The sequence below is a fragment of the Lolium perenne genome, chromosome 1 (genome assembly GCF_019359855.2).
Source record: "Lolium perenne isolate Kyuss_39 chromosome 1, Kyuss_2.0, whole genome shotgun sequence".
Classification (NCBI taxonomy): Eukaryota; Viridiplantae; Streptophyta; class Magnoliopsida; order Poales; family Poaceae; genus Lolium; species Lolium perenne.
In genome coordinates, this window is record NC_067244.2 from 265,201,386 (window position 1) to 265,273,474 (window position 72,089).

At 43.6% G+C, this 72,089-nt stretch overlaps 2 protein-coding genes and 1 long non-coding RNA gene across 6 annotated transcripts; 2 read left to right on the forward strand and 1 right to left on the reverse strand.

The window, feature by feature from the left end:
* Positions 1-13,665: 13,665 nt before the first annotated feature.
* Positions 13,666-14,631, reverse strand: LOC127327903 (uncharacterized). The gene is made up of 4 exons (XR_007868834.1): positions 14,468-14,631; positions 14,288-14,377; positions 13,915-14,085; positions 13,666-13,826 (listed from the first exon to the last, which is right to left on the reverse strand). It is a non-coding gene; the product is annotated as an uncharacterized lncRNA (long non-coding RNA).
* Positions 14,632-32,548: 17,917 nt separating this feature from the next.
* On the forward strand, positions 32,549-34,153 carry LOC127327907 (protein HYPER-SENSITIVITY-RELATED 4). Its single transcript, XM_051354722.1, has 2 exons — positions 32,549-33,617; positions 33,733-34,153. Exons 1-2 carry the CDS (start codon positions 32,592-32,594, stop codon positions 34,084-34,086), a joined length of 1,380 nt encoding a protein of 459 aa, XP_051210682.1. The 5' UTR covers positions 32,549-32,591; the 3' UTR covers positions 34,087-34,153.
* A 9,629-nt stretch (positions 34,154-43,782) lies between these two features.
* On the forward strand, positions 43,783-49,357 carry LOC127327844 (paired amphipathic helix protein Sin3-like 6). Of its 4 annotated transcripts, XM_051354643.2 has the most exons (18): positions 43,785-43,943; positions 44,085-44,284; positions 44,823-45,031; positions 45,110-45,320; positions 45,414-45,518; positions 45,627-45,755; positions 45,956-46,034; positions 46,284-46,441; positions 46,521-46,663; positions 46,790-46,896; positions 46,985-47,239; positions 47,334-47,635; positions 47,756-48,091; positions 48,266-48,324; positions 48,414-48,552; positions 48,639-48,731; positions 48,901-48,965; positions 49,053-49,357. In XM_051354643.2, the coding sequence occupies exons 3-18, from the start codon at positions 44,868-44,870 to the stop codon at positions 49,132-49,134; spliced, it is 2,427 nt and encodes an 808-aa protein (XP_051210603.1). In that variant the 5' UTR covers positions 43,785-43,943; positions 44,085-44,284; positions 44,823-44,867; the 3' UTR covers positions 49,135-49,357. The 4 variants fall into 4 exon arrangements, with proteins under 4 accessions (XP_051210605.1, XP_051210603.1, XP_051210602.1 ...); XM_051354642.2 differs by lacking the exon at positions 44,085-44,284; XM_051354644.2 differs by lacking the exons at positions 44,085-44,284; positions 46,790-46,896; positions 46,985-47,239 and having other exon boundaries at positions 47,308-47,635.
* The last annotated feature ends 22,732 nt before the right edge of the window (positions 49,358-72,089 follow it).

A 72,089-nucleotide genomic window follows, 5' to 3' on the forward strand; every position in this document is an offset into this window, starting at 1 on the left:
TGAAGTATATACTACGTATGAATTTCTCTCTGCCGACGAACAACGAAGCAGAATACGAAGCGCTGTTGCACGGAATGAAAATGGCAAAGGCGTGTGGTGCTACTCGTCTAGAAATCTATGGAGACTCAAACTTGGTGATGCAGCAGTCGATGAACCTGTGCGACGCAGTCAGCGACAACATGATCGCCTACCGGCAGCTGTATTAGAATATGGAAGCTAAATTCGAAGGATGCGAGCTCAAACATATCGGTAGAGCCAGTAATGAGGAAGCCAACACTTTGGCAAACATCGGGTCTACGTGCTCCCCCATCCCAGACGGAGTGTTTTACGAAGTGATCACTCAACGATCAATAAAAGAAAAGACGTCGGCACCTCCAAAACCATCGGCTGATGAATTAGAGGCAAGCTCGCAGCAAACTCCTCCGGCTGAAGAATCTCCAACTCCTCCTGCCGAACAAGTCCTCCTACACGAGCCACTATGGACCAAGCCGTTCCTAGCGTATCTGACAAAGCAAGAGCTGCCAGAGGACTCTGTGGAAGCAAGGCGAATCGTCAGATGTTCAAAGGCCTTCGCTGTGGTAAATGGTGAGCTTTACAAGCGTAGCATCTCAGGGATCTTCCAAAGGTGCATCGCCATTGACGATGGAAAAGCACTGTCGCGCGAGATACACAAGGGAACCTGCGGGCATCACGCAGGGAGCAGGGCCCTTGTGGCAAAATCCTTTAGAGCAGGATTTTACTGGCCAACGGCAGCGTCAGATGCTAGAGATCTAGTCATGAAGTGCGATCCCTGCCAACGTTTTTCACCAAAACCACACGCTCCTGCAACGGACCTAATGACAATACCCTTGGCATGGCCCTTTGCTCAATGGGGACTCGATCAAGTTGGACCGCTGCCAAGATCGTCACCCGGAGGACACACGTACTTATTGGTTGCAGTCGACAAATTCAATAAGTGGATCGAGGTAGTACCTGTGCGAAACCAAAAAGCTGAAACAGCGGTTCAATTCTTCAAGGGAATAACTTGTCGACTCGGTATGCCCCACAGCATCGTCACAGACAACGACTCCAACTTTGATTCCGATGAGTTCAGGAAATTTTGTGATGATGGAGGAATCAAATTGAAATTCGCATCAGTCTCTCACCCCCAGACCAACGGCCAGGTGGAAAGGATCAATGGTCTAATAGGAGATGGCCTCAAGAAATGCCTTACAGGCGCAGCCGGAGCCTGGGTCGAAGAGTTACCATCTGTACTCTGGAGTTTGCGTACCACACCCAACAGGTCGACTCAATATACTCCATTCTTCTTGGTGCACGGAGCCGAAGCAGTTCTACCGGCCGACGTCCGATTTGAAGCTCCTCGAGTGAAAGCATACACAGAGTCCTCTTCCAACATCGCGCTACAAGATGCTGTCGATCTCCTTGACAAAGCACGAGATATCGCCTTGGCAAGAACAACGGTATACCAACAAGCGCTGAGAAACTACCACAGCCGATGAATACGCAGTCGAAGTTTCAATGTTGGGGATATGGTACTTCGGCTGAAGCAAAAAAGATCCTTGAAGCTAGAATCTCCATGGGAAGGACCATACATCATCACCGAAGTGATACCAGGAGGAGCATATCGGCTCAAAAATCCAGCTTCAGGAAAAGACGTCGAGAATCCATGGAACATCGCGCAGTTGCGACGATTCTATACATAGGACACGATTGTTTTTAATCATTCAACAGCCTATAAGGTTGCTTTTACATTATGAATAAAGATCTAATCAGATTTTCTACCTTTTTTCCTGCTTCAGGCTTTGGCACCCGAACATAACGTTTGGGGCCCCTACCATCGGCTCTAACTCCCATCGGGAGCGTTGGCCCAAAAGAAATATGCTCACACAGTGTCATTAATTAAATACTCTCAGCGAGAGCTAAGATTAATGACACACAAAAACAACCAATCCCTCGAGAAAATACGCGAGTGCTGCAGTCGATGGTTACATTATCACAAAATAAGGCTCAAACCGGTGCACCGCGTGATGAAGCCAAGCTTTTGCAAAAATTACATATCGACTTCGCAATAACATTGCGCAAAATTCAACGAAGTCGTCGAGAAAGCAGGTTAAACTGATCACTCAGCCGCACTCGACAATAAAATATCAATCAAACTAACATAGCATGCAGCGCACGCAGTAAACAATCTTATGCAGATACAAGGTTATTATATTCATGATCGGGTTCCCCGTTCCCAGTGGGCCTTCAGTTCCTTTTCAAGGCCTGACTCCATCCGGGAAACAACGGTGTAAGCAGGACCTCTAGCAACATCATAATACTGGCCTAAATCCCTCTCAGTATTTGCTACGGCTCTCAAGTCTAAAGATGGATGGCACGCCAATATCGAAGCAAAGGCAAGCTCAGCACCAGCCAGAAGCTGTTTCCGCACCAACTATCGAATCCTCTCAGGAGACTTGAATCGGGTGAACAGGCCAGACAAGGTTTCGGTGCTTGGTCCAGAGGAAACAAGGTGTTCCAAAACATCATGAGATGAGCATAGTACTTATCAAAATAGTAATGCGCCTTCATCACCCAGTACTTAAACTTCGCCATGACGACAGCCTTCGGACGATGCAACCATAAACCATGCGTCGGTTGCTCAACATCGGTCATCGCCTCAACCTCTTCATGAATCTTCCTGTTCTCTTCAGCTGCATCCGAAGCTACGACTGGAAAAGGAACGAATGTCAGTTAAAAGAACATTCAAGCTATGCCAGAAATCAGAAGATGGGCTAGTACTTACAGCCCAAACTTTCGGTAGCAACATGAAGACCATCGAGAGCGTATTGTTCGACAACAGTCGCTATCTCTCCCTTTTTCTTCACCAGGGCTGCCATCGCGCGAAGAGAAGTGATGTCTTTATTTAGACAAGACACCTGATCACGTAAGCGACGAACAAGGCCTGACTCGTCATTACTCGAAGGGTTCGGAAAGAGCTCGGCACGGGAAGAAGATGAAGGAATCTGCAGTACAGTCCCCAGTTCAGACCAAGCATTAACATAAAAACTCCCATCAGGAGCGCTCAGCATACATTATACAGACAAAAGGATGTTTGAATTGGCAACAGAGCCGAATTTTAATCGAGCTACGTTGAGTTACGGATGATCTTATTTACAACAAGTCAAATAACAGTTCAAGGGTTCGCTGACGATGAACCAGGGGCAGACTCAGGATCAGGCTTGGCTTGTGCTTCATCCACCAGCTTCAGAAGTTGGTTGGCGCAAGTTATTGCCGATCTTTTGAAAGGCTCAAGGTCGACCAGATGGTTGTCATCATCAACAGGCAGTACCTTAGAAAACTTCTCCAATTCTGACCCCATCCCATGGCCCATAAGCAATTGAAAAGTAAGAACCACCCCAACCAAGCGGCTACGGCATTTCAATACCTCCACGGGCTCGGAAGGATCAACAGGGAAAGCATCCGCCATCTCGTCGAGAGTCTTGTCCTGCTTCATCTTCGGGAAGATCATCGAGTATAGCCTCGACAATGCTCCCTTGGTCTTTTGCAGTAGTCCAAGGACCTGGACATTAGACTCAGCGGCAAGTGACAAGGCATCGGCTGTGGAGTCCTCCCGAAGCTGATGACGTCGACTGACAGTTATATTGGCGGCCTCTGAAAGAAAGACATATCAGTAATCAATGAAGAAACACCAAGAAAAAAGCGGAATACCATGGGTTTTTACCTAATAAATCCTTGACGGATTCACGGAGGACGCCTTCCTTCTTATCGACTGCAGCCACCGCTGCACGCCTGGCATCTTGTTCATCCTTCATCTGTCGCTTCAGCCTCTTCACTTCCTCCTTCAACAAGGCATTCTCATTCTTGGCGTCGTTAGCAAGCCTGTTGGCCTCAAGCACCTGGTCAGCCGAAGATTTGATGGCCTTCCGAAGTTGGGAGTTTTCAGCCTCGAGGCGAGTGAATTGCTCGGCAAAATCCGCCACAGCATCGACTGTAACGTAAATCGGCTGCAGCCAGAAAAATCAAGAGGAGTCAGCTGGCAGAAACTCGACGAAGCCAGATAGATTAAATACTTACATGATCGCGGCCAGTCGACGGAGTGGGAGCTTCACCAGGAGGAATGACTTTCGATATTGGAACCTTCTCCACACCCGTTCGCGAGGGAGGTGTTGACTTGGCGGGAGAAGGATCTGACTCCTTAGCCGATGCTGCCCTCTCAGAGACTAACTTGGCCCTCTTCGCGAGAGGAACATCGTCATCATCAGAGCTACTTAAGTACAGTGCACAGTTAGCATGCAGGATGACAAGAAATAAATCAAGAAAAAGAGTATAGATGCTCACAGGTCCAGATCATCTTCACCCATGAAGAAACTTGTTGAACTCTTCTTAACAGGAGGAGGCGAAGCAGCTTCATCGGCATCATTATCTCCTCTGCTAGGACTTGATTCAGCCGATGTGATAAAGTCATCGTGTACCTGCTTACGACGTCTGCTCCTGAGGAAGGCGTCATCTTCGGCAGCTTCCTCCTCTTGGACATCGCTGTCCTCAAGAACAAGCTGAACATCCTCGATTCCCTCAGAATCATCATCATCATCCTCTAGTACCACGCCGCTCTCGGGTGAGGGAGGATAACATTGGGCAACGGTGGGAGCCTGTCGAAGGAGAGAAACTTGTAAGACACAACAGAAAAAGAAAGTAATAACAGCAAGTGGAAAAAGACAGGGGACCACCTTGGTCGGAAGATGGTCAGAGTCATAAGGAGGACGAGCCGATGTCAGGATAATGTTGTCCTTCGTACTGAGGCACGTCAGCCGACGAACCTCGTCCCGCAGCTCATCTGCCGACAGGTTGGCAGAACTGACCCTCGATTTGTCGGTCTTACCGGTGTATAGCCATAACTGGTGGGGTCGAGACATCAGCGGTTGCACTCGACGTTGTAGGAACACTGAAACTACTTCAGTGTCGCACATCGTTAAGCCTCCCGCATTCTTTAGATCGATGACCCGCTCAAACAGTCTGTCGGTTGTTGCCCTTTCTTCCGAAGAAAGAGCGTTTTGCCATGACTTTTTCTTCTGAGCCACCAGAACATCATCAAAATGCGGAAGATTTGAGCGCCGCCCGGGCACTATGGGGTCACGCAGATAAAACCACTTGTTGCGCCAGCCCTGGACGGACTCCTTCATTGGATAGTCGAAGTAGTTGACCTCCTTCCTAACGACAAAGCCAACACCACCCACGACGGGGGGCCATTGTTGCCGTTGTGGCGCTTCACGTAGAAGATCTTCCTCCAAAGACCCCAGTGAGGGTCAATGCCGAGGAAGGCCTCGCAAAGAGTGATAAGGATAGAGAGATGGAGGATGGAGTTTGGGGTCAGCTGCCAGAGCTGGATCCCATAAAAGAAAAGAAGGGAGCAAAGGAACTCATGGGCTGGAAGAGAGAGGCCGCGGGCGAGAAAGGCAACGAACATAACAGTGAAACCCTTCGGGGGCTTTGGGCGAGAAACCGCACCTGGAAGACGAATATCATCTTCAGATGTGGAGACGAAGCCGAGGGCGCGCAGCCTGTTGATGTCGCGGTTGGAAATGTCGGAGGCGCTCCAATCATGGCTGACCTTAGCCGCGTCCGAGCTGTTGGCGCTTTTCCTTTTGCCCATGGTGTGCGAGGCTTGAAGACGAAGAAGCAGAGGAAGCAAGAAGGTTTGGGCGAAGAAGATGAGCAGTAAAAAGCGTGAGAAGTAAAAATGGAGGCCCTCTATTTATGCTGCAACAAATTTGTGCGAGATCGTGGCCATAACTCCACAGGTATCGTGGGAGGTGGAGCGGATCTGGTTGTACACGTCGCACTTGATGGAGAACGGAACGGGCGGCCCATTATTCCCACGTTGTGCGAAAATCGAGGGGACGCCTCGGTCACCGCGCGTGCACTGGTCAAATCCTACAAACTGCCCGCGCAGGACTAGGGTGGGCCCATCAGGTCAAGTCTTGTCAATCAAACCACCGCAGCTGCACGACAGCAGTGACGTCATTATCGCCAGCATTTGAGGGAAAAATGAAAAGTTATCGGATGAAGGACTTGAGTCTACGCCCGGCTGCAGACATCCGTACCTAGACTCGGGGGCTACTCCCATCGGAAGCGCTGACGCGCACCCGATAAAATGAAGACTCGAAGGAAAAATGTTTTGGAGGAAGAGATAATTGCTCGACTTAAGTCTGCACCAGGCTGCAAACACCCGCGCCCAGACTCGGGGGCTACTCCCATCGAGAGTGCGTGATACGCACCCGACAGAATGAGCAGTCGAAGGAAGAAGGGATTGAAGAAAAATTGTTTGAATAGCTCGAGTCTGCACTCGGTTACAAGCACTCGCACCCAGACTCGGGGGCTACTCCCATCGGGAGCGCGTGACGCGCACCCGATAGAAGTTTTTTGCACTCCAGGATCATGCCTGGGGACTTGATTCTATGTAGGGTAACGTTGTTTTGCCATCGGCAGTTAACCAACAAAATTTGGGCACGTTACTCATTATCCCTTGCATAAAGAAAATTTATCGGATGACCTATGAAGATTTGCAGAAAAAACTTCGGCAGAACGAAATATTCGAGTGGTACAACTTGAGTCTACGCACGGATTGCAAGCATCCGTACCTAGACTCGGGGGCTACTCCCATCGGGAGCGCTGACGCGCACCCGATAGAAGAAGGTGAAGCAGATTCAAGATGAACAAGGGCAATGAAGGAGAAGAACATCAGGAGGAGACTTGTTTTAGTCTCTACCCGAACTATCTTCGGCTAGACACTCGGGGGCTACTGACGTGGGCACTACCCTTCGGGTAAACGATGTTGCCCTATCCTATACCATCTAGTTGGAGGCCCATGAAGACACTCGGAAGCAAGGCGGGCCACTAGGACGGTGCACCAGAAGGTTCCTTGACGGGCAAGATAAGGAAGCAGTCGAATAAGGAAATATCGGATCTAAAACTACTGTAAACTTAGTCGTATTCGGTTAGACCTCTTGAGACCTGGCCTCCTATATAAAGGCCAGGAGAGGGGATGCCGAGGGACACGATCAATCTTAGCAATCTTAGCCAGCAAAAGCTTAGAGCTAGGTCACCTTAGCAATTAGCTATCTCGACGAGATCTCAGCCGAACTATTCGGCACCCCATTGTAACCCATTATCATCATAATCAAGAACAGACAGGCAGGACGTAAGGGTTTTACCTCATCGAGGGCCCCGAACCTGGGTAAATTGCTCTCCCCGCTTGTCTGTGAACCGATGTCTTGTGTCAGCTTGCAGGATTCCATCAACCCTAAGCCCCTATCGGAGGGCATTGCCGAGGAGCACCCTCGACAATCGGAGAGCCTACCGGTGCTCCGGTGATCATCGAAGGGGTGCGCCGCGATGTTGGCGTGGACGACGAGGCTCCAGGTACAAGCGGCTTCGCTTGAGGTGGCTCCAATCGACGGCGAGATGATGCGGGTACTGGCGGGTTCCGGCGTCAAATTGGTGCTGCTCCGGCGAGGATGTGGCTAGGTAATGGGTCGAGGAGAAGCAGGGATGAGAGGAGAGTGAGATGGTGTGATGAGATTGGGAGCGGGAGTGCTCTATTTATAGCGGAGGAGGGGTGTTGCGGGTGCCCGTGGAGGTCGATCATGGCGCGGCCGTTCTGGTGCGCGAAGGGGCAAGGCAAGGACGACACGGTGCAGCTGGCATCATGGCGAGTCTCGCGTGCTAGCTAGCGCGGCGAAAGCATGACGGGATGGCTCGGGATGATGCCATGTCTGTGGCGGTACTGGCGGCAAAATTTATGCACGGGAGGTGGCGACAGAGCTCGCGCAGGCGCTTGTGCGTGTCTAGGGCGTAGCTGTTGGCGTGGAGATGCTCGATGCAGAGACGGAGAGGCAGGGAAGGACGGATGCGGCGGCGCGTGCTGCCGCTCTGGCGCGTCCAGTGCGCGGTGAGCGCGCAGACTGGCATGTCCTGGACGTTCTGGGCACGTACGGGGCTGGCCAATGCCGGCCTCTCGCGTGCCAGGGCTTGGCATGGGCTTTCTCAGTATTTCCCGGAGATGCTCTGGGACAAGGTGAAAAGAAGAGGAAGGACCAGAGATGGGAGGTGGCATGGTGGTGTGCAAGGGTGCACGACATGGCCATGTCCTGCTGTGCTCCTTGCTTTAATCACCAAAGAAATGGTGTGGCTTGATGCAGGGGACATAGGAGTACAATTTTGCTCAGGGTTGGTCTCAGGTTTAGGCAAGTATTCATTGGATAATAGCATGTATGCAAAAAGCAGATTCCTGCCTGCCATGTGTTCGATTAAATGGCCGCAAGAACATTTTTGTTGAATTTTGCAAATATTTTTGGTGGAGTTATTTCAATTAAGGTTTGGAACACAATGGTGGTGGTGGGGTGCAAACTGGTGGTGGTTTGTGAATTTTCAAAAAGTTTATGATCTACACTTCGTTTCAATGTTGCCACTTGTCAACTCTATATTAAGCAATAGGGGAGAGTCAACCATGTTGGTCAACACAAAATGTGTTCACCTTGATGGGCTCTTGGATGAGGTGGAAAGAGTTGGGAAGGTTTGGTTTGAGATTTGCTTAATACAAGGGCTCAAAGTAGGTACCATATTAATAATGGCAGATTTGACCATTATCATATGTAACTTGAATTTGAAATTTCCTTTGCTTTGATTTGTGTTTCTTTGATTCAAAAGTGTTTGTTATTGGTCTAGGGATGTTTCCCAAGCATTGGCACAAGTCCATAAGGCCTTTTTTGATGATTTTCAAAAATGACCATAGCCATATGTGAGGTTTTTGCCATTTCCTCTTATTTCTTTTTCTTCCTTTCTTAGTGCTCAAGATCATGTTCTAGGGTTTTAGAATCATTGTTAAGCACACACACACAACCATTAGGGCAAAAACACAAGTATTAAACATGGGAACTATGCATAACACAAGAGTTAATTAAAGTTTTTGTTGGATCTCAAATTTGAATTTGGGAAACTCCTTCTTTTATTGATTTGAAATTTGGGATGTTACACGCGGACGGCCAACCCCTTGGGCGGCCGCTTCAACAACGTCGGCCGCCGTGCCTTGTGGTACGGTCGCTCCATCGACGACACGATCCACGAGTACGGCTTCCGTCCACGCGTCAGCGGGCAACGGGAGCCGGTATACTTCCCGTAGGCGGCGAACATGGCGCCGCAGCCTACCACGCAGAGGGCACCGCAACGGACCGCAGCGTCCGGACCCTCACGCACCGGATCGTCTGCCATCGCGCGCACGCGCTCGACCGCGCCTCCTCTGCTCTGGCTCGTCGGACGACGGGGTCGGGACGCCGCTCCCGCGTCAAGGAGGAGGACGCCTCGCCACCACTTCCGTCGGCGAAGAAGCAATGGTGGGAGAAGGAGGTCGAGGCGAAGGCGGCCCTCCATGGCGATGACGACGAGGAGGAGTTCCCCGCCCTCAACTTCTGAAGGGATTCGAAGCATAGAAAACAAAAAATTTCCTACCGCAAGAACGAAACACAAGCCAAGATCTAATCTAGAAGACAGTAGCAACGAGGGGATCACGAGACTAACCCTTGAAGATTCCCAAATCCTACGAGATTAGATCTCGTTGTTGCAGAAGATGATCACTTGCTGTTTTCAAAAGGGCGTAGAAGATCTTGACGGTGCCACAATCGGGCAGCACCTCCGTACTCGGTCACACGTATGGTGTTGATGAAGACGACGTCCTCCTCCCCGTTCCAGCGGGCAGCGGAAGTAGTAGATCCTCCTCGGAATCCCGGCAGCATGACGGCGTGGTGGCGGTGGTGGTGGAGAACTCCGGCAGGGCTTCGCATATGCGCTGCGGGAGTTGTATGTTGAGGAGGGGAGGCTAGGGTTTGGGGAGAGGGGGCTATGGGCACCGGCCTCAAGGGGGCAAGGGTGGTGCGGCCAACTCATGGCTTGGAGTGGCCGGCCCCCTCCCTCTCCTCATGTATATATAGGTGTAACACATCTAGGTTTGCCCAAGTCTTCGAATAAGACCCCAATTCAAAAACTGCCAAATAGATGAAACCTACTTGGGGTAGGACTCTCCCTTTCCCTTTGGTGTGGTGGCCGGCCCACCTGGTGGAGTCCACCTGGGACTCCTCCCCCTTTGGCTGGCTGGCCATGCTAGGTGGGGACTCCACCTTCCATGGTGATTCCTTCCGGACTTTTCTAGAACCTTCTAGAACCTTCCATAAATGCACCGGATCATTTTCAAACTTGTAAAATGACTTCCTATATATGAATATTATTCTCCGGACCATTCCGGAACTCCTTGTGATGTCCTGGATCCCATCCAAGACTCCGAACAAAACTTCAAACTCCATTCCATATTCCATATCTACTTAAATGACATCAAACCTTAAGTGTGTCACCCTACTGTTCGCGAACTATGTAGACATGGTTGAGACTTCTCTCCGACGAATAACCAATAGCGGGATCTGTAGATCCATAATGGCTCCCACATATTCAACGATGACTTAGTGATCGAATGAACCATTTACATACGATACCGATTCCCTTTGTCACACGATATTTTACTTGTCCGAGGTTTGATCATCGGTATCTCTATACCTTGTTCAACCTCGTCTCCTGACAAGTACTCTTTACTCGTACCGTGGTATGTGGTCTCTTATGAACCATTCATATGCTTGCAAGCTAATTAGACGATATTCCACCGAGAGGGCCCAGAGTATATCTATCCATCATCGGGATGGACAAATCCCAGTGTTGATCCATATGCCTCAACTCATACTTTCCGAATACCTAATCCCACCTTTATAACCACCCATTTACGCAGTGGCGTTTGATGTAATCAAAGTACCCTTCCGGCATAAGTGATTTACATGATCTCATGGTCGAAAGTACTAGGTAACTATGTATCGAAAGCTTATAGCAAATGAAATTAATGAGTGATCTTATGCTACGCTTAATTGGGTATGTCCATTCCATCATTCACATAATGACATAACCTTGTTATTAATAACATCCAATGTTCATGATCATGAAACTATGATCATCTATTAATCAACAAGCTAGTTGTACAAGAGGCTTACTAGGGACTCCTTATTGTTCACATAACACACATGTATCAATGTTTTGGTTAATAAAATTATAGCATGGTATGTAAACATTATCATAAACACAAAAATATATTATAATAACTATTTTATTATTGCCTCTTGGGCATATCTCCAACAGTCTCCCACTTGCACTAGAGTCAATAATCTAGTTTACATTTGCAAAGATATAACACATTGGCCTTCTGGTGCTTTATCATGTTTTGCTCACGGGAGAGGTTTTAGTCAACGGATCTGACATGCTCAGAAACGTATGTATTTTGCAATTCATTTGCGTCTTCACGCATCACTCATTTTCCAAATGAGTCGGCATTAAATATGTTTGGTCTTCTGGTGGAACCTTAATTCCGAGGTTTGAAATATGTCACTAATATTGTCACACACAATATAGCTTTAAAGTTCTGACACTATCAGAACTACAACAAATTCTCAAAGAACTTCTTGACTTAACATCCTCAGTCATTTTCAAAACAATGACATACTCTGCCTTCGTTTGTAGAATCCGTCACAATATTTAGAACTCATCTAAATCTAGCATAGACAACTTCTAGCTCATTGTGCTACCTTTTAAACAACACTTAGTCCTGAGATTGAAATTTTATTTTTATATGTGACTAAACCAATATCGGTGCAACACCTTACAACGATTTGTTTTTCATTTCTCCATACAAAATTATATATGTATATCCTTGGTTCTTCTTAAGTACTCAAGAATATTCTTACTGTTTTTCAATGATCATCAAATGAATCATTCTGGTACATGCTCATAACACTTTTAGAGCACAGGAAATCTGATTGTGTACATATTATTCGCGATCTATAATCACTCATGTGTTTTTACTCATTGAGTGTCAGATACGGTCAAGTCTTGTTAAACCATCACATGACAAGAACATTTTTTTAATATTTCTATATTGAACTACTTCAATATCCATTCTATGTACTTTTGACTTAAACTTATTATGTGTTTCAATCTATCTTCATTGATCTTGGCACTAAATTTGTTTCAGTCCATATCCTTTCATTGAAGTTAATTTCTCAATGAAACTTTATAATCAATTATATAATTACATCATGTATAACCAACTATATGTCATCTACATAAGTATTATAAATATGTCTCAGTGCTCCCACTTAATTTCTTGCAAATGCAAGCATCTTCATCGTTTCTGATGAAATCAAAAACTCTTTGACTATTTCATCCGGTGAAAATTCCAACTCCGCGATACTCACTTCATCCAATTGAAGTTTGTATACCTATCTAGTATTCCACGGACCAGCAAAACTCTTGGTTGTATCTTGTATATACATTTAATACACACTTCTGATAAGTAATGTATTTTACCATCCTGCTAGCATATCTCATAAAAGAAACTAAATCATGTTGGCGCGCGTTGCTGCGCCCGTCTATTTCAAAAATAAAACAATAGGAATTTACATAAATGTAGGGACACAAAAAGACAAGAAACTTAAGTTGACTCATACGGTAGTAGATCATCTCTACCTCAAGTTATGCCTAATTTCTTCTTTATAGTGTGACAGATTTGAATGATCATAATTACAACAGATTTTTTGACCAAAACATATATGTTCCCGACCTCGTCTCAAATGGCTAAATATCCTGATCTACAGCCCAGATTCAGAATATCCTCGAGCCTAGCCTGCTGATGTTGAGCGAAGGATCTGGAACCGTTGTGCATGCTCATCTACAACTGCGTGCAATCCACTGTGTGCGGTGAGAAAGGTAGGCAACTCCAGTTTGATTGCTTGAACAGGGGGGCATTGGCAGTCATATCTGTTCTTGGCTGCTACATGAAAATGGTGGTTGTCAGTGAATACGCTTGGACGTGTGTGGATGGATTAAAAAAAACTGGTCACAAAATATAGGTCAATGTAGATGTTGCAAGCTGAAGGATAAGCTATTTTACTTGAGAAAATTACTTTTCGAGGAAAAGATTTCATTTTGCGGTTGGAGCATGATTCAGTGCAGCGCCTCTCTGCTACAAAGTGTTACCGGGTCACACTTTTGCTAATGATCAACAAGCAACATTAGAAACAAAATGCAAATCAACCCGGTTATCTAATGGACCATCGTACCCTAAGGGGCAAGGCATAAAAAGGCGAGTTCTTTCTACAAGTTGTTTGCTCATTTTAAAATTTATTTTCCAAGAATTATTAACAAGTCCAGGCATTGTGTTCGGTTCTTTCCAAGCACCAGTAAAATATAGAAGCTTATGAATAATTGGTTAGAAATCAAACTGTCGATATGTTTTAGATAATCGTGCCTTTTGGTTTAGGAGATTATTTTGAAACTTCTTTTCTGCATTTTTCCATTATTCAGTCTACACATGTCGTAAGATGGTTGGTCATATTAGCTGACTGTATTATCGATTCCTCAAATTTGGTTCAGTCAGATAGAGAATTATCAACAAAGAGAGGCATTAAAACTCTCCTGGATATTGCAGAACTGCATGCAAGAGACTTTACTGGATTATCCACTGCTTGGCTGAATAGTGAATACTAATTCACATGCTGTCGGTGGCAGCACCTTTGAGCCCATCACTGAATTCTTCACCCAGGGGTAAATGGGGTTCCCCGTTACTCCATTAGGATCAAGCGTTGGTTCTTCCAAGACCTTTTTTTATTTTTTTGCTTCTTCAGTCTAATGCGATCAGTTTTTCTTTGCATGTTGGACAGAGTATACCGGAAAGAAAGCATCTTCAAATAAAACAAAACCAGCAAGGGAAGTAAGTTAACAAATCACACAAGCTTTTAAGGCAATGCATGAAGAGTGGGATGAACGTACCTCTTTTCTGTTGTAATAACATGCGGCTGACCATAACAATTGGTTCATTAATCCTTTCCTTGTTACTCTGGGGTAGAACACTATTAGAGCCGCGAACCAAGTGTGGTTCCTGGGCATCGTTACCATGGGATCATACGAGAACGATTTGTCATTATGCTATATATGTATATCCTGTAATATACATTGTTACGAACCACCGGAAGGAAGAAAGTCGCTAGTGGGTATAGTAGACAAGAAGCTAGAAAACAAATAGAATGCAGATATTGTAAAATGAAGTTAAAAGAGACAATAAATAAAACAAAGTGCGGCATTTATTAAGAACAATTGGGCGAAATAAAAAGAGGGATAAAATTCCATGTATGAGCAAGTGCACCTGTCCAGCCGCCATTGCAGAAAATGAAATTTACGAAGTTGCTGTGAGGAATCCCTGAATAAGTATCCGCAATAAAAGGGAAGACGATCCCTACAAGAAGTAACAGTAAGCTATTTTTCTAACCAGTGTCCATGTCAAAATTACAGAAAAAGTTTAGGATGGCAAGAAACAAATACCAACCCTAAGCAACAAGCATCTCTGATGAACAATGGCAGGTTGAAGGGGGGATAAAAGAGGGTAGACAAAGTAGATTTGCTCGTCCACATATTTATATGGACAGGAGATAGCGGACAGTAACGTTCATATTAATCATCGTTTAGGAGTGGGTCACCATAATTACAGGAAAGATTACTATGGTGCGGGCCGTTTCAGTTTGGAATCCGAGATACCCAAGGAGAGGCGTTTATCGGATGATGGACCAGGTCCACCGGCGAATCGAATAGTGGCTCCCCGTATAGAGGGGACGCAGCATGCAGTCGCTGGCCATAAGCTTCGCCGGTGCCATCGCCTGAGAAGAAACTTTTTTTGTCCGAACTATTGTTAGAAAAAATCGAACAAAAAAGAGAAGCAACAAGGGATGATACCTTCCTCCGACCCTTCGCTGTTTGAGTCGGGGAAGATCCGCACCAGATTTTTCGTCCTGTACGTAGCCGCCCCATCGGCGCTGCGGAATTAGCCATTTGAGACGTGCGGACCTTTTTCCTCCTTGGTTCGTTTTGACGATAATGGTTAATGGACCACGTGAGAAGGCCATGTTACCTTTTCACGGCCCAACATACCAGCGACGTCCTAACTCAATTACTGGAGTAGCAACCCAGTAATGATTGCTAACATCGTTGCGATCAGGGAAGAGAAATTTTTGACCGACTGTTCGGTACCTCCCAGTAAATCTCCAACGTCAATGATTACATCGGACGGACCAGAGCTCCTAAGTGCTGTGAGGGCTCCTAGCTGGTTACATTTTACTGTTACTTAATATGTTTTTTTTTCGAAATGGGAGCTTCGCCCCGGCCTCTGCATCAATTGATGCACACAGCCGTTTTATTGCATAGTTTAACATTCAAAGGTTATACAACTCAAGGATCACACAAAGTGTACACAAATATTAACCAGCGGAAAAAAAGGAAAAGACTCTTATGCATGTTGCAATCTCTTAGTAGGCTGCCAGCCACCCTGGTTGTAGATATCCCGAGCAACCGTCTCCAGACGGCTGCATCCAGAATCCATATGCGCACACTGAACCTCCGGTAGTAGGTATGACCATTCGTGGATCCAGTGCGTAACCATACGGATAACCTGTAAGAAATTAGCATGTGATCTCCTGTTAAAGACAATATCATTGTGACAATTCCATATAGCCCACATCAAGGCACAAATACCCATTCGGATTTGTCCTTTAGATATTTTATCAACACCATTTAGCCAATTTCCAAACATATTTGTAACATTGGCCGGTGAAGGCAAATTAAAAGTATATTGGATGGTTCTCCAAATCAGCTTTGCGAAGGGACAATCGAAAAATAAGTGATTTATTGTTTCATTATTATCACAGAAACATAGACTAATCCACATAGACTATAAGCATTGCTACGGAAGATCTAATCTTATCGTAGTCAAATCTTTGAACTTTGTCGTAAACAACTTTTCGATAAGTCGAGCTTCTTCAAGGATATTTCATCCAAGTCCATCAATTTTATGGATCCATTTTCTTTCAAAAAGTATTCGTCTATCTTGGATTTCATGGCGCATAGCCATTTTAATGGAGTTAGGGCCCATCATAACTTCTTTGTATGTAGTTGGTTTATCATTGTTCATAACCAATCTTTGTCCACAATTCATTTATTTTATCACGAAGTAAACCATATCTACAAGGTTTAATAGATACTTTGATCTCCATGACTATAACATTTTGTAGACATGGGAGCTATGATCTTCGTAGCCGCTTTCGAAACCATTTCCGATGCTGCGCTACTCTGATCATTATGCTCAGGTTCATAAACCTTATCAAGTACTATTGTCCTCCCACTCAAATACTTTGCTAGAAAACAATTTCTTGGAAATAAGCAAGTAACATTAACAAACACTTTTGTCTTTTACTTCATAGTGGGAAGAATTCCTAATTCTGGGATAACAACAAAGACATTCATCCGATTTTGGCTGTATATGCTATGCATACTAAAATTTAAGAAATGACTATTAGGGTTCATACCCATGCCATAACTCGTTTGGTGTCATTTTAACGGATCATGATGATGCTCTATTCAGTGTAAAAGCGGTAGTCACTAAAGCATAATCCACAAAAATATAATGGCATCAATATTTTATCTCATTATTGACCCAACAAGGTTTGATACGTCTCTTGGATACTTCATCATCACTATGATACTCCAAGAAACGTGAGTTGTAGAACAATTTCATAACTCTCTTAGATGTTCGCTAAAATTTGTAATTCAAATATTTCCACCACGATCCAATCATAGATATTTGAATTTTCTATTGCGATGATTTCCACTTCACGCTGAAATTTATTTGAATCCATTCAAATATTTCAAACTTCTTCCTTATCGAATATATCCACATATATATACTCAATTCATTGTTGGAAGTTTTCATGAAGTAGAAGAATCTCCCGCACACAACTATGCCCAGTGAACCACATACATCATTATGTATGTTTCCACTAAGTTAGTTGCCTGTTCAACTCTTGGCCTATGAACGGTATTTCAGTCATTCCTTTTAGAAAAGATTTTGCAAGCGCCAAATGATTCAAAAATCAAATGACTCCAAAAATCCATTTGCATGGAGTTCCTTCATGCGTTCCTTTCTAACATGACCTAAATGGCGGTTCCACTGATAAGTGGAATTCAAATCATTTGCCTTATGTCATTTTAGCGTCAGTGTTATGCATGTGTGTTTCACCATTAAGATTTATAATAACTTATCCATCGTACATGGAGTAATGTCATAATTTGAACAAATCATTGTTTTCATTTGACCAGAATAAAATAACAATTATTAAGTTCTTTATTATAAATTCTAAGGGCTAGGTAGAATGCCAATGACAAACATAATAACACTTTATTATGTTTCAGACGTGTATTATTACCATATTCCTTATCTGTCACTTAGGCCATCTGATACGTCCAATTTGCATCACTATTTTATATCATAATTTGCTGTTATTCATTGATATATTTCATATTGGGACACATTACTTATGTTATTTCATCTATTTTGCATGTTTCATCGTTATTGGAGGATCGAACACCGGAGCCAGGATTCTGCTGGAAAAAGCACCGTCAGAACGCAATATTTCGGAAGATCAACTCTGGAAGGAAATTATACCAAAAATCCTATTTTTCAAGATGACGAAGGAAGCCAGAAGGAGGAGCCAGGAGCAGCCAGGGTGGGCCCACACCCTAGGGCGGCGCGGCCCAGGCCCTGGCCGCGCCGGCCTGTGGTGTGGAGGGCCCACGACCCCTTTCGCCTCCTTTTCTTCGCCAAACCCTTTGTCCCGAAGACCTAAGCCACAGAGGGTACCTCGCGAAGAGTTACAGCCGCCTCTGCGGGGCGGAGAACACCAGAGAGAAAAGAGCTCTCCGGCGGGGAGGAATCCGCCGGGGAAATTCCCTCCGGGAGGGGGAAATCGACGCCATCGTCACCGTCATCGAGCTGGACATCATCGCCATCACCATCATCATCATCTCCACCATCATCACCGCCGTCATCACCGCTGGACACCGTTACCGCCGTAGCAATTTGGGTTTGATCTTGATTGTTTGATAGGGGAAACTCTCCCGGTATCGATTTCTACTTGTTGTTGATGCTATTGAGTGAAACCATTGAACCAAGTTTATGTTCAGATTGTTATTCATCATCATATCACCTCTGATCATGTTCCGTATGATGTCTTGTGAGTAGTTCGTTTAGTTCTTGAGGACATGGGTGAAGTCTAAATGTTAGTAGTGAACTATGGTTGAGTAATATTCAATGGTGTGATATTTAAGTTGTGGTGTTATTCTTCTAGTGGTGTCATGTGAACGTCGACTACATGACACTTCACCATTTATGGGCCTAGGGGAATGCATCTTGTACTCGTTTGCCAATTGCGGGGTTGCCGGAGTGACAGAAACCTAAACCCCCGCTGGTATATCGATGCAGGAGGGATCGCAGGATCTCAGAGTTTAAGGCTGTGGTTAGATTTATTCTTAATTACTTTCTTGTAGTTGCGGATGCTTGCAAGGGGTATAATCACAAGTATGTATTAGTCCTAGGAAGGGCGGTACATTAGCATAGGTTCACCCACACAACACTTATCACAACAATGAAGATTATTTAGCCGCATGTAGCGAAAGCACTAGACTAAAATCCCGTGTGTCCTCGAGAACGTTTGGTCAATATAAGTAAACAAACCGGCTTGTCCTTTGTGCTAAAAAGGATTGGGCCACTCGCTGCAATTGTTACTCTCGCACTTTACATACTCGTACTTTATTCAACTGTTACATCAAAAACCCCTGAATACTTGTCTGTGAGCATTTACAGTGAATCCTTCATCGAAACTGCTTGTCAACACCTTCTGCTCCTCATTGGGATCGACATTCTTACTTATCGAAGATACTACGATACACCCCCTATACTTGTGGGTCATCAAGACTATTTTCTGGCGCCGTTGCCGGGGAGTGAAGCGCTATTGGTAAGTGGAATTGGTAAGGAAAACCTTTACTGTTGTGCTGATTTTATTTCTGCCTGCTGCTATAAGTCATTATGGAGAGATCTTCTCTTCAATTTTTATTTGGGAAATCTACTACTACTGCAACGGTAGTGGATGAAGCGCCAGGTGAGGAAGTAATACCATATAAAATACCTATGAAAATTATTGAACGTGTTATGGATAACCGTTATGAAGGGGATGGAACTGTCCATCCCGGTGATCATTTACTGTTTTTGCATGAATTATGCGGGTTATTCAAATGTGCAGGTATTGCTATGGATGAAGTGAGGAAGAAACTATTCTCTTTATCGCTATGCAGTAAAGCGGCGCATTGGTATAAATTACTGGATAATGGGGATTCTCTTGAATGGAATGATATTGTGCCCCGGTTTTATTCTAAGTTCTATCCTCCAAGTGAAATTCATAAGGATCGGAATCGCATATATAATTTTTGGCCTCATGATGGAGAGAGTATTGCCCAAGCTTGGGGGAGACTGAAGTCTTTAATGCTCAAATGCCCCATTCATGAGCTTCCTGGTAATGTTATTATTGATAATTTCTATGCAAGACTTTCTTTTGAAGACAAGACCTTGCTGGATACTTCTTGTTCTGGATCATTCACGCGTAATAAGGAAGAGTTTAAAAGGGACCTTCTTAATCGGATCCAGGAAAATTCTGAAGGATGGGAGATCGACAAAGATAGAGAATCAGGTATAAATTATGATTACAAATGCATTGAAGTTTTTATGGATACTGATAAATTTCGTAATATGAGTGCTACATATGGTCTTGATTCTCAAGTTGCTGTAAATCTTTTTAAAGCTTTTGCCTCTCATTATGAATTGCCAAAGAAGAACTTTGATAAGTATCATGAACCATATAAAGATAAAATTGATTCATCTATTAATAAATGTGTTGTAGTTGAAACTGCTGATCATGTTATTCCTGAGGTTTATATTGAAAAAACTCCTTTCCCTGCTAAAATGAAGGAGTACTCTGTTATAAATAGTGCGGTTCATAAAAGTGAAAAGAAACCTGTAGAACATGAAGAACAAATAAAAGTTGAACCTGCTGTTGCAATAGTTAAAGATCTTGTGACTGAAAATGTGGAGGATGGTCATATTATTTTCTGTGAAGATGCCTCTAATATTGTTTCACATCCTAATAAACCCAAACAAGCTAGTGTTCCTATGATATCTGTTAAAATTGGTGATCATTGTTATTATGGATTATGTGATATTGGTGCAAGTGTTAGTGCTATTCCGTATGAGCTTTACAAGGAGATTATGCACGAAATTGATTCTTGTGAACTTGAAGATATTGATGTGGGTATTCAGCTGGCTAATAGAGAAACTATTTCTCCAATTGGTATTGTTCGAGATGTGGAAGTTTTATGCGGTAAGATTAAATATCCTGCTGACTTTTTGGTACTTGGTTCTGCTGTTAGTGATTATTGTCCTATTATCTTTGGTAGACCTTTTCTAAATACTTGTGGAGCTATTATAGATTGCAAGAAAGAGAAAATTTTGACTAAATTTGCTGGTGAATCTTATGAGTTTAACTTCTCTAAATTTACTAAAACTCCTTATAAAGCTGATTTGCCTAGTAACGATATTAAAATGGAGCAATGTGCATCTATTGTTCTTGTTCCTAATAATCCTTTGCAGCAACATTTGGAGGATAGCGAGAGCGAAATTTTTAGGAAAGAAAGAGATGAGCTTGAGGAAATTTTTCTTCGCCAACCTATTCTCAAGCATGATTTACCGGTGGAAGATTTGGGTACAACACCGCCACCAAAGAAAGATCCTGTTTTTGATTTAAAGCCTTTAACTGATAATCTTAAATATGCTCATATTGATGATAAGAAAATATATCCTGTTATTATTAGTTCTAAGCTTTCAGAGATTGAGGAAGAAAGGTTATTGGAAATATTGAAGAAGCATCGAGGCGCTATTGGCTACACTCTTGATGATTTGAAGGGGATTTCTCCGTCTATATGCCAACATGCTATTAATATGGAAGATGATGCAAAGCCTGTTGTTGAACCTCAGCGTCGTCTAATTCCAAAGATGAAGGAAGTGGTAAGGAATGAGGTATTACGACTTCTTGAAGCTGGTATTATATATCCTATTGCTGATAGTAGATGGGTTAGTCCTGTGCATTGCGTTCCCAAGAAAGGAGGTATGACTGTTGTGCCTAATGATAATGATGAGCTCATTCCTCAAAGAGTAGTTGTAGGGTATAGAATGTGCATTGATTTTCGAAAAGTTAATAAAGTTACTAAGAAAGATCATTACCCTTTACCATTTATTGATCAAATGCTAGAAAGATTGTCTAAAAATACTCATTTTTGCTTTCTTGATGGTTATTCTGGGTTTTCACAAATTGCTGTTAAAGCTAAAGATCAAGAGAAAACCACCTTTACTTGTCCTTATGGAACTTATGCTTATAGACGCATGCCTTTTGGTTTATGTAATGCTCCTGCTACTTTTCAAAGATGCATGTCTGCTATTTTTCATGGTTTTTGTGAAAGTATTGTAGAGTTATTCATGGATGATTTTTCCGTCTATGGGAATTCTTTTGATAGCTGCTTGCGAAACCTTGATAAAGTTTTGCAGAGATGTGAAGAAACTAACCTTGTTCTTAATTGGGAGAAATGCCACTTTATGGTTAATGAAGGAATTGTATTGGGACATAAAATTTCTGAGAGAGGTATTGAAGTTGATAGAGCTAAAGTTGAAGCAATCGAGAAGATGCCTTATCCAAGGGATGTTAAAGGTATTCGTAGTGTTCTTGGTCATGCTGGGTTTTATAGGAGATTTATTAAAGATTTCTCTAAGATTTCAAAGCCTCTTACTAATCTTCTTCAAAAAGATGTACCATTTGTTTTTGATGATGATTGTAAGGAAGCGTTTGAAACTCTTAAGAAAGCCTTAACAACTGCTCCTATAGTTGAACCTCCTGATTGGAATTTACCCTTTGAAATTATGTGTGATGCTAGTGATTTTGCTGTAGGCGCTGTTCTTGGACAGCGAGTAGATAAAAAACTGAATGTTATTCATTATGCTAGTAAAACTCTTGATGCTGCTCAAAGAAATTATGCTACAACTGAAAAGGAATTATTAGCTGTAGTCTTTGCTTGTGATAAATTTAGATCTTATATTGTTGATTCAAAAGTTACTATTCATACTGATCATGCTGCAATTAGATACCTTATGACAAAGAAAGATGCTAAGCCGAGGCTTATTAGATGGGTACTTCTGTTGCAAGAATTTGACTTACATATTGTAGATAGGAAAGGTGCTGATAATCCTGTTGCTGATAATTTGTCTAGATTGGAAAATATTGCTTATGATCCTGTTCCTGTTAATGATAGTTTTCCAAATGAACAATTGGCTGTAATAAAGGTGAGCTCGCGAGACAGGTCCTTGGTATGCTTGATTATGCTAAATTTTTTGTTTCCATGTACTTGCCTCCAACCTTTTCAGCTCAAAGAAAGGAGGAAATTCTTTTATGATTTGAGGCATTATTTCTGGGATGACCCACACTTATATAAAGAAGGAGTGGATGGTATTATGCGAAGATGTGTCCCTGAATATGAACAACAGGAGATATTGAGTAAATGTCATGGTAGTGCTTATGGAGGACATCACGCCGGAGAAAGAACCGCGCAAAAGGTTCTACAATCAGGTTTTTATTGGCCAACTCTCTTCAAAGATGCGAGAAAGTTTATTTTATCTTGTGATGAATGCCAAAGGGTTGGTAATATCTCCAGACGCAATGAAATGCCTATGAATTATACTCTTGTTATTGAACCGTTTGATTGTTGGGGATTTGACTTCATGGGACCTTTTCCGTCTTGTAAGGTAACACTCATATACTTGTTGCTGTTGATTATGTTACTAAATGGGTGGAGGCTATACCTACAAAAAGTGCTGATGGTGAGACCTCTTTAAGAATGCTCTTAGATATTATTTTTCCTAGATTTGGAGTACCTAGATATATTATGACTGATGGAGGTTCTCATTTTATTCATGGAGGTTTTAGAAAAACTCTTGCTAGGTATGGTATTAATCATAGAATTGCTTCTGCTTATCATCCTCAAACTAGTGGTCAAGTAGAGTTATCAAATAGAGAGATTAAATCTATTTTGGGAAAGACCGTTAATAAAACTAGAAAGAATTGGGCTAGTAAATTGAAGGATGCACTTTGGGCTTATAGAACTGCTTATAAAAATCCCATGGGAATGTCACCTTATAAAATGGTTTATGGGAAAGCTTGTCATTTACCTTTAGAACTAGAGCACAAAGCTTATTGGGCTGTTAGAGAATTAAATAAAGATCCGAAACTTGCCGGTGATAAGAGGTTGTTGCAATTGAGTTCTCTAGATGAATGGAGAAGTGAAGCTTATGAAAATGCTAAACTCTTTAAAGAGAAAGTTAAAAAATGGCATGATAGGAGGATCATCAAAAGAGAATTTAATATTGGGGATAAAGTCCTATTGTATCGGTCTCGTCTCAGATTCTTTGCAGGGAAATTACTCTCGAAATGGGAAGGACCATATGTTGTCGAGGAGGTGTATCGTTCAGGAGCAATCAAAATTAGCTCTCTCCAAGGCAATGCTACGCAAGTGGTGAATGGACAAAGACTCAAGCATTATATCTCGGGTGATTCTTATAATGTTGATGTTGATATTATTCAAGTGGAAACACCGGAGGCCTACATCAAAGGGCAAATTGACAGTCCGCCAGAACTCGACTTCGAATAGGTAACGATCGGTAATGAAAAGTACGCAATTTACTTTCCGAACTATATTTTTGCTGTTTTTGGAAAATATGAGAAATTACGAGTTCGAAACGGAGTGGAAAGGACGCACGAGGGGGTGCCACCATAGGGCGGCGCGGCCTGACCTGGGCCCGCGTCGGCCTATGGTTTGGCCGCCCCGTCGCCCCTTTCCGACTCTGGTTCGATCTGGTATTTTCCGTTTGACGTGAAAAATTTTGCTATATAATCCCCCGGACCCCTGGAGGTCCGTATATCGTGTTTTCGACGTGTTTTGTTTCGAGCTGTTTCTGCCAGGATCTGTTTTCGGTCTAGAAGCACCATGGTCTCCAAAAACAAGGGCAAGGAGTTTCCGGATGAAGATGATCGAGATCTTGGGTGGAAAGAGGAAGACAAGGATGTCAAGAAAGAAGATGAAGAAGAGGTGGAGGAAGATTCACGCGCACATCCGCGTGCTACCATCGCAAGCATCAAGGTGGTGGACAACCCTTTTAGTGCAAACAAGAGCGCAAGAATTCGCACGGGAGGAGCGGTTCCACGTCATCACCTAGCTCCGAGAACATCTCCATCAGGCACTCATCACCCCTTCCACAATCTAATTTTCAGTAATCAAATTGAAGGGACTCCCAAGGCAGCATTGCCTAGCCAATGGGATATAGATCGCTCTAACACTGCAGGAGAGAAGGAGCCTGAGGCTGAAGAATGGGGAAATAACTCCAAGAGCTGGGACTCGCCATCAGACAGACTCTTTAACCGCGTCGAGCACAACTCAGAGATGATTCGCAATCTCATATACAGGATTGACGAGCTTCAGGAGCTTATTGAGAAGCTTGTCAGGAATTCATCACCACCATCGCCGAAGGAGTAATTCATCATCGGTATTGGCATCCCCTTGGTTTGTTCCAAGCTTGGGGGAGTGCCGCGGTATCACATTATCACTACCTTTTACTTTTATTGTCAAGTAGTATCATATCATGAGTAGGGAAGTTATCATATAAGATGGGTTGCGTTTGGAAGTATCTCTCCTTTAGTTGGTTATCTATGTATCCCTTGGTGTGAGTTATCGTTATGGAATATTAATGAGAAGTCTTATCATTTACATATTGCACATCCTATTCTAGTTTGCAATCTGTACTATATGATTCACCTTGTTATTAGTATTGGTATCACTTTGGGAGAATTGAATAAATCTATTTGGTTTTGGCAAACTTAGCATTGGTCAATAGCAACAACACTTTGAGGTTTAAATAGAAAAGAGAAATACATGTAGATGTTTCATTGTCTTTCTTGTTAGCTCATAGCTTATTATTCTGAAGTTAAAATTGTTTGTACTTACAAGGAAGATGCATGATTGTTTCTATCACATGTATATTTGTTTGTTTCCCTCGACTCTTATGCTTGCTAATTAACCTTGCTAGCCAAAGACCTGTACTGAGAGGGAATACTTCTCGTGCATCCAAACCTTAACCCAAACCTATGCCATTTGTGTCCACCATACCTACCTACTACATGGTATTTTCTGCCATTCCAAGTAAATACTTCATGTGCTACCTTTAAACAATTCAAAACTTAGTATCTCTTATTTGTGTTAATGTTTCATAGCTCATGAGGAAGTATGTGGTGTTTTATCTTTCAATCTTGTTGGGCAACTTTCACCAATGGACTAGTGGCTACATCCGCTTATCCAATAATTCTGCAAAAAGAGCTGGCAATGGGATTCCCAGTCCCAAAATAATTAAACCAAATAGACACTCCTCCATGGTATGTGATTGATGGACGGCACCCGAAGGATTCGGTTAGCCATGGCTTGTGTAAGCAAAGGTTGGGGGGAGTGTCATCATCATAATAAAACTAAAATAAAAAGGCACTCCTTCATGGTATGAGATTGTTGGCAGGCACCCGAGGATTCGGTTAGCCATGGTTTGTGAAAGAAAGGTTGGAAGGAGTGCCACACAAAATGAAAATAATATGGGAGCCGCTCTTAGGAGGTTGTCTGGCAAGGGGGTTAGAGTACCCGCTACCAGTCGTTGACAACAACAAACACTTCTCAAAATGTTACTTTTATTCTCTTTATATGATTGCAAAACTGAAAAAGCTCTAGCACATGATTTAATCCCTGTTTCCCTCTGCGAAGGGCCTGTCTTTTACTTTATGTTGAGTCAGTAAACCTATTTCCCTCCATCTCAAGCAAGCATTTGAGTAGTTGTGATCAAACCATTATATTGTGATTTGCTACATCATGTCTTTTATTCTTCTTTGTTTAGTACAAGTTTTATCTGAATGAATATAGCTTTGCAAGTTATCAATGATTATGAGAAGACCATTACGATTGAGTATGCAAGTTGTGCCTTATAAACTTTAACATGAGAGCGCTGCTCAATGAGATAAATATAATCTGTTAATTGTTCTCTGACCAAGAACGAAGTTTGCCATCACCAATCATGATTTCTCATGCACCTTTACTTGTGATTACCTTATACTTGTTTCAATATGAGTTATAAGAGGTTGTTTACTATAATGTCCTGTGTGAATGAATATGATGCTTCTTGTCCGTATTTTATTTATCGACTCTTCACTCCATAAACATGTGGTCATGTCTATCGAGCTCAGTTTCGCTTGGGGACAAGCGAAGTCTAAGCTTGGGGGGAGTTGATACGTCCAATTTGCATCACTATTTTATATCATAATTTGCTGTTATTCATTGATATATTTCATATTGGGACACATTACTTATGTTATTTCATCTATTTTGCATGTTTCATCGTTATTGGAGGATCGAACACCGGAGCCAGGATTCTGCTGGAAAAAGCACCGTCAGAACGCAATATTTCGGAAGATCAACTCTGGAAGGAAATTATACCAAAAATCCTATTTTTCAAGATGACGAAGGAAGCCAGAAGGAGGAGCCAGGAGCAGCCAGGGTGGGCCCACACCCTAGGGCGGCGCGGCCCAGGCCCTGGCCGCGCCGGCCTGTGGTGTGGAGGGCCCACGACCCCTTTCGCCTCCTTTTCTTCGCCAAACCCTTTGTCCCGAAGACCTAAGCCACAGAGGGTACCTCGCGAAGAGTTACAGCCGCGCCTCGCGGGGCGGAGAACACCAGAGAGAAAAGAGCTCTCCGGCGGGGAGGAATCCTGGGGGAAATTCCCTCCGGGAGGGGGAAATCGACGCCATCGTCACCGTCATCGAGCTGGACATCATCGCCATCACCATCATCATCATCTCCACCATCATCACCGCCGTCATCACCGCTGGACACCGTTACCGCCGTAGCAATTTGGGTTTGATCTTGATTGTTTGATAGGGGAAACTCTCCCGGTATCGATTTCTACTTGTTGTTGATGCTATTGAGTGAAACCATTGAACCAAGTTTATGTTCAGATTGTTATTCATCATCATATCACCTCTGATCATGTTCCGTATGATGTCTTGTGAGTAGTTCGTTTAGTTCTTGAGGACATGGGTGAAGTCTAAATGTTAGTAGTGAACTATGGTTGAGTAATATTCAATGGTGTGATATTTAAGTTGTGGTGTTATTCTTCTAGTGGTGTCATGTGAACGTCGACTACATGACACTTCACCATTTATGGGCCTAGGGGAATGCATCTTGTACTCGTTTGCCAATTGCGGGGTTGCCGGAGTGACAGAAACCTAAACCCCCGCTGGTATATCGATGCAGGAGGGATCGCAGGATCTCAGAGTTTAAGGCTGTGGTTAGATTTATTCTTAATTACTTTCTTGTAGTTGCGGATGCTTGCAAGGGGTATAATCACAAGTATGTATTAGTCCTAGGAAGAGCGGTACATTAGCATAGGTTCACCCACACAACACTTATCACAACAATGAAGATTATTTAGCCGCATGTAGCGAAAGCACTAGACTAAAATCCCGTGTGTCCTCGAGAACGTTTGGTCAATATAAGTAAACAAACCGGCTTGTCCTTTGTGCTAAAAAGGATTGGGCCACTCGCTGCAATTGTTACTCTCGCACTTTACATACTCGTACTTTATTCAACTGTTACATCAAAACCCCCTGAATACTTGTCTGTGAGCATTTACAGTGAATCCTTCATCGAAACTGCTTGTCAACACCTTCTGCTCCTCGTTGGGATCGACATTCTTACTTATCGAAGATACTACGATACACCCCCTATACTTGTGGGTCATCACCATCGTATTCTTGTATTGCATTTGTATTGTATGACATCTCATACCAACCAATCTGGTACAAATACCCAAGAATTTTAATATGTGACCAAACAAGGAATACATCCATAACATGTATATCATTTATATACACCTGAGCTAGACTTTCTAGTCTTTTTTTTCTTTCTGCCAATAATCTTTTGTAGTTTCTCTTTTAGATTTCCTCATTATTCAGAAAAACACTTCAACATCAATAACTTCTAGGTTTGTTGGTCAAATACCAATAACCTTGAGGTTCTTACTTTGAAGTTGATCATCATATGACAAGTGTTCCAGATTTCACGTATTAGTAACTATGTAATATGATGAACAATTTCACTCATAATTTTATCCATCATATCATGACGACTTTCCGAGATCATGTATGTACATGCTAGGCTCGTAAAGTTTAATCTCAGTATTCGCATGTGCAAATCTGGCTTGCACCCGTTGACATGGGCATAACCCTTCGTCACCCGTTGTATGCACACGTAGAATCTATAACACCCGATCATCACATGATGCTTCGAAACGACGAGTCTTAGCAACGGTGCATACGAAGGACGATCACTTCATGGATATGCGAATACTGTTAGTGCCCCAATAGTTGGAGGATTGGGACGCCTTGCGTCTTCAACCTTCGTACATTCCCATAAAACTTATGAGTTTATGTAGTCTCACCAAATTATATTCTATCATCTTGCAATAAGGTCTTAGATATCACATATATCTCATACCTTGATTATTTCTGAAAACCAAATTTTCAGCTCCTTACTTTTCAAACAGATTTGAACTTCAAGTTTCACGGAGACAAGATAACTTTAGGTACTAATTGAAACCATAGTTCTTTGAATCAACAATGTAAGGTTTACTAAAAGTTTGCAATAGGACTTAATCATTTATTGATTCTTTAATAATACGGTACCAGTCCGTAAAGTTACTTGTCAGATTTAACAGTATTTCTATCTCAATTACAAGACTAGCGCTTGGTAGATGACGGATGCCAATTCTACAAATTAATTCAAAATACTATTCAGACTATGTTCATGATAATTAGTTCATGTTTTAACATAATTACTAATGAACTCACAATTAATACAACATCCCTCATAGTTGTTAAGTGGTACACGATCCATATCCACTACACCAAAACCGATCATCACGCGAGATGATGTAGCTTCAACGGTGAACATTAACATGTTGATCATATCATCCATATGACTCGTGTTCAATCTTTCGGTTTCCTGTGTTCCGAGACCATGTCTTTACATGCTAGGCTCGTCAAGCAAACCCAAGTATTCCGCGTGTGCAAACATGACTTACACCCGTTGTATGTGAACGTTGAATCTATCACATCCGATCATCACGGGATGCTTCAAAACGACGAACTGTAGCAACGGTGCATACGAGGGGAGAAAACTTTATTATCTTGATATTAATATGAGGGATCATCTTATAATGCTACCTTCGCGATCTAAGCAAGATAAGATGCATAAAGGATTAACATCACATGCAATTCATATGTGATATGATATGGCCCTTTAGTCTTTGCGCCTTCGATCTTCATCTTCAAAGCACGGACATGATCTCCATCATCAACGGGCATGATCTTCATCATCGTCGGTGTAGCGTCAAGGTCCATGGCGCCGTCTTCATGGTTGTTCACCTCATGTAGCAACTATTACAACTACTTTGAAATACTACTCAACATGAAATTTAAAGCCAACCATTAGGCTCCTGTCGGTTGCCACAATACAATAATGATCATCTCATACATATTCATCATCACATCATGCCCATATCACATCACCAAACCCTCCAAAAACAAGTTAGACGTCTCTAATTTGGTTTACATTTTTTACGTGGTTTAGGGTTTTCGATTAAGATCCAATCTACCTACGAACATGAACCACAACGGTGATACTAGTGTTGTCAATAGAAAGAGTAAATTGGATCTTCACTATAGTGGGAGCGACAGACACCCGCAAAGCCACTTATGCAATACAAGTCGCATGTCGAGCGTGGAGCAAATCTCATGAACGCTGTCATGTAAAGTTAGCCCGAGCCGCTTCATCCCACTATGCCACAAAGATGCAAAGTACACGAACTAAAGACAACAAAGCATCAACGCCCACAAAACTATTGTGTTCTACTCGTGCAACCAATCTATGCATAGACACGGCTCTGATACCACTGAAGCGATTTGAAGCATAGAAAACAAAAAAATTCCTACCGCAAGAACGAAACACAAGCCAAGATCTAATCTAGAAGACGGTAGCAATGAGGGGATCACGAGACTAACCCTTGAAGGTTTCCAAATCCTACGAGATTAGATCTCGTTGTTGCAGAAGATGATCACTTGCCGCTTTCAAAAGCGCGTAGAAGATCTTGACGGTGCCACAATCGGGTAGCACCTCCGTACTCGGTCACACGTATGGTGTTGATGAAGATGACGTCCTCCTCCCCGTTCCAGCGGGCAGCGGAAGTAGTAGATCCTCCTCGGAATCCCGGTAGGACGACGGCGTGGTGGCGGTGGTGGTGGAGAACTCCGGCAGGGCTTCGCATATGCGCTGCGGGAGTTGTATGTGGAGGAGGGGAGGCTAGGGTACGTTTGGGGAGAGGGGGCTATGGGCGCCGGCCTCAAGGGGGCAAGGGTGGTGCGGCCAACTCATGGCTTGGAGTGGCCGGCCCCCTCCCTCTCCTCATGTATATATAGGTGGAACACATCTAGGTTTGCCCAAGTCTTCGAATAAGACCCCAATTCAAAAACTGCCAAATAGATGAAACCTACTTGGGGTGGGACTCTCCCTTTCCCGGAGGGACTCCACCTTCCATGGTGATTCCTTCCGGACTTTTCTAGAACCTTCTAGAACCTTTCATAAATGCACCGGATCATTTTCAAACTTGTAAAATGACTTCCTATATATGAATCTTATTCTCCGGACCATTCTGGAACTTCTCGTGATGTCCTGGATCCCATCCGAGACTCCGAACAAAACTTAGAACTCCATTCCATATTCCATATCTACTTAAATGACATCAAACATTAAGTGTGTCACCATACGGTTTGCGAACTATGTAGACATGGTTGAAACTTCTCTCCGGCCAATAACCAATAGCGGGATCTGGAGATCCATAATGGCTCCCACATATTCAACGATGACTTAGTGATCGAATGAACCATTTACATACGATACCGATTCCCTTTGTCACGCGATATTTTACTTCTCCGAGGTTTGATCATCGGTATCTCTATACCTTGTTCAACCTCGTCTCCTGACAAGTACTCTTTACTCGTACCGTGGTATGTGGTCTCTTATGAACCATTCATATGCTTGCAAGCTAATTAGACGACATTCCACCGAGAGGGCCTAGAGTATATCTATCCGTCATCGGGATGGACAAATCTCACTGTTGATCCATATGCCTCAACTCATACTTTCCGAATACCTAATCCCACCTTTATAACCACCCATTTACGCAGTGGCGTTTGATGTAATCAAAGTACCCTTCCGGCATAAGTGATTTACATGATCTCATGGTCGAAAGGACTAGGTAACTATGTATCGAAAGCTTATAGCAAATGAAATTAATGAGTGATCTTATGCTACGCTTAATTCGGTGTGTCCATTACATCATTCACATAATGACATAACCTTATTATTAATAACATCCAATGTTCATGATCATGAAACTATGATCATCTATTAATCAACAAGCTATTTATACAAGAGGCTTACTAGGGACTCCTTGTTGTTCACATAACACACATGTATCAATGTTTCGGTTAATACAATTATAGCATGGTATGTAAACATTATCATAAACACAAAGATATATTATAATAACCATTTTATTATTGCCTCTTGGGCATATCTCCAACAAATTCATCATCGGCCGCTCTGTCGACGAGGACTACCGTCACATCGCTATCGACCCGCGGCAGGCGGCGGTGTGGTCCACCAGGGACCATGGCGTCAACTACGTCGACCTCGCCGGACCATCCGAGCTGCCAGCGCCAAAGTAGGAGAAGGCCGACGAGGAAGAGGCCGACGACGTCGACAGCTGGTCCTTCGGGTCATCCATCGGCGACGAGCTCGACTTCAGCGCGGTCGACTCCCAGCGCCGCTAGTAGTATTTTTTAGCGTTTTAGCTTCAAATTGCGTTAAATTTGTACAAATTTCATTCAAACTTCGTACGAATATCGTGTTGCAAATTTGAATTTAAATTTTAAAATATGGCCGCCTGTTTGGAGGCGCCGGTGTGGGAGCAGCGTCCCCAAATAGAGGATGATGTGCCGGCATTTCCCAAACGGAGGTGCCGGCGCCCTTGCCGGCGCCTATTTGAGGCCTCTTAGAAGGTTGGACAGGAACTTCCCTAAATTGGCATGTGTGCCAGGGACTACCAACGGGCGCTCGGGTGCCCGTTAGACGCGTCCTTTGATCAGATTTGGTTTTCCATGGGGTGGGGCTGAAACTTTCCTTAACTAGGCGATTGCTGCAGCTGGCCGCTCGCTCGTCCGACCCTTAATTTCTTGCACCCCAAGTCCAAGTACAAGTAGAAGTTGTATATAAGCACGCACGTACGGCGCCACTATCGATTGATCGAGAAGAAGATTAGCTAGCCGGCCATGTCGTCCGACGGGAAGTTGGAGAGGTACGTGTCGACGGCGTTGACGGTGTTCGGGACGGGGATGGCGCTGCGCGGCCTGCTGGGCGACGTCCTACCCTACGAGATCCTCGACGAGCTCTCCTTCGCCGCCCTCCGCGCCCGCTTCTCCTCCCGCGACACCGTCGTCTTCGATGAGACCGAGGGCCTCGCGCCTAACCACCTCTACAGCGCCGTCCGCGCCTACCTCGCCGCCCGCGCGGCCTCCGCCACCGGCGTGCGCCGCCACCGCGCCTGCCGCGTCGACGAGTCCTCCTCGGACGTCACGCTCACCATGGACCACGGCCAGGAGACCGTCGACGCCCACGACGGGGTCAAGTACACCTGGCGCTTCGTCTCCCACGACCCCGCGTCGGCCGCCTTCGGTAACAACCCCGGCAACGCCCGCGCCGCCGCCGCCGCCCACGGTGGCCGCCAACACGTCTGCCTCAGCAGGTCCTTCGAGCTCAGCTTCCACAAGAAGCACAAGGAGAAGGCGCTCGCCTCCTACATACCCTTCGTCCTCGACACGGCTAAGGCCATCAAAGACCAGCAGCGAAACCTCAAGATGCACATGATCGAGTACGACGCCTGGACCGCCGTCGACTTCCGCCACCCGTCCACCTTCGACACGCTCGCCATGGACGGCACCCTCAAGAAGTCCGTCGTGGACGACCTGGAGCGGTTCGTCAAGAGGAAGGACTACTACAGGAGGACCGGCAGGGCGTGGAAGCGCGGGTACCTGCTCTACGGCCCGCCGGGCACCGGCAAGTCCAGCCTCGTCGCCGCAATGGCCAACTACCTCAAGTTCGACATCTACGATTTGGAGCTCACCGAGGTCAAGTCCAACTCGGACCTCCGCAGGCTGCTGGTCGGCATGGGCAACCGCTCCATCCTCGTCGTGGAGGACATCGACTGCAGCCTCGACCTGCACCAGCGCCCCGGCGACCAAGGCCCCGATAGGCGCGCCCCCAGGCCCGGCTTCACCGGAGACGACAACGAAGACAAGGTCAGTTTCGTCCTTACCAAATCGCGCGCCGAAACGTATGAATCAGCTATACATTCAGCTAACGTACTAGTTTTTCCTCTGTCCGGTGTGGTGTTTTGGTGGAACAAACAAACAGGTGACGCTGTCCGGGCTGCTCAACTTCGTGGACGGGCTGTGGTCGACGAGCGGGCAGGAGAGGATCATCGTCTTCACCACCAACTACAAGGAGCGGCTGGAGCCGGCGCTGCTGCGGCCTGGCAGGATGGACATGCACATCCACATGGGCTACTGCACCCCGGAGTCGTTCAGGATCCTCGCCTGCAACTACCACTCCGTCGAGGAGGGCCACGCGATGTTTCCGGAGATCCAACAGCTGATGGAAGAGGTGCCCATCACGCCCGCTGAGGTCGCCGAGGTTCTCATGAGGAACGACAGCGCCGACGCCGCGCTTCAGGATCTTGTTGAGTTCATCAAAGCAAAGAGGAGGTAATGCCCTAGTTGTGAGGGCACGGCTGCGGACCAGGAAGGAAGTGGCAAGGTGGATAAAGGTGGTAACTGAAACATAGAGGAATAAGTACTATATTAACCGGGAACCAACATCTATTTTGTCATAATTTTGAGGCCTATTTATGAATTCACATCCTGGTGACACGTGTGATACTTGGTGGTTTGATTCCCGCTTTGTTTCTTTCATGTGTAGTTTGGGTGCCGGTTTAGAATTTTAAGGGTTCCTTCCCTCTGTTAAGTGAAATGTTTCTTTATGATCTGGGTGGATGTAGCTGTTTGAGTATTCTGCACTTGGTCAAAGCGGCGCTAGGTCATGCCCCACGAACTGGTTGTCCTGTAGACACGTGTCGGCATCTCCACGTAGCACCTTTTCTCACGAATCTTCTCCCCTTGTCTTCTCCGCGGCCTCCCCTGAGCTCTCCACCTTACCCGAGCGCGCTCAACCCTCCCCTGACGAGAAGCTTCAATTCATCACCCGACCGGATTTGAGGCCCAGGTAGGCGGCGAATCTCAGGGTCGTTGGGGCTGGCGGGCAAGCGTCTGGCGACGGCGGATCGGTCCATGGGCGGCTAGCGGAGACCCGTGGAGGTAGGGGAGAGAGGGCCAGGAACCTGTGGCGGCGGCGAAACCCTAGGCGGCGTTGCTCCAGAGTGTGCGAGCAGTGATGACCGGATCGAACTGGTACCTGTGCGGCAGGTGGCATCTCAGGTAATCCAAGCGGTGGACTACAGGTAAGTTCTAAGTTGGGTACTCCAAACCTCGCCTGATGCTCCTTTTGTTCTTGACAATGCGGAGCTAACTAGCTGAGCCGGATCGTTACAGATCGAAAAAAAGTTGCGGTGCGCGGCCCTTTTAAAGCTGCTCTGGTGGTTTCAACTTGGAGCGTGCGCAGCAGTGGCGGAGGTCTCTGGCGACCAAGAAAATGGCGGCGCGGCCTTATGCGTCGGAGCAGCGGTGTGGTGTGCATGTGTGACCTACAGGCAAGAAACGAAAAACGTGCGTGCGTGTGTACTGGAGCAACCAATTTTTGCAATCGTTAGAAAAAGAAGCTTGGTTGTCGATGTTGCCCCTTGGTTCATGGCGCTGTTAGGTGTCAGCCGTGATTTCTTCAGATTATGGTGGGCTGGCACTGCTGTGGTGGTCTACGGAGGGATCAGTGTTGGTTTATTTGATGCTGTCCATTTTGGACCTCTGGTACATGTGCAATTGGCCCGAAATTGTGCAGTGTTTCTTCAGACCGCTTTGTTCATGAAGGCGGGCAAACTCTGCGCGGAGGTAGCCGTGTTCTTGCTATGCAGTTGTGGTCGTCTTATGTGTTCTTGCACTTTTTTTGTCTTCCCATGCAACAAGTTTGACTGAGAACTATATTGGCTAATGTCTAACATTCATTTATTTGCATGTGCAGGAGAAGAAACCCTTCCGAAAGATGTATCCTGTCGGTTGAACTGCTGGAAATTACTTGTCCCTTCGCAAAAAAAAAAAGGAAATTACTTGTGCAGTGTACTTCGCAAAAAAAAGGAAATTACTTGTGCAGTGTATCATGACCCGGGAATTCAGAAGCGGGAAACAGGAGAAAAAAGCTTGATTTTGTTGTGGTGGACTGTCAGTGTCAGGTAAACACTACACAGCCAAAGAATTAGGCCGAGTTCCTCCCATTGTACTTAACACTATGAGATATATGAGGTATTAAAAAGGAGTCATGTAAGTGACTAGCTTATTTTCCCAGTATGTTTATTTCAGTGCTCCGACCATCAACGTCCACTTAATATTCTTCATGACCAACATGTCTTGCCCCAATATCCCAATACACGACTGACTTAATTATAGATTATTGTTCCTCCTATGTTTTCAGTTAAAAATATCGTTTGACACACCTCAAAACTTTCTTCTGAATGCGCGATGGCACAATGGAGAGTCTACTACCAGGAAATCGAGTGAACACGTTAAAATAATCGGCAAAGTAAGGGATCTGTGTATACAATGAACCTCTATGATGCAGAAAGATGTACATGTCAACCGACCACCCACTGAGAATTTGCTTCACACAGAAAATAATTCTTAAAAAGGTTGTACCCCGGCTACAAGGCTTTCCTATGTTTTCCAACAATGCATTTCCCTTTTTTAGTGCCACAAGAGTGGATCAATCAAAATAGTAGATATCACATATGCCACTACAGATAGATCACCAACTGAAAAGTGATTTTATTTACACTTAGGCATAATTTTGGTGAGCTGTCATTGTGAAAATTTCATTTGTGAAACTTCTCTCTATTGCAGCTAAACTATATATGAACTGAGAAATATATTGACTATTTCCTGCAGTTGAGTTTTTTTTATCAACCAGACTATTTAGTAACTTCAGTCCAGTTCTGATTTGTCCCTGCATGTTGTACATTCATGTTCCACACTATAGTTGTTTTTTATCTGGCCACCATAGTATGGGGTTTTGCTAAGAATTTATTCACATGCTAATTAGGCATTTATTTATTGCATCCACCTTGGACTATGCTATTGTTTAGTTCCTAATTAACGGTGCAAGGTTTTTCTTGCTACATAATTGCTCTTAAGTGATGTTAACAACACTATTTTGCTAAATCAAGAACACTGTTTGTGCCCATTTGAGCTATATTACAGTATATGATATTTTCTAGGGACTTCAGTTTGTTCAGCCCAAGGCAAACCGCATCACCTATCTACAGAAATGCTCAAAATTGGCATGGCTTGAAGGTAATAATACTGCTCAACTACAAATACTTGTAGTTTGTGTTCGGTGTCTTGGTAATGCATCCATTTATCTGGAACATAAAACATTTGTAATGAACGTCTCCACCTGTTTTGAGAAAGTTACTTAATATGGAACGATTATAGCTAATAGCATTTTCTGATATGATGGAAAAAAATCTTTGAAAATTATAACCTACTAGAAAGGGATGGCACATCCATGTTTTCCGATGGTTGTTCCCGTGGAGGCAATGCTTATCATAGGCTCTCTTCGAGGCTCCGTTGAGGCACTTGGAAATTTATTTATTTATAAATTTGAATATTTCATCGTATTTCTAGAGAACACAACATATATGGGCTCACACAACTATGCTTTCTTTTATGTCACGCAATTCTTTTTAAGGAATTACAGCAGGAGAGACTCCTACTGCTCATATATATTAAAAAACTATTTTACATCACTTTTAAAAATGTCATGGAAAGGCCATGGCTCATGCGTTCAACTCTAGACTCTCAAAGTTGGAACTAATCTTACACCAACTATTGTTGTGTATGTCATCTTGCGTATCAATTTCTCACAATACTGCATCCATATGTGTGCAACCGTTAGAAATATCGTCTTGAATGCTAGCTCATTCATGTATGGCCGTACACAAAACTTCTTTGGTTCAGTTATTTTCATACAGTAATTCGGATAAATCTATCTTTGTTTTTCCATACAGGAATTCACATGAGGCACACCCATCTTTGTCCTTTTATGCACTAAGGTACATGCATTTCTGATGGTTTTTGCATGTTGGGTGTCTGATGAGTTGATTCTTAGAAACTTGGGCAGAGAAAGAGTTGGCTATGAATAACATGAATTAGTTCATCTGACAAAATTGGCTACGAATAACATGATATAGCATGTGCTCTTATCTACGATTCTTCGATCTGGCTATTCTTTCTTTTCTTATCTTCCTAGAGTTGTATTCTTATCTTGAACACAAACTATAGCCTGTGAGCTGAGCTACATTCTGATAATTACATCATGGTGTCTATCTGTCATTCTGAAGGTGCTATCATTTATATTAGAAGCCAGTCTTCAAATACCATGAAGTTCGATCACACACATCACTGTTTGTATCATGGTGTCTATCTTACATTCATGATTGAACTAGATAAATGTTGCCCTATACTGAACTAAAATGGCACAAATATCAGTAAGATATCTCCTTTCATTAAATGTTACCAGCTCACATAAAACTTAGCGTCATGTGCCAACTGTTGGACTAATTTGCAACACCGTCGATTCTGGCCATTCGTCACACTCTCCTGGGTGAAGGTTTCAGTATAATCAGTGTCCCTTTTAAGATTAACAAGTTTCAAGTGGTGTAGAGTTAGGATATGCTTTTTCTCCAAATATATTCAGATGCTCTTATTGATGCAAATAATATAAATATTAGAGGTAAGAATAATTAGGTGAAAGTAGCAGCTAAATTACTTTTGTTGTAATGCATGGATAGTGCAGGGTTTGTACGCTTGGATGTTGCGGCTTATGCTAATATGCTGATGGCTATTCCAAGTTTGTGTGACTCATCACTACTTCTTTATCTCACATTTTTACCAGCTTGGAGAAATAAAGACATGTATAATATTGTTTCATTGAAGGATCATGTTCTTTTTTTATCAATTGCTTAGTTATGCTCCCATTTTCCAATTGATCTCCAACCATTAGTGATAGATAGTTTAAGAAGTCTCACATCATTGTACAGTTTGATCGAATAATGGCTCGGGATAAGTCCATTGCGGTGTGTTCATAATAGATAGCTTTTCTTTCATCAGTTTATAATATCTCTGCCGGTACGACTAGATGGGGTTTCAGGATTGTGACAATTATTTAGTTCTGCTGTAACTTTGTGTTATCAAACCTTTTAAGGAATATTTTATGAGGGTGTGTGTAATATCACTACCACTATGACATTGATGGCGTTTCAAGAATGTGATAGTGGGATGTGTTTCGAGAGAGTATCTTCTTTGGTGCATCTACAACAGTTTTGCATGGTCTCACGGTCAGCCTAAACTAAATAAGTAGTTTTATGTGCTTTAATCGTCATTCGAAATACTAGGTCTGCTTTTAAGTTGGAAAGCTTGCTAACTTGTGCAAATTCAATATCAAGCAACGACGACGAGCTTTTCTTATAGCATGATGCAAGTAAAATTTACAACTTCAAAAAAAGTAAAATTTACAAATTCAGTGCTGTTTACTCTCATATGGCACCCTACGACTCTGCCATGCTGGTATGGTGTTTGTACTACTTAGCAAAATAAATTATCAAGGGTCCTCTGTTGGATATCTCATATCTGTCCATTGTGCCTTTACACACTTAAATTTTTTCTATATTTGAATCATGGGAGCACACTATGCTCTCCAAACTCCAGCAAGTTGTATTTGCCTTCCAAAAGATTGGGGCTAATTCATCTCTTGATATAGGTTTCCTCCTTGGTTCATAGAATTTGTTCATCCACAGTCTTATTCTGAACATACTAGCATACAGAAAAAAAACTCAAGAGTTGCATCTTAAAAAAATAGGATATACATGGCATACCACTGTATCTGTGATTTACATTTTGTGTTCATAAATTATGCTGGCTAATATAAAAACTTCAGTCACCCATACGCTTCAGTTTTTACAGTTCACATCAATGTATGTGACATTCATGCGATTGACATATAACTTTGTAGAATATGTGAAGACGTATGAATTTTGCATGTTTCTAACATATGCTTTACTTGTGAACATGTATTTAGTTAGCCAATTTCCATAATTATTTCAGGTATGTACCATGTCCAATACAAGTACTGAATTATACAGATCTCACGTTTTTTTAATGCAGTGCAACTCCTTAGTGCCTGAAAGCACCTAAAATTCGAGTAGTATGTGGGAATATTGGTCCTTCAGGGGTTATTAATGACAGTTGTTTTGATTTATATATGTATCATGTATCGTGGTTTGAGGGATCAAAGAAAGCTAATATGCCAAAATCTCAGGATAAGCTAAACCTAATATAATTAAGAAGGCAAGGAGTGACCGAAGAGGTTAGTAAAAAAGATGTCTTACCTTGCAGTACAGAAGAATATGTCACCAAAGGCCACTATCTTACTGTTGCAGTTGTCTGCCATCTTTCCTATGTTTTCTCTTACATGGAGTTCAGTCTGGAGCCGACCATATATGGTAGTATCAAGTTATCCAAGGAGTTGTTTTTTTCTTTTAAACTAATGGCAACTTCTGGCACTCAGGTGACATTGTAAGAGGTTGTACTGTATCGTTCCATGGAATTGAAAATGTTGAAGTTACATAGGCAAAGTGTGGAGTGAGTGTGCTCTACTCAGTGTCTTGCCTGTGCTCTACTCAGTGTCTTGCCATTGCTTCGTTAATGAAGTTATAATTGTGATGCATTGTGAAAGATGTCTGCCGGGCTATACTAGACGATCAGGCACCGTGATAAGGCAAACATGTGCGCACACAGACAACATTTCAACGAAAACCATGCTTTTTCTCTGACCCAAGGGATGAACATCAAGTGGATTCCAATGTGGAGGAGCCATATATGTGCCCAACGATGGCATATTCTACAGTGAAGAAGACAAGAGAATGCAGAACCTGTTCTAGAAAAATACACACTGACGAGCGGCGGGGAAGGCAAAGAATATATATCACATAAATCAACAACTAATTGGTCCGTCGGACCATAACTCATCGGCATTTCTGTTGATGGAGCATCAAGCTCCTCCACCAAGAAACCAAATCGCGCTGCACGACCACACTGAAAGAAACATATATTATTATCCCTTTGTCCGGTGATTAAAACAGTAACGTAAAGCATTAGATCAAATACATACCTCTTTTTCCCTAAGAAAAAAAAGATACATACCTCTCTGGCTCCCTAATGCACTCCATCCTCTCCTTACCTTTTATGGTCCCCATAGTGTGATTTACAGTTCATGTATGTTGAGCTCACATCTTTCCGGTGCATCTCGGGTATGAATCGCTAAAAAATTGCATGCAAGGAAATAAAGCTAAGCTAAATGATATATTTATTTTTTGTATTTAGTTGTCTTATAGAAACACAACCTTGCATGGGCCAAAACAGTTACTACCGTATCTAGACATGGTGGCAAAAGAATCCCTTATTTATCACTACTAAACTTCCACTAGATATCCAAGCCTAGGCATTTTAATTGATCCACTTTATTATACATATTACAATGTAAATAGTGTATTCATGTTATTTCATCTATTTTCCATCAGTGAGCCATCATACTGGCGCGGCGTGCCGTCGTGCCAATTATTGCTAGTAATTATTAAAGCGTATTATTATACTTATATATGATCAACCCGGACTAAAGGTTCCTGTCTTGGCCGAATTCACCGGGGTTTACCCGGTTAGCCAAATTTTAGATTCTCAAAAATCCAAATGAAAATACGAAAGCAGGAAGATTTTAGTTTTTACTATAAATTACGGATTGGGAGTGGACTTTTGGAGCAGGTGCTTGGTGAGCATCCGTATCCATACCGTGTATACTGCATCAAGATTCGTGCAAATTCTTTTTGTTCCCCTCTCAAACAATTTCTCATTTTTGTATCTCTCACACCACACATTGTTTGAATAAAAAAAATTGCAGATCACTTAAACATAACAATTGGAACGTTGGAAAAATATTTTGGATTTTTTATTTTATTATGTATATATACATTTCAAGAATATTTTTTGAATTTTAAATTATTCGAAATTTGAAATTGCACAAAAAATTTCCGAACTATTTTTGTCCCATTCCATTTGTTATTTTTTAGTGACTTGCAGAAAAATCAAATCAAAATATGCAATATTTTGAGAGATATAAAAAAGAGAAAGTGAAAAAGTGTGAGGGTGCGCTCTGCGCACCTGCACTCTCACACTTTTCCCTTACGGATTATATATTTATTTTATTTTTAAAAAAACTAATTTTTTTAATTGCATCCAGCATAAAGATTAGGGTGTGCCTACGTCTTAGTTGACTGAGATTTTCTTAAGTCTCAGTCACCTCAGAAAAGTGCAACTACAGTTTAAAGAAAAATGTAACTCTGTCCAGTTGCATATTTCTGTTAGAAAAGTGCAATTGCACTTTTTTAACAGAAAAGTGCAACTCAAGGCAAATTTTTGTAAGTGACTTAGACTTAAGAAAATTTCAGTTGACTGAGACATAGCAAAACCGTAAAGATTACTATCATTTTTACCCAATTTTTAAATTTTCAAATTTTTAGGTTTGGCAAAAAAAAATAATACAAATTAAAAAGTTAATATTTATTTATTTATTCAAGATTATTATTACATCATTACAGTTGTTTATTAAAAGAATTATTTGAAATTCAAATAATAAAAAAATGTGACATCGACCAACATGTTAATAGAATTGATATGATACTACTATCACATACATGCGTGCGAAGCACTTGGATGCGGAACGAGATTGAACTCGAAAGTTAAGCGTGCTAGTGCTAGATTAGTGGGAGGATAGGTGACCGAGCGGAAGTTTGACCACGACTATCTAATTTGACTAGATATAAATGTAGTTAGAGATAGAGACTAAACTATGTAAATAACTGAAATAATAGAAATTCTAAAAAAATAGAAAAATAGTGGAGTGAAAAAAATTAGAAAAAAAAATAAAATTTTAAAAAATTACTCGGGATATTTTTCGTCCCGACGGACAGAACCCACGTGGATGGACATTTAGTCCCGGTTCGTAAGCAACCGGAACTAAAGGGGGGGTCTTTAGTCGCGCTTGTTTAGTTCCGGTTGCACAACCGGGACTAAAGGCTCCTTTTCTACTAGTGGTTATCTACTGCTTCAAGGTTATTATTGTCTTTTTTAAAAAAAAAGTTTAAGAATGAATGGACAAGTTGTGTTACTTCTTCATATTTCGGGCTTCACGAGCTTCTTTTTTTCCCCAAGGCCATCCTAGTTGTAGTGCTTGTGACGACATAGCACATACCTCTCCAGTTTGTTCGGGTATACTGAGCGGTGGCATTTTCAGTGTATATGGTGAGAATATTAGGGGCGAAGAAATTTCATACGGGCACTAGATTACCCTGTATAATTCTTTGGCATCGCGTCTTTTTTATTTTTTATTACCTTGAGGTAGGCGTGCACGGCGCTGTAGAGGTGGTTGGGCGCGAGGCCCTCGGTCTTGTCGAAGATGATGGTGTCGCGGGAGGAGAAGCGGGCGCGGAGGATGGAGAAGGAGAGCTCGTCGAGGATCTCTTAGGGTAGGTGTGCGGCATCCCCATCCCGTGCACCGTCAACGCCGCCGACATGTACCTATATATCCAACTTCTCGTCGGAGGACATGATGATCTCTTAGGAGTGGGAATTGTCGATGTGCTTCCGTGGTTTCCAACTGGTTGAATGACTACTGTTAGAATGGGGATGTAGGAAGCTCGTGGGCCAAAAGATTCAAAATAGCTAGTCGGCTGCTTGATTTCGCTGTAAAAAATAGCACTGTTACAGCACTATAAAAATAGCGTCGCTATAATGCTACGAAAAGTACCGCTGCTATAACGCTACGAAAAATAGCGGAATAGCGCCGCTAATAGCGTGATTAGCGCCATAGCGAGCCAAATGTGCATAGCGTAGCGTTCACTTTCCAAATACGCTATAGCGTGCTATAACGCCGAAATAGCACGCTATTTTTTTTCGTTGATATATACTCTCCGTCCATAAAAGGATGCCGCAAAGTTATTAAATTTTAGATGTATGTACAACCGTTTTAGTATATGGATATATCTAGTCTAGATCTTAATAAAGTTGAGATAGATAAAAATAATAAATTAATTATTTCCGAACAGAGTGAGCGTCATCGTTGGGCTCTTCACCAAAGAAAAAGCTATTAACATCAACCAAGATGTTACAAAGGAGAAAGCCCAACATGACTTGAAGCCCTACCAAACCCAATCCCAAACCCGCTGGGCGCTTAAACACTTTTCCCCCTTCTCCTCGGCCGCGTCGACGCACCACGGAAGGTTCTAGAAGCGCAGGTCTCCGTCCATACACTTCGCCCCAAGCCGTCCGGCCGACCGCCGCCACCGCTGCCCGTCGGTACGTACGCGCTCCCGGTCCCGATCTCTCGAGGTTTTTCACGCGCGCATTTCCTTGCCGCCGCCGCGCTCGCGCGCGAGCGATCGGTTTCAAGCAATCGGCGTGTGTCCAAGCGTAGGGGGTTTAATCCGCGCTATGCAGGGGAGCGATCTGGTTCATATTCGCGGTGGATGTCGGTGGATTTTCCGGCGGCGGACAGGCGCGCCCACGGCATATTGTCGCCCGCAGGGTGCTCGGCCGGGTGTGCGGCGGTGCCAACAGCCACCAATTTGCTGAATGCCCGGATGAATTAGATCGACAGAAACGGGTGTACTAGGTGGGGACCTGCCTGTCCGACGATAGTGAGCACGCTAACTCGATTCTGCGATAATCCTTGCTGTGCTGCCATGGAGGTTCTGTTTTATGTCTGGAATTTCTTGGTGCCCAATTTTTGTTATGTTTTTTAATTTCTTATGAGATGCTGAGATGCTTATGTGGGTTACCTCTATATATGTTTTAGGGACTGTCTCTTTACGAATTATGTATCATTTCCTAACTTGAAGATCTTGACTGAGTAGTTGCACGTTTTTACAAGTCTTGTTATATGACCCGGTCGGAGAATTTGTTAGTCCATGATCATCAACACTCGGCATTTTGGTATAAAACGAAATTGAGCTGCTCCGCGTTTTACAACTTGATTAGATCAGAGAATTTCAGACTCGACATTGAAATAGCAACTCCCTTACTTTACTTTACTCATTTTTGCTGGACTGTCTGCACACACTGCTAAAGATCCGTGCGTCTCCAGAACACCCTTAAGAATGGAAATGTAGTGTTATATATTTTGGTAGTCTCAGATCATGTCATCAACTGATACATTCGCATGTGTGTGCCGTGCAGGTGTTCGCATATTAGTGTGCTGGACTGATTGGCGGGTGAAGGAAAATGGCGTCCCCCAATCAGGCTGCTGATGACAAAGTTCGATGCAAAAAGCGGAAAAAGGTGTACATGCTAGAGACCAAGCAGTGCTTGTTGTTTGCTAGGGACAACCTCCCTCGCGATGTGTACAACGAGTTTGTCAAGACCATGACCGAGATTTGGAAACAATGGTATGTGTATCTGAAAAATTGTTTGTATCAAATGCAAATATGGTCGTCTATCACATTCTTACGATTCCCAAAATGCAGTGCCGATCCTGATGGTGAAGTGAGGAGCATCTGTGTTGAAACCTGCATCGAGAAGGCGCTGGAGCTATTACAGGGCTGGGCTCCGGTCAAACAGGGCTTCCTCAACTTCACCCAGGGCCGTAGCCCCTTGGATGGTGATGACAGTGTCTTTGGCGATGTTGATGTCAACGCCCTTTTGCAGAATCCACTAGATTTTCTTTGGAGAGCCAAGGTGCTGAAGAGATTCTCATGGCTGTTCCTTTTGTGGGTGCTTTCGTTTGTTGGGTAGATATTAATTTGACCTTCAATTGCTTTATTACTGCAGGCTAGCCCTGGCATCAGTGAGCATGATTATGCCGCTATTTTGCAAACCCTGATAGATTTTTCCAAGAAAAGGGGGACCATGGCCGCTGGAGAAGTTTTCCATATTGTACTTACCAATTCTTTAGTGATTGTATAGTTTGTGATCCTTCACTAATTTCCCAACAAAAGATTGTGAAGACCAGGGCAGCTGATTCACAATTATGTCTGCTTGCAGGTGAAGGAATGCACGAGTAACTGTCCAGAGTTGCTAGAAGAGTTCACCAATTATCTCCCTCTTCACCTAAAGGGGCATCTGACAGACGAAAAATCCTGCAGAAATCTGAAGACAGGTCGTGTGGGCAAGGTAACACTTTGCATCACTCATCTCACTATCTTTTATAGAGCACTGAGTTAATATGAAATCTTTATCGAAAAAGAGTTAATATGAACTGGCTCATATGTCACCTGATTTTCTGATATAATGTTGCTGTTGGCTGAAAATGTGTATGAATGCACAATACTAGCACACTTACAATTTCTCACGAAAGTGAATTCATTTTGCAGGCTAATTTATGCTTTACTCCAGATGCTAATCAAAACTTGGCTGGTACCCAGATCAAAGCAACCAATACGAGGAAAGAAGGTATGCCAAAATTTTCTCTCTTATGCTCTGAATACAAGCAGGCGCTGAGTTGTTTGGCTTCATTATTCACCTATGAAAACCAGATAAAAATGGTGTTAACAGTCCACTACTCGATCTTTTATTTTTTAGTGCTTCCTAGCTATTGAGTAACATGTCAATATCGCTGCGCTATGTCTGATCCCGGATGAAATAACAAACTACAGTATGCAGCCTGATCATTAAGTTAATATATGTACATATCTCTGACAGGTAGTGAAGAATCCCTTCTTGCTGAAGAAGACGCGGAAGACAAGGTTGAACCCTTGCCAGACTGGAATACCTCCAGACATGAGGGAATCTTACCCCCGAAAGTGAATCCCAAGAACTTCAAGCGTTGCACTCCTAGCTATTACCTTCTACCAAAAAATGTAAATTCGTACAAACTCGTTAGTTTCTCATGTAGATTATTGAAACAACTAATCCAAACATACTCATTCTCAATCACAGTGTATAACTCTTCAATCAAGTTACCGAACAAAACTGGGGAGGTCTGTTCTCAATGATGCTTTGGTTTCTCCTTCATCTGTTGCAAGCCTCGAGAAAACTCAAAATGATTATGAAAAGAAGGTTATACAATGCGAAGATGATATGTATGTACCCAGTTGCAAGTTTATTTCATTATTCAGCATTGTTTATTCGTTCATCTATCGAGAAAGAATCAATGATTTTTACAATGGCCTATTGCTTTAAGATAATCTACAGTTCTTTTTTTAAAGGTATGAGAGTGACATGCTATTGCGGCGGTTTAGGGCGACTGCTGACTTCCTTGCGAATCTCCAAGATCGTGTCTGCAGTGTTTTGAGGATTAGTGGACATATAACTCGTAAGAATGATGCACTAGCTGAATATTTAGATTCAGCCTGTTTGTTCAGTTAATAAGCTAATTTTTGTTTGTTCTTTCACGTGTAAAGCTCTACATAGGAGGTGCCTTCAAAAACTATATAATGATGATCCCGAGCTTGATGATCTATTGAAGAGTGCAAATACTAGTGCTGCTATTTCTATTCTACTTTCTCGTTTAAATCGGAGGGTAGAAAATTTGTCGGAGGCACACTTGTGTTTGGATAAGATACTTTCACCACTGATTGCCAAAAATTACTACAGATCGCTTGATCATCATGGCCCCTCTTTCAAACAGTTGGATGCAAAGAGGATGTGCCACAATGGTAGTTTCAACTTTCAATATATCCGGAAATATATCTGTATTACTATTACTCATTTTTATCCTTCACAGTTATTTTCGTACACGTTCACTGGCAGCTTTGCTGGCTGAAGCCAAAGAAATCCATGAATCAAAATTGAATGCTGGCGATGAGTATCTTAACCCTGACATACACAAGGACATAAGCAGGATTATTTCCTCTGTGCGCTCTTCCGAGGAGAAGCTTATGATGACTTGGTCAGAAATAGTACATCCATTTCTTTCTGCTAACTGTTTACGGTCTTACTTGGAGGAAAGTGTAGCTCCCAGTGAAGCTTGTGAACAGTGTGGTATCAGCAAAGATTTTCTCAGTAGCATTTCCGATGCTTTGGCTGCTAATAAACTTTCTTTATCTCGTAAGGTATAAATGCATATATAGCATTATGCTTTTTCATAATTATACTACCGAATTCTGAATATGCAGAAAAATAATTTGGTCAGTATCCAGGTTGAGTAAAGCTGATCTCAGTTATCCTTTCAGGAAGGTGAACTTCTGAGGAAAACTTATAACAAGTGTAGTTCTTCATGCCATAGTTTTGCAGTGGAGATTGGGGAAGGTGAGTTCATCCCCAATTTACAAACGATCAACTCGGATTCCATTCTTGGACCTGGAAAAGAACCAGCAAGAGAGAGCTGTGATGTTGCTGCTAAAGGTGGGCATCCTGGAACCGATACTTCCACATCTAGTAGTTGTGCCCACAGGAACGAACCTGAAAAGAAGAATGAACTAAAGCAGCTCTCTAAAAGAGCAACTAAACTGCATGGGGTGAAAGGTGGTACATGTTGTTCTCTAGTTGTGCTCTGCAGGCTTTACCAGGTATTTCAACATTTATTAGTCACGCTCCATGTTTCTTTCTTTGTTAGCATGTCAACAGAATATAGTTTCTTTTGCACAAACTATCATGATATGTCCTTTTATTTTTGCGAATGAAATGTCATGATATGTCTTGCCTTTTAATGTTATTTGTAGTTATTCTTCCTTCTTTCATAGATTTTGTACAGGAGACTACAAGCTGCAAGAGTTTTATGCACTGGTGATCTATACACAGAGTAACATCGCTTGTCTACCTAAGAAAAATAGTTCATTCCTCGCCATTGAAGTTTGGTTTTAAATTGACAACTGTTTTATTGCGGTGCAGATTTAAGGATCAACTCTGCAGACTTCTTGATCGCTCTGTTGACAATTGCAAATTTGAGGACTTCTGTCTTAAATATCTTGGGCCAAACTCCTTTAAGCTTTTCACTCTGGATATTGTCATAAACCAAGTTATCAAGCAGGTAATCTATATCTACCATGCAATCATCAATGACTTTAATTTTTGAATTTTGACATTGATAATCCTGATACCTCTGTTTTTTTGCAGTTGTGCATAATTTCTTCAAGCGACTCACTCATTCAGTTCCTTGGGAATTTAGGAAGACCAATACCACCCAAACTTTTGTCCCAGCATCAAAACGTAATGCTACAGTCCTTGTACTAGTATTACTTATCATCGGCTTAGTACAACTCAATCTCCACCTTATTCATCAGGGCATGCATAGTATTGTGTTTAGATACAAACTTTCCTAGATCTATTTATACTAAACTAATGCATTTTTTTCTCCTCCGTTCGATCCCCAACTCAGCCATCAATTGGATGGCATGATCAAGAAGAGCAAGGCAGAAAACTTTTGCTTCATTTTGAGAGAAGGTAGGGATCCTCGGAAATGGTCGACAAAAGGACTAATCAGTACTGTTTTGAACTCGTCTCCGTTGTTTAATCTCGTGCATGTTTCAGGAAAAAACGGAAGTTGGAAAATGGTGCATCGAGTTCCTCTCAGCCTGGAGGAAGGGATTCAAACTCGTTGTTAACTGCTTGATGGCCAATTTTTCATTGTATATATGTTTGTTCCTTGGTGTAATGTAACATGATTGATACACTTACCCCATGTCGCTAGTATTATTAAATGTGGTTTTTTTTTTGCTAGACCCAGAAAAATTGTTGAGCAGATTCCCGCAATTGTAACGCAACCAACATATACACCAGCACAATGTGTCCAACACGGGTGGTGGAAGATTATTAGCATCATTATTTTCAGATTAGTTGGGGCCAGAGTAATGTACTTTTGATGAGATTGTGTTCGCAGCTAGAAATGACTTAAACAAACCTTCCTTTTTTCTATAAAGTTATCATTATTGCTTGCTGGCATATTGGAAGCAACATTTCACTGCCATCTTTCACGGGTTTGAGGGGAGCTTTCATTCATAATCTCATCTTACATAAGCGTAGGGGAAGGAAAAGTTTCTGCCAAAGTTTTCAAGATGGATGGAATCTCTTTTGTACTTGGTGCCCTTTTTTCCTTTGAGAAGGACTTGTATGTGTTGTAAATATTTTGTTGAGCTTTATAAAATGCTGTAGGAGTTTTTCCCTACAGTTTTAAGTCATTTTTTTTGCTAGACCCTATTTGGAAACCACACATACATTTAGACCAACACTCTGCACAAAATAATACTCCCTACTACGGTTACGAGGGACATGGTTTTGAGGTGTAAATTCGTCTCATTTTCTGTTTGCATGTGAAGGTAACATGAATGTGTATAAAATGAATTCGAAAAAAGAAATGTTTAACATGCCAACTATTATGTCATAAATGTGATATTTAATATTCCCTAGTCAAATAACACAAAACAGATGTATGCACGCATTTCAATGTGTAACATCCATATCTTAATCTAAATAAACATGGGCCACTTAATTTAGAGCAGGCGGTATTTCTGAAGATCATTAATACTTCATTTGATCCATATAAAGTGTCGGAGCTTTAATTCAAATTTGCAAATTTGAACTAAATCCTTGACCCTTATTATTGATTGGAGTGTGAATAGTTTAATTTTTACAATGCTTCTCTAGTCAGCAAAAACAAAATTAGAAGTGGTGACAATCAAATACAAAACTAGAAACGAACCAAGAGCACCAAAGACAAAAGAAAACATAAGTCTCGCTATATATTTATATAAATTAGAGTTTTCACATTTTTATGATCGTGTGAATTGGGGATTACTAAAGCACATGATGCAAAAGATAGTTTTCACTAATTCCTTAGATTTGTGAGCCAATTAGGTGTGTTACCATAGTCAGATATTTTGTTATAGGAATATGCTCACAGCCCATCAAGTTCATGTGCTTTGGTCGTGGACAAGGTTTCTGCCAAAAAGTTTCGTCAACGCTTTTTATTGACCGTTTTGCCCTCCCACCAAATCAAATCACGTAATACTGCAGGTGCCATTGTACCGGTTCGTCGTCTTTTCTTGTCCCACGCGCAGACACTGTTGCCCAGGAGTTCCCTCGGTCTCGACATTGTCTTTTCTTCTCCCCCAGATCGATCCCCCTCGCAACCCCTGAAATACAGAGGGCAGGCAGAGGGCGCGTGGCGCGGCGCCGACGGCTGGCGGTAGCCTCGCTCCCGGACGGATACTTGCCCATGAACAGCCCTTGCACAGCTTAGGAAAAAATTCCCAGATCGAGCCCCTACGCAGCGCCGGCGAGAGCTTAGGAAAAAAATTCCAGATCGAGCCCCCACGCAGTGCTGGCGACGCCGGAGTACAGGAAGCCGGGACAGGGCTAGCGGCGCCGGAGTACATGCATACGGAAAGCGGGATAGGAGGATGGAGGCGGGCTCGCGAAAAGAGGCCGGCAGGGGGTTCAAGCCAGGAGTCCAGGTGCTGGGGAGGCTCGTCGGCGCGAGCTACCACCTCCACCGGCAGCGGTTCAGCCAATTAAAGCCCACGTAGCCCCAGACCAATCCTCACTGCCATCGGCAACGAGACATCTTCACTTTCTCCGCCCCGTCCACGATGCTGTCTAGATCCCTGGCGCGCCACAGAACTGACCTTGCGGGCTCCAAAATGTGGGCGTGGCCCGGATCGATGCTCCATGGGTGGCCACCCGAGGAAGGAACCGGCGGTTCGTGGAGATGAAGTGGAAGCAGAGTGGAGATTAATTAGTGGCCACAAAGGCGGTTGATGGTTTGCTTCTTTTCCTTCTTTTTTCGAAATGGGGAGTAAAACCCCGGCTTCTGCATCATGATGATGCACACGGCCTTTCATTAAGAAATTCACGAGTATTATATAGTTTATTACATCTCAAGCATCGCCAAGGATTGATACAAGAATCAACCAGCGAAAGAAAAAAAAAAGAAAAAATAGACTACTCATCAATGTAGCCGCCTACTGTGCCGCCAGCCAGCCTGGCAAGATATCCTGATCTTGACCTGCTTCTATGTGCAGATCCACATTGCCTGCCTCGTCTGATCTGGTGTTTTTTACGCCACGTGGTTGTTTTTTTATTGCCAACAAGAATTCTGTAGGTATCTCACCATAAACAAACTGTTGCATTATACATCCGGGAAATGTACAGATATTCGTCATTAGGAATTCCGTTCGTCAATTTGCAGAATTGGACCATTCCATGTTCATTTCATTATTGAATGGATCTAATGTCATTTGCGATTTGCAACGAAATCTTCACATGTTCTTGGATATGCATGTTTTGCACCATGCATTCTTTTTTCATCCGTATGAGATGGTCATGAACTGTATAAATAAATTTTGTGCATGAAATTCAGGTGTACTACTGAATTAATGCCGATGAAATGAGTATTAGCAAGTTTGAGTTATCTGTTAAATGGAAGAAAAAAGATCCTAAGTTTGCTTTATTGTAATAATATGATGGGAGCATACAGAATAAGTGTCTCTCAAATTAGACTCAAAATGTGATGGATTCAATATAAAAATGTGTAGTTTTATTTGTGTGATGTACGAATATAGTGATCAAGGATGGACGTTATTCAATAAAATCAGTATAATTTGGGATGAAGATTTCAAAACAAAGGTGAATAAATGACTTCATGTGGTTCTCGGATTTGATTGACCTACACATTTAAATATATAAATGGTTACTTATTTGTAAATGTGAGTCGTAGCGAAGCACGGGTTTTGTCCTAGTCTAAAAATAATGGAAGCATATGTGACTATAAAAAATCGTGCACTATCGGCTATGTATAACGTTTCCAAAAACTTCTTGAAATTTGATTCTTTCTAGAAAGTTGAGTACTCCATCAGTTGATAAAACATCTTAAGTATGAATACTACATAATAAACTTGCGGAAAAGTAGCATGAACATGAAGGAGTAGGAATAGAGAATCACAAACCTTAGATTTATCGCCGAGGTTCAGATAGCTGGCTACCCTACTTCCTTGTTGGATGAGGTTCGGACATCAAGTCCATGGTCACCAAGACGTGTATTCCTTTGAACTAGGACACACCACTAGAGAAAATAGCCTATCAGAAGCGTAACAAAAAAGAAATTAGTGACATGTATTCGGCACGACATCGGTATATCGCCATTGTTATATGTTACTGGTGGCGTGCCAGCCACCACACAACCGGCAAGTGAAATACTGGTGGTGTGCCAGCGCCCACGTCACTAGTAACTGCAATACAAGTGGCGTACTATGGATATGACACACCACTAACGTTTTATTTGAAATATTTTTAAAAATATGCTACTCTGTTGAATTTAATAGCAACGTTAATACGGAAGCTGACTTTTGGCTCTCGGTGCAACGCACCCCCATAGACTAAAAAATTATAGTAATTTTAAAAAGTTAATTTTTTTTAATCTTCCTGGAAACCAAGGATGATCAAGTTTTTACTTGTAAAAAAATGTTTGGAAACGAAATAATTCCCATGGTCTCCATGGCAAAAAAAAGATAAGATTATGACAAATATAAAATGAATATTACCTAGTCATGGGGCGTTTCGAGTTTGTTTTTTTACCCAGGATACAATAAAAGTAATTTCCTTTGAAAATATTTTGTTTAAAGTACAATACCTGATCATCTTTGATTCCCAACAAAGTAAAAAAAAAACTTTTTTAATTTTTTTTTTAATTTTTCCAAGTATAGGTGTAAGAACATGTCCTTTACCCATGTGTGGTTTTGGTAATTGATGACAATCCCTATGGACTAACGGTTGCATTGAGAATCAATCTTAGGTCAAGTCCATAGTCACGTTGGACTCAAGGTTGTAAGATGGAGAAGACGGAGGAGAAGACGGAGTACAATGATGAAGATGGTGTCGAAGAGAGACAAAGACGGTGTTGAAGATGAAGAGAGAAGACGGCGTTGAAGATGAAAGAAGACGGTGGCGTGTATGTTGGAGGAAGACGGTTACATGGACAATGATGAAGACGGTGGCATGGACAATGATGAAGAGGGTGAAGACGGAGCTTGCCGACTCGAGAAGAACGCGCAAGGACTAGGTTTGTGCTCAATAGGATAGTGGGTCGTATCATCGGAGAGAGCTCAAACCTTGCATGCATTGCATTGTGTTCTTGGTTCTTCTTGGTTCTTATGCATGAAACGTATTTCGGTTGCATCACATGTTGCATATGCGAGAGTGATGATTTTCCCGATATACCGTATTGAGAGGTTACACCTCTATGACCATGAGAAAATCACCACTCACTCATTTGCATGATTTCACCTTGCAAAGATGTAGCTCTTGTCGCCCTCTTTCCAACAAAATTGGTTTCATGTCATTCGGAGTTGTCTAGCTCAAGTTATGGATTTTATAGTGCATCATATTTGGAAAAGAAAAGAAAAAGGTTTTGGGCCAGCCCGGTACTACCGCTAGCGGTACCGGGCCCAGTACCGCATCAGCCTCCAAAGCATACTGGACCCAGCCAGGTATCAGAGCGGTACTGGGCCTGTAGTACCGTAACTGGGCCGGTACCAGACCGGTACCAGGCCCGGTACTACCGGCCGACCCCCTTTGCCTTTTTCCTCCAGCCCCACCCGCATCGGGCCGCCGCACCAGCCAGCCCACTCCATCGCACCCAGGCCGCGCCGCTCGCCCGCACTGCTGCCCGCTCGCGTTGACCGCGGGGGAGAGCGGGGCTCGATCCCCACGCTCGCCCGACCACCTCGTCGACCGCGCCTCGCTCCCACTCGCTTCCCCCGCTCCCGCTCGCCTGCCTGCGCCGCGCCGCTCCCTGCTTCCGCTCTGCTGCCGCTGCTCCCTGGCCCCACATGCTGCCGCGCGCGCCCCACACGCTGCTGCATGCGATACTGTACCCTGCCCTACGCTGCGCTGTTGCTCTGCTGTCCCATCTCTCTCTCGCTGTTTTTCTGATTTGCTCTGTTTTGCACACAAGCGGTAGTACCGCTCCGCAGAGCGGTACTACCGGTTTTGGCCCAATTTTCAGATCTGACTTTTTGGGGGAAAGCGGTAGTACCGCTCTGCACAGCGGTAGTACCGCTTAGTGCGAATCTGACCGTTTTTCCAGCCCCCAACAGCTATATTTCTGGGCCCCTATATATACCTCTCTTCCACCTCCGACCAAACCAACCCTGCACCTCCACTCTCTCTCCTTCATTGGTGACCTTGGGTTCTTTCTTCCTCCTCTTGATCCCCCCACTATTTGTTGCATATTTTTTGGGGAAAGGAGAGAGGAGATCTAGATCTAGAGCTTCACCAGTTGAATCCTTCTCTAAGTAAGAGGATCCTGCTAGATCTAGATCTTGGAGTTTCTTGGTGTTTCTCCTCACTTTGTTCTTCCTCCCTTATTCCCCCAATAGCTTCTTCTAGCTTTGTTGGAATTTGGGAGAGAAGAACTTGGACATCCTAGTGGTGTTCTTAGCCATTGCATTAGGTGCGTCGGTTGTGCTCTCTCCGGGGTTTCGATCTCGTAGGGTGTGTGTGTTCTTCCTTAGTGGATCTTGATGATAGGGTTCCTTTAGTGGAGCATTGGAAGAGTTCCTCTTGTGGGGCATTGGAAGGGTTCCTTGGTGGGGCATTGGAAGGGTTCCTTCGTGGGGCATTGGACGGGTTCCTTCGTGGGGCATTGGAAGGGTTCCTTTGGTGGAGCATTGGAAGGGTTCCTTTTGTGGAGCATTGGATGAGTTCCTATAGTGGGACATTGGAGATGTGCACCTATGGAAGCTAGCTTGGTGATGTACTAGCTCCATAGGGAGTTGGGAGCATCCTTGTGTGTGTGGAGCTCGCCCCAACCTTGTGAAGGAATCACCGCCTCGACCGGTGCCTTAGTGGAAGAGGGAGAGCACCTCCGTGGAGCTCTCTCGAGGAAGAAGGTGAGGCCTTCCTTCGTGGTGTGGCCGTCTAGTCTCTTGTGTGAGACTAGCACCTCCTCAACGCAGACGTACTTCCTGTTGTGGAAGAAACTGCGGTAAACAAACCTCGCCTCGCCTCCGCGTCCTCCGGTTATCTCGCACCTTACTCTTACTATCTTGTTGATTCCTTTACTTGTTGCACTTGTGCTAGTATCATTGTAGGAACATCACCTTTGCTAAAGATATCACATTTACCTTCCGTTGCGCTAAAATTGGAAAAGGCTAAAACTTGCCACACCGCCTATTCACCCCCCCTCTAGGCGACGTCCTAGAACATTCAATTGGTATCAGAGCTAGGGCTCTCTTATCTTGTTGGGCTTCACCGCCTAGAGAGTATGACGTCGGCTAGAGGATTAGTGCACATTTCTTCCTATACATTTGATGGCACTAATTACGATTCTTGGAAATTCTACATGCTTGATTATTTTAGGGACATGCACCCACATGTGGAGCGAATTCTTGATATGGGTTTTTCTCCTCCCAAGGATCCACAAAATCCAACTTTTGAGGAGAAGAAAAACTCTTATCTAGATTCTCAAGCTACTAAAGTCCTTTGCCGTGTTGTGAGTCATGTAGTGATTTCCTCCATTGCGCCTTTCCCGAGTGCTCATGAGGTTTGGACAAAGCTTCGAGATACATATGGTGGATCCAAGACCATTGAGGATGATCACGCTCCTTCCACTTCACCAACGTGTGGTAAGACACAAGGTAATGGTATGGTGAGTGGTGATGAACATTGCATTGTTGATGGTGAGCGCTCTCTTGATGATTCTTCATCTCTATCCCATTGCAATGTCTCATCTTTGGACTTTAACACTTGTAGCACTATAAATGATTTATACGCTAGTGTTGATAGTCCTTGCATATCTTCATCCCATGATGATATGCTTCTCTTGTCTTGTTGCCATAATGAAGATACTTTGCTTTTCTCTAGTACTTGTGTGACTAACAATGTAGAGGAAACCGAAGATACTATGGGCCAAGACAAGATCTTGGATGGAGCTTCAAGGAGTTCATCTTCTTCATCATCGCATGGTTCCTACACTTGCCCTATGGCTAAGGCTTCTAAGGTATCTCCTTCCTTGGAACCCTATCTATCTAGTGATGATGAGGATGATGATATGGAAGGACTTAATGTTGCTTCCTTAAACAAGTTGGGAGAGTCGGTTTATCATGCTCTTCCTAAGAAGAAACTTGTTCGCTCTAACTTCATGAGAATCTTCAATTTTGCCATTAAGAGCACAAAACTTATTGAGAAAAAGGAAGAGTATGAGCGCGAGGATGCAATTGAGATTGCAACTCTTAAAGAAGCTCTTAAAGAACAACAATTAAACCACCAATGAAACTCTTGAAGAGAACTTTGCTATAAGGATACTTATGGAAAGGGGATCTCATGATAGTGCTTTAGAGGTGGCACAAGAACGTCGAACTAAAATTGTTGAGCTAGAAATTGCTCGTGATAAACTCCTTGAGGATTTTGAGCTTCTCAAAGGTAGCTCTAGGGCTATTGAGAGTGAACTCATCAAACTCACCGAGTCACATGAGCAATTTAAAGCTCTTAACCTAATAGAGCTTGCTAAGTTGCCTTCTCCTTGTACTATGATTGATAATGCTTGTGCTACTAACTCTACCTCTTGTGAAGCCTCCATCTTGAAGGAGAATGTTGAGCTAAGGGCTCAACTTGCTTTGCTAACAAGCAATTATGAGAAATTGGAAGAGAACTATGGAAAGCTTTCTAGCTCCCATGATGATCTTCTAGTCTCTCATAATTTGCTAAAGTTAGCCCATGAGGCTATCATGACAAAGGTAAAATCTTGTGTGCCTCATGTGAGTACTAGCACTACCTCTCAAAATGCTATTTTTCCATGTGCTAGTGCTTTTAGTTCACCCATTCATGCTATTGACTTATCTTGTGGTGAACTACCTTCTATGCCTTGTTCTACAATTCCTTGTGCTAGTGCTAGTAAATCACCCACCCATGCTATTGCTATATCTTGTGGTGAATTACATACCTTGCCTTGTTGCTCTAACAATAAAGGTTCCACTTCCTCTAGTACTTGTGTTGTTACTAACCATGTAGGGGAAATCGAAGAGCTCGAGGCCCAAGTCTCTTCTTTTAAGAAGGACTTGGTAAAGGGTCATGAAGGAAGCAATTCCCCAATGACAAGAGTGGACTTGGATTCAACTCCAACAACAAGAACAAGTCCACCTCGCACAAGCGGAAGAAGGGCCAAGGGCATGTGAAGGACCCCACCAAGATTGTGTGCTTCAAGTGCAAGATTGAAGGGCATCATGTTAGATTGTGCCCCTTGAAGAAGAAGCCACTTGGCGAGAAGAAACAAGGGAAGCGGCCTCAAGATGGAGCTCATGGTCTACCTCAAGGCCAAGCTCAAGGTCTACCTCAACTTGAAGAAGGGCCGCTACCCGAGAAGGATCAAGCCAAGGCTCCCGTTGCGGAGAAATCAAGTGAGAAGAAGGGGAGGAGAAGAAGATGCTACATATGTCGTGAGAAGGGCCACATCTCCTCCTTTTGCACTAGTGGTAACTCATCCAACCCTATCTTGATCCATGGTGCTTACTCTCTACATAAGGATAAGGTTGGAGATGTGTTTGCCAAATATGTTGGCACTCAAAGTGGTTTCGGAAAAAGAACCATTTGGGTTGCCAAGCCTATTGTGACTAACTTCTTAGGACCCAACTTAGTTGGGGACCAACAAGACAAAACTTGATCAATAGGTATATGTGGAGGGCATGGAGGCTTGACTAGCTCATGAAGACTTAGGGGATCTTCATCATTCTCACTTCCTCAAGTCAAGTTGTATTCCTCTTATCCTTTACCCATGCACCTCCTTGCGGTAACGAGTCCTCAACTCCTTTACATTGAAAAGTTACTCGCTCCCCTTTTACATGTGTTGGTTTTGTACCTTGCATGCGATTGTGTATGTTGTGCTTCCTACTTGCTTATCTTGCTTCTTATATGTTGGGTGGCACATCATGTACAATTGTTCTTTGTTGAGCCTATTGCATCTTGTTCATATCTTAGTTGTTGGCTCATGTGAAAAATTAATGGACTATCCCATTTTGGGGGAGTGATATGCTTCGTGCATTTCACAATCCTAAAATGTGTGACATGATGAATTAAAATCCTATAATGTCCATTAATTATCTCACTTGGTTCTTATTTGCCTCTTGCACGGAAAATATCTTTATCACATTATGAGGGAGTATTGTGCCTTGTGCATTTTACAAGCCTAGAAAATGTGAACATTTGAGGTTGTGTCACATAGAGTTGATATTATAGATTATCTTGTTCCTATGTGACATGTGTGCTCAAACAAATCCCACTTTGCCATTTGCTTTCTTAGTTGTAAAGATGATCTTGGACATACTCACAAACTACCATATGGATATTTCCTATACACCTCTTGTCCTTTGACAATTGGTAATAAATTGTGTAGTATTGTTCCGGATCATCCTCACACTTGGCTCATGTGCTTCATTTCTTGCCAAGAATTTGTCCTTGTGGGTTAGACTCCCATTTGTCTTCCTTGCTTCTTTTGGATCTCCTTATTTCTCTTGAACCTTGTTGGTGTTTTGACGAACATGATTGAGCAAATCCTGTATTTGTGCATTTTGTATTCAAATGCAAAATTCTAAATGGTGCACTAATTTTGGGGGAGCTCTCCTATGTTTGCTAGAACACTTCCTTGTCTCAACATTTTGACCTTGGAAGACAAACCTTTCCTTTTCGGTACTTTTGTGCCATCATGAAAAGTGTTGAGGGTTTGGTTTATTCGAACCTTGCTTTCTTTGGGAGTGGGTTATCTCATTTCTTATATTTGGTTTAGATTCTTAACATGAGATAAGTCCTTGAGCATACTTGTTTTGGATATCTTGCTCTATCTCTCTTGTACCTATCTTGTGTGTGCATGTTTCTTTGTGAATAAACGTCTTCATGATGTTGTCCACTTAGAGAAACTTATACACATAAGAGATGGTGCATATCTTTTGATATCCCTCTTTGTTGGAGTCCATTCCTTTATTCTTATTTGACTCTTTGATGACTTCACAAAGAACTTGGCTATGAGTGCTATTTTTATACAATTTGCATCTTCAAGCACTCATAGTTGATTTTGGCACATGCTTTGAGTGGTCTTGTGGGAGTAATGATGCCATGCTTGTGCACCTTATCCTTCAATGCAAATTGTTTATCTTGTGCACAAACTTTGGCGAGCTTCCACATATTACTTGGAGCATATTATTGGTTCATTGATTGCTTGCTTCATTTCTCACCTTCATATCCTCTTGCAATCTTTGATCCTCAATATAGTTTGATTTCCTCCGAATATTCGTCATTGAATATGTGCATTTGATTTCACTCACAATTATGAGAAATGCACAACTTATGGAGGAACGCTCACTATATTGGCCTTTCAAACCTTTCGTCCATTTTGGCCATCGATGCCAATGGGGGAGAAGTTTGGAGGGTTTAAGGGAATTTGCTTTTGTTTGTTCTTAAGCATTTGCCTTGCATGCCTTGCATTTATTGCTTTGCATGGTTGAATATTTAGAGGATACTCCGCTAGGCTTTAATTGCCGGTATATGCAATGAAATTCAAGTTCATTCACACATGCATATATTATGGGGGAGTTTGTTCTAAATATTCAACTTGGGTTGTTCGCTAAATTCCATATCTAAACCCTCTCAAAGAGATTGTCATCAACTACCAAAATGGGGGAGATTGTAAGAACATGTCCTTTACCCCATGTGTGGTTTTGGTAATTGATGACAATCCCTATGGACTAACGGTTGCATTGAGAATCAATCTTAGGTCAAGTCCATAGTCACGTTGGACTCAAGGTTGTAAGATGGAGAAGACGGAGGAGAAGACGGAGTACAATGATGAAGATGGTGTCGAAGAGAGACAAAGACGGTGTTGAAGATGAAGAGAGAAGACGGCGTTGAAGATGAAAGAAGACGGTGGCGTGTATGTTGGAGGAAGACGGTGGCATGGACAATGATGAAGACGGTGGCATGGAAAATGATGAAGAGGGTGAAGACGGAGCTTGCCGACTCGAGAAGAACGCGTAAGGACTAGGTTTGTGCTCGATAGGATAGTGGGTCGTATCATCGGAGAGAGCTCAAACCTTGGATGCATTGCATTGTGTTCTTGGTTCTTCTTGGTTCTTATGCATGAAACGGATTTCGGTTGCATCACATGTTGCATATGCGAGAGTGATGATTTTCCCGATATACCGTATTGAGAGGTTACACCTCTATGACCATGAGAAAATCATCACTCACTCATTTGCATGATTTCACCTTGCAAAGATGTAGCTCTTGTCGCCCTCTTTCCAACAAAATTGGTTTCATGTCATTCGGAGTTGTCTAGCTCAAGTTATGGATTTTATAGTGCATCATATTTGGAAAAGAAAAGAAAAAAGTTTTGGGCCAGCCCGGTACTACCGCTGGCGGTACCGGGCCCAGTACCGCATCAGCCTCCAAAGCATACTGGACCCAGCCCGGTATCAGAGCGGTACTGGGCCGGTAGTACCGTAACTGGGCCGGTACCAGACCGGTACCAGGCCCGGTACTACCGGCCGGCCCCCTTTGCCTTTTTCCTCCAGCCCCACCCGCATCGGGCCACCGCACCAGCCAGCCCACTCCATCGCACCCAGGCCGCGCCGCTCGCCCGCATTGCTGCTCGCTCGCGTTGACCGCGGGGGAGACCGGGGCTCGATCCCCACGCTCGCCCGACCACCTCGTCGACCGCGCCTCGCTCCCGCTCGCTGCCCCCGCTCCCGCTCGCATGCCTGCGCCGCGCCGCTCCCTTCTTCCGCTCTGCTGCCGCTGCTCCCCGGCCCCACATGCTGCCGCGCGCGTGCCCCACACGCTGCTGCATGCGATACTGTACCCTGCCCTGCGCTGCGCTGCTGCTCTGCTATCCCATCTCTCTCTCGCTGTTTTTCTGATTTGCTCTGTTTTGCACACAAGCGGTAGTACCGCTCCGCAGAGCGGTACTACCGATTTTGGCCCCATTTTCAGATCTGACTTTTTGGGGGAAAGCGGTAGTACCGCTCTGCACAGCGGTAGTACCGCTTAGTGCGAATCTGACCGTTTTTCTAGCCCCCAACAGCTATATTTCTGGGCCCCTATATATACCTCTCTTCCACCTCCGACCAAACCAACCCTGCACCTCCACTCTCTCTCCTCCATTGTTAACCTTGGGTTCTTTCTTCCTCCTCTTGATCCCCCCACTATTTGTTGCATATTTTTTGGGGAAAGGAGAGAGGAGATCTAGATCTAGAGCTTCACCAATTGAATCCTTCTCTAAGTAAGAGGATCTTGCTAGATCTAGATCTTGGAGTTTCTTGGTGTTTCTTCTCACTTTGTTCTTCCTCCCTTATTCCCCCAATAGCTTCTTCTAGCTTTGTTGGAATTTGGGAGAGAAGAACTTGGGCATCCTAGTGGTGTTCTTAGCCATTGCATTAGGTGCATCGGTTGTGCTCTCTCCGGGGTTTCGATCTCGTAGGGTGTGTATGTTCTTCCTTAGTGGATCTTGGTGATAGGGTTCCTTTAGTGGAGCATTGGAAGAGTTCCTCTTGTGGGGCATTGGAAGGGTTCCTTGGTGGGGCATTGGAAGGGTTCCTTCGTGGGGCATTGGACGGGTTCTTTCGTGGGGCATTGGAAGGGTTCCTTTGGTGGATCATTGGAAGGGTTCCTTTTGTGGAGCATTGGATGAGTTCCTATAGTGGGACATTGGAGATGTGCACCTATGGAAGCTAGCTTGGTGATGTACTAGCTCCATAGGGAGTTGGGAGCATCCTTGTGTGTGTGGAGCTCGCCCCAACCTTGTGAAGGAATCACCGCCTCGATCGGTGCCTTAGTGGAAGAGGGAGAGCACCTCCGTGGAGCTCTCTCGAGGAAGAAGGTGAGGCCTTCCTTCGTGGTGTGGCCGTCTAGTCTCTTGTGTGAGACTAGCACCTCCTCAACGCAGACGTACTTCCTGTTGTGGAAGAAACTGCGGTAAACAAACCTCGCCTCGCCTCCGCGTCCTCCGGTTATCTCGCACCTTACTCTTACTATCTTGTTGATTCCTTTACTTGTTGCACTTGTGCTAGTATCATTGTAGGAACATCACCTTTGCTAAAGATATCACATTTACCTTCCGTTGCGCTAAAATTGAAAAAGGCTAAAACTTGCCACACCGCCTATTCACCCCCCCTCTAGGCGACGTCCTAGAACATTCAATAGGGGTGTGTGGAACCCGAGAGCCAATCTATATTTCCCCGTTAATACAATGTTATGTATCAGTGCCAACAATGACCAAATACTGAAACGCCACCAGAAATAACTAGCAAAATATGTTTAACACTTCAACAATAGAACTAGTTAGCACTTACAATTACCTAGATAGTATTATTGATGTCCTTATAATTTAGAATAGTTGTAGGTCACCTCGATCCTTGGATGATTTGCTTCCTGAAACCTCCCGCCAGCTCGAAACCCCTTCTATTTGGCAAGTCCTCTCCAAGTGTCGTAACCGCCAATTGGAAACCCCTTCTCTTCAATAAACCCTTGGGCGGTTTCATATATAACAACACACCATCAAAATATGGTTGGACAAAAACTATTATCTCGCTCATGAAACCTCCCGCTAGCTCGAAACCCCTTCTTGGAGGTTTCACACCAATTTCGCTCGGAAGTGTCGAACCTATACAATTGACTTACTTGACGAGTAAAAAAACAACTTGTGTTAGTTGCTCCGAGGAACAATTCTATGTGGTACTACCGGAAAAATAGAAAGTGTGTGTAAACTGTATTTTGCTACTAGTTTCTCACCTTCACAGGTTCAGAAGTATTGGACATAGTCAACCTCGTGATTTCAGGATAGAAGATTTGGTAGAGACGAAGAAAGATTTAGTGGATATTTTATGGAAGTTTTTCCTCGTGTTTACTCAAATGGCCATTTTGATAGTAGCTAGTGTGCCTATGACTATTTGTTTAGAAATAACGTTCTTGTAGCCGACTGAGTGTAGTGGCATTTGCTTTCCGGCTAAGTCTCTAGTATAAGTTCATGACGACTACAAACGACGTTGTTGTGAGATCTCAAGAGAAAACATGTTAATTATAATCATCAACGTGTGCAGTATATATATATATTACTGTAGGATATGTAATGAAAAAGAATTGAATGACAATGGAAAACATAAAATACAGGGGCTAGAACCACTACTAGGGAAAAGCCTATAGGTGGAGGCAAGTGGTGCCGGCGCACCACCATAGGCATGCGCCGGTGGAACTTGTTGCCGGCGCACCAAATATGCGCCGCGCCGGCTATGCCAGCCCACTACCGGCGCACCTGTTGATCCGACGCGCCGGCGCTATTTCCTGGCAATACCTCGCCCAACTCGGGCCAGGCCCACGAAGCATTGCCGGCGCACCAGCCCAGGAGCGCGCCGGCGGTAATTTTCTATTGCCGGCGCGCTCATGGGCTGGTGCGCCGGCAATGCTTCGTGGGCCTGGTCTGGAGCAGATATAGCCGGATGGGCTATATACTGTCGTCGCACCCAGGTCCTGGTGCGCCGGCAGTAACCTGGGACTTATTACAGCCACCAACCAGCACTCACAAGCCACTACACTCACTCCTCATCCACACAACCCGACCCTTCTCCCAACCCACCTAATTTTTGCCCATTTCTACCCCAGCTTTAGTCAATTTGACCAAACAAAATCATATTTTTTGAGCAAATCTTCCCTTCCTACATGCATCTCCCACATCCCTATGTAGATCTAGATCTATCTATCGCGCATTGACTGCTCAATCTAGATCTAGTTCTATATCTAGAAAGTCGGCTTCCATACGCCATTGTCGCGGCGCGTCGTCTCGATCTCATCGACGAATATATCAAACAAATAGGTGATTAATGAACAAATTGAGGAATGAAATCGACGTATGTTGGACATTTGAAGCAAAGCTCTCGCGTGTGGCATATATATATGTTGTGTTTGTGCTTGTGTGTGTTGGCGTTGAAAATGAGTTACCAACGTTGCGCCGAAATATTGATTCTTTAAGTTTCCGTTTCGGCATATTTCTGGCGCTCCTATGTCCTACCGTGTAGGAAGGTCATGCCGAAATTTTCCGTGAAAACTACCGACGGATGGATGGTTCTAATCAATTATATAATCTTACCGTGCATGCGATAATGGTTATCGAGATGAGTGAAAGCGTCGTGATGAGATATCTGAAACACGCGATCATCGACATGTATGAAAATAACCGCACAGAGGTATTGTGTCAGTGCCGAAGATGCAAACGAGTGAAATGGTTTGACCCCTATTCAGGCAAATTGCAGGGGCACCTGCTCACTAATGGTTTCATGCATGGACACACTCAATGGATGAGTGATGATGGCGCGGAGGTCAATGGGGCGACGGCAGCAGGTGGTAATGGCCGGCAAGAATGAGGGCATCATGATATTGATGACGATGAAGAGTTTGTCGCACAGGACGATAACCTTGACGACGACAGTAACCTTGACGATGACAGTAACCTTGACGACGACGAAGAGGTGCCGCTAGCTTCAGTCGTGCGGGACCCTCATCTTCAAGATCTGCTTCTCGAAAAGACGAAAGGCGCCAATCGGAAATCAAAGCTTGAGCAACTGGAGATAGACTCGAATACTCCGTTGTACGACTCAGGTCGCGGGTTGGGGGAGTCCCGCTTGAGAGTAGCGCTCGATGTGCTGCAGATGAAGGCGAAACACGGATGGACGGACACAAGCGTCGATGACATTCTGGAATACGTGAAAGATCTCCTTCCTGCCCGGAACACGTGTCCTGGTAGTCTAGCTGAGGCCAAGAGAATCGTGTGCCCTCTCGACTTACCCCACGAAAAGTATCACGCCTGCATCAACGACTGTATCATGTATCGCAAGGATCACGTGGACAAGACCAAATGTCCTGTGTGTGATGCTGAACGGTACAAGAAAGGGAAGAAGAAAGTTCCTCGGAAAGTTGTGTGGTACTTCCCGCTCGCCCCCCGGCTTCAACGGTTCTACGCGGACCGCAAGGATGCAAAGCTCATGCGCTGGCACGCTGAAAGAAAGGAGGCAGTGTTGAATGATGAAGAGCGGATTGAGCACCCAGTGCTGACGCACCCTTCGGATGCAAGCCAGTGGAAAGCATTAGACAATGAATTCGGAAGTTTTGGGGCAGATCCCAGAAACATCAGGTTGGGTGCGAGCACGGACGGATTCAATCCGTTCGGAAACCAGAGCAGCACACATAGCACATGGCCCGTGTTTGTATGGATCTACAACCTCCCGCCCTGGTTGTGCATGAAGAGGAAGTACATACAGATGAGTATGCTAATTCAAGGGCCGACACAGCCAGGAAACGATATCAACATGTATCTCGAATTATTAAAGGAGGAGCTTGAAACGTTGTGGGCGGGGGAAGGGGTAGATACATGGGACGCCGTCTCTGAAGAATATTTCCCTTTGAGAGTTGCGTTGATCATGACGGTGCAGGACTACCTCGGATACGGTTATATTTCGTGTCAGGTGTGCCATGGACACAAGGCATGTGTCAGGTGCATGGAAGAGACGATGTTTTTGCAGCTTGGTAAGGATCCCGGCTCTTCGAAAATAGTTTACATGGGGCATCGAAGGTGGCTACACAAGACTGACCCATGGAGAAAGCGTGGAGATCTGTTCGATGGTACAAATGAACCCCGAGGACCTCCACGTAAGAAGACCGGCGAAGAGATCGATACATTACTGAAAGGTTGGAAGGAGTGCCCTGCGCCGGGAAAGATTCGTCAAAAGCCTGGAGAGAAGAAGAAGAAGAAGAAAAAGGAAACGCCGCCGCTCATTGGTGTATGGAAAAGGAGGTCCGTGTTCTGGGACTTGCCGTACTGGAAAATTCTCGATACACCTCACTGCCTTGATGTCATGCATATTACAAAGAACGAGTGCGAGAGCTTGCTTGGCACTCTTCTCAACATGCCGGACCGGACCAAAGATGGGCCGAAAGCAAGACACGACCTGAAAGTTTTGGGCATCAGGGAAGAGCTTCAGATCCCGGCGGCCCAAGAGGGACAGTCGGAGGAGGAGGCGGACGGCGGTCAGAAGCGCAAAAGGATTAAGCAGCCAGACTATTACTGTCCCCCTCCTGCTTCCCTTTTAGTCCGGCTGAGGTCGATCAATTTTTCAATTGCCTTCTAGGAGTCAAAGTGCCCTTCGGTTACTCCGGGATAATAAGCAGATACATGGACCCCAAGAAACGAAACTTCAGCGGCATGAAGTCTCATGAATGTCACGTGATGATGACGCAGATTCTTCCGGTTGCAATCCGAGGTATAATGGATGACCATGTCCGTGCAACGCTGACTGGGCTCTGTAACTTCTTCGACGTCATAACTCGGAAGTCGATAAGCGTGAAGAAACTCGCAAGGCTTCCAGGAAGAGATCATGGTGATCATATGTGAGCTTGAGATGTACTTCCCGCCTGCATTCTTTGACGCGATGGTCCATCTGTTGGTCCATATCATGGATGATATCATTGGTCTAGAGCCGGCATTCTTACACAACATGATGCCGTTTGAAAGAATGAATGGGGTCATTAAAGGATACGTTCGTAACAGTTGACATCCGGATGGAAGCATCGTCCAGGACTGGCTCACCGAAGAGTGCATCTCTTTCTGCACGAATTATCTAGACATCGAGGATCCTATTGGTTTGCCTCAAAACAAGCACCTCCGCAGGTTCGAGGGAGTAGGCCACAAAAATGGAAGGAAGGAACTGCACGTGCACATGTCTGGTCGGACTTCCGACTTTGACAGGGCCAACTTAGTAGCGCTACAACACATTGACTTGATCGATCCTTGGTTGAAAGAGCACAAAACCATGATAGAGAACAGTGGCAAGCCGATGATGACGGAAGCAGAAATATACAGAGAGCACAACTCCTCTTTCGCGCGCTGGTTCAAAGACCACATTGATGCTAATCCCCCACCAATGGATTCTCACAAGGATAAACTAGTATTGGCCTTGTCACATGGCCCCGCGCCCAACATCATGACTTACCAAGCGTACGATATCAACGGGTGCACATTCTACACGGAAGAAAAAGACAAGAACAATGTTTACCAGAACTCAGGGGTAATGATGGATTCCTGGACGGGTGACGTAAAGACTAGATACTATGGAAGAATCGAGGAAATCTGGGAGCTTAGCTACGCTGGGGATAAAGTGCCGATGTTCTATATCAGATGGGCTAAGAGCGTCACAAAAGAAGACCAGTATTTCACCACCATGTTTCTACCCGAAGCCAACAAATCAAAGTCCACGAACGCCACCGCACAGAATGAGCCATGGGTACTGGCAGAACACGTGCACCAATGCTTCTTCATAACCGACCCATCCAGGCCTAGCCGTGTTATCGTGAGGAGAGTGATAACCCACAAGTATAGGGGATCGCAGCAGTCTTCGCGGGTAGTAAAACCCAATTTATTGATTCGACACAAGGGGAGACAAAGAATACTTGGAAGCCTTAACAGCGGAGTTGTCAATTCAGCCGCACCTGGAAACAGACTTGCTCGCAAGAGTTTATCAGTAGTAACAGTTTTATAGCAGTAGCAGTAGTAGAATAACAGCAGCAGAGTAACAAAGACAGCAGTAGTAATTATAGTAAACAGCATGATTAAAATACTGTAGGCACGGGGACGGATAACGGGCGTTGCATGGATGAGAGAAACTCATGTAACAATCATAGCAGGGTATTTGCAGATAATAATAAAACGGTGTCGAAGTACAAAGCAATCAATAGGCATGTGTTCCAATTATAGTCGTACGTGCTCGCAATGAGAAACTTGCACAACATCTTTTGTCCTACCAAATGTGGCAGCCGGGCCTCAAGGGAATCTACTGGATATTAAGGTACTTTTTTTAATAGAGTACCGGAGCAAAGCATTAACACTCCGTGAACACATGTGATCCTCACGTCACTACCATCCCCTCCGGTTGTCCCGATTTCTGTCACTTCGGGGCCATTGGTTTCGGACAGGAACATGTGTATACAACTTGCAGGTAAGATCATAAACAATAAATATCACGATGAAACAATAACATGTTCAGATCTGAGATCATGGCACTCGGGCCCTAGTGACAAGCATTAAGCATAACAAGTTGCAACAATATCATCAAAGTACCAATTACGGACACTAGGCACTCTGCCCTAACAATCTAATGCTATTACATGACCAATCTCATCCAATCCCTACCATCCCCTTCAGCCTATAGCGGGGGAATTACTCACACATGGATGGGGGAAACATTGCTGGTTGATGGAGAGGCGTCGGTGGTGATGGCGGCGATGATCTCCTCCAATTCCCCGTCCCGGCGGAGTGCCGGAACGGAGACTTCTGGCTCCCGAGATAGAGTTTCGCGATGTGGCGGTGTTCTGGAGGGTTTCTGGCGACTTCGACTTCTCTCCCGTGCGTTTTTAGGTCGAAGGCAATAAGTAGTCCGAAGGAGGGCGTCGGGGGCCAGCCGAGGGGGCCAGACGCTAGGGCGGCGCGCCCCCCTCCTGGGCCGCGCCGGCCTAGTGTCTGGGGGCCCTGCCCCCCCCCCCCCCCCCCAGGCTTGCCCTTCTGGCTCCGCCAATATTCTGGGAAAATAGGACCTTCTGCATAAATTCCGAGGATTTTCCTGAAAGTTGGATTTCTGCACAAAAACGAGACACCAGAACAGTTCTGTTGAAAACAGTGTTAGTCCGCGTTAGTTGTATCCAAAACACACAAATTAGAGGCAAAACAATAGCAAAAGTGTTCAGGAAAGTAGATACGTTTTGGACGTATCAACTCCCCCCAGGCTTAGCTTATTGCTTGTCCTCAAGCAATTCAGTTAACAACTGAGCGATAAAAGAACTTTCACGAACACATTTGTTCATATGATGTAAATATTCTCATGCTATGGCTAACACTTAGGCAATTCATAATAAGATACATGCAAATAAGATCATCTAACAGCCATGTCAATCATGGAGAGGTACCAACAATTAATATTAAGCATCATGAATCATGTCTATAAGCAGGATTGCAATGTTCATAAAAGAGTATGATAAAGTGGTATCTCGCTTGCCCATATTTGATCAGCAAAACATAAATGCTCAGGCACCTCTGAAGTTCATAGAAAGACTAGAAGTAGTGATTGTCAAAGATAAAAGCATCAAAGTTATACTACAATCAATCATATTTTGAGACAAGCATATTGTACTAAGAATGACAGTTGTGCTCTCAAGATAGTGCTCAAAGAAAGGATGGAGACACAACATAAAAATAAAAGATTGACCCTTCGCAGAGGGAAGCAGGGATTAACATGCGCTAGAGCTTTTCATTTTTAAAGCAGGAGTAAAATTATTTTGAGAGGTGTTTGTTGTTGTCAACGAATGGTAATGGGTACACCAACTACCTCGCCAACCAGACTTTCAAGAGCGGCTCCCATGAAGGACGTTATCTCTACCAGCAAGGTAGATCATCCCTCTTCTCTTTTGTTTACACACGTATTTTAGTTTTATTATGGGTGACACTCCCCCCAACCTTTGCTTACACAAGCCATGGCTAACCGAATCCTCGGGTGCCTTCCATCAATCACATACCATGGAGGAGTGTCTATTTGCAAAATTAAGTTGCTTACTGATGAATCAGAGCAAAACATGTGAAGAGAATTATTAATGAAGTTTGATTAATCGGGGTTGGGAACCCCATTGCCAGCTCTTTTTGCAAAATTATTGGATAAGCGGATGTGCCACTAGTCCATAATGAAAGTCCGTCAAGAGTAAATGACAAGGTTGAAAGTTAAACACCACATACTTCCTCATGAGCTATGAAACATTAACACAAATTGAGAAGCATTTTGAAGGTTTTAAAGGTAGCGCATGAGAATTTACTTGGAATGGTTTGAAATGCCATGCATAGGTATTTATGGTGGACACTTTGGAACAACTTGGTTTTCAGGTGTTTGGAAGCACGAGCAGCGTTCCCGCTCAGTACAAATGAAGGCTAACAATAGACTGGGGAGCGACAAATCAAGAGAGCAGTAACTGTCATAATCATGCTTGCGGCAAAATAAATTAACGGAGGCATAAAAGTGATACAAGAACTCTGAAGCAATGTAAATCATCGAGGCTTAATTGACTTTTGTTCAGTCATATGCATGCGTGAGCATGTGCCAAGTCGATATAAATGAATTATTCAGAGGAGGGTACCACAATGCCATACCTACTTATGAATAAAACAATGCAAGCAAACATCCATGACATGCTACTCATATTAATAAATTGGAGCTAAACATGAGAGATCATGAACTACTAGACTTTCTCAAATGACATATACCTCACATGAACCAACTAAGCATGCTCACATGGATGAGTATATGTACAAAAATGAAAACAAATAGAGTTCATACCAGCCTCTCACCACAATCCAATTGTCGTAGATCGTCATTATTGCCTTTCACTTGTGTAGCTTGGATAATATGAAATGAAAACCACGCTCCAGCCACCGAAGACCATTGAACTCAAAAGGAACTTTACAAACCAAAGAAGAACAGCAAATATTTTTGGTGTTTTCGAATTGGAAACAAGAACAAGAGGAAACAAGCGAACAAAGCAAAATCTTTTTGGATTTTCTTATAGCAAACCAACGATAGCAAATAAAGCAAAGTAAAAGCAAGAAACCAAAACAAACAAATGGTGAAGAGAAACAACAGAAATATTTTTGGTCTTTTTGGGTTTTAGGAAAGAAACAAAGCGAAAACAAGAAATGGCAAACTAGAAGAGCCACATAAACACAAAGCAGCAGAAATTCGTCAAACTTGACAGCAGTACAGTACTCGATTTTTAAGAAATTCGTCCACTGCTCAAATCGAAAAGTGTTCAACTAATGAAAGTTAGATGACAACCTGGGGAACATGCACAAAAATTTGCTTCGCTAAATAACGTTCTGGCTGTTTTTGAGAATTTTTATGGTGACAGTCCAGAATCTGTTTTCAGGCAGCACTTTCCCAAATATCATCTCCCTCTCATTAGAAATCCACTCAAACAAACTAAACAAGTATATACAAGTATCCAGCAACCATAATATGCAAAGAATGAGTGATGCCGGTATACCTCCCCCCAAGCTTAGGCTTTTGGCCTAAGTGGAGATCAATCCCATGGTGCCCATGAAGTAGCACCTCCGTAGTACGACGAAGATGGATCATATTCCGGGTATGTGCTGGAAGAAGCACCCGGGTACGTGACGGTGTAGTCGTAGGAGGGCTCGGCGTCTTCGGAGTCATGCTGCTGGTGGAAGCTTTGTATCTTCAGTTTCTCCTCCACCTCCTCCTTAGAGCGTGACCATGGTTTCCTGTCAATACTGAACAAATCTGGCTGGGGAAAAGGAATTTCCTTCTCATCCCCGTCAGCAAACAACATTCTATAGACCAAATTATCTGGAGTGGAATCAGCGGTAACAAAGTGATGGCTCTTCATTGCAGCAATATCAAGCCTCCTAGGAGTTAATGGCACATCATTAGAGTCAAGAGAAAGTTGTAAATGTGTTAAAATGCGCAATGCAATAGTTCCTCAAAAATAGGC

Excerpts from the sequence above, each read along its gene's own strand:
- LOC127327844 (XM_051354643.2), top strand. The coding sequence starts at position 44,868 with ATGGCGTCCCCCAATCAGGCTGCTGATGACAAAGTTCGATGCAAAAAG. Across the intron at positions 45,756-45,955 it reads AGACAGGTCGTGTGGGCAAG|GCTAATTTATGCTTTACTCC; the intron begins GTAACACTTTGC and ends TTCATTTTGCAG. Across the intron at positions 46,035-46,283 it reads AACCAATACGAGGAAAGAAG|GTAGTGAAGAATCCCTTCTT; the intron begins GTATGCCAAAAT and ends TATCTCTGACAG.
- LOC127327907 (XM_051354722.1), top strand. The coding sequence starts at position 32,592 with ATGTCGTCCGACGGGAAGTTGGAGAGGTACGTGTCGACGGCGTTGACG. Across the intron at positions 33,618-33,732 it reads GAGACGACAACGAAGACAAG|GTGACGCTGTCCGGGCTGCT; the intron begins GTCAGTTTCGTC and ends ACAAACAAACAG.